At 43.8% G+C, this 51,610-nt stretch overlaps 1 protein-coding gene across 2 annotated transcripts; it reads left to right on the top strand.

The window, feature by feature from the left end:
- Window positions 1–10,812: 10,812 nt before the first annotated feature.
- On the top strand, window positions 10,813–50,627 carry FAM131B (family with sequence similarity 131 member B). Of its 2 annotated transcripts, XM_075763133.1 has the most exons (7): window positions 10,813–11,356; window positions 35,124–35,233; window positions 36,708–36,743; window positions 39,296–39,389; window positions 39,986–40,183; window positions 40,509–40,652; window positions 41,080–50,627. In XM_075763133.1, the coding sequence occupies exons 1-7, from the start codon at window positions 11,329–11,331 to the stop codon at window positions 41,622–41,624; spliced, it is 1,155 nt and encodes a 384-aa protein (XP_075619248.1). In that variant the 5' UTR covers window positions 10,813–11,328; the 3' UTR covers window positions 41,625–50,627. The 2 variants fall into 2 exon arrangements, with proteins under 2 accessions (XP_075619248.1, XP_075619254.1); XM_075763139.1 differs by lacking the exons at window positions 10,813–11,356; window positions 39,296–39,389 and having other exon boundaries at window positions 35,131–35,233.
- The last annotated feature ends 983 nt before the right edge of the window (window positions 50,628–51,610 follow it).

Here is a 51,610-nt window from a genome sequence, read left to right as displayed (position 1 = left end):
GAGATCAGTAGCCATGGCTATTGTTTGAAATGTAGGAGAGGTCCCCAAAAAGCGTTCCATTGTGTATTACATAGCCATTGACAATTTGCACATTGGGTTCTCCAGAGGTGTGCTGGGATGACAGAGGCATAGCCTAATTTCTGGATCTGTTGACTACCACCACTTTAAACCAATGCAGAGGGCTTTTCCTCTCTTAACTGTGAACCATCCCTGCCTGTCAGTAGTAGATGTTTGGGCCAGGGCATTAAAGACATAGCATTAAAGAACTCAGCTGTGGATGTATGTTTCTGGAGATGCACTTCCTTCAGCTAAGGCATTCTCCAGTTGCCTTGATGAAGGTCAATATGATGACCATGTCCCCCAGGTACTTGGCAAACCTCCTGACCCTTTGCTTCCAGGGCTCTTGAAAAAAAGTTACTTGGAACCTTTAACCTTATCCAAAACACTTCAGTTTTCATGTAAACAACTTCAGAGCAGCAGGTAGTGAAAGATGCCTGGAAACTAAGCCAGCAGAATCTCATCAGGCTGCTAATGAAAATAGGGTGGGTCAGGTTATGAGGAAAACCCTATCAAACTATTTTCTGCAGAGTGACTGATGGTTTCAGAGACAGTGTTAGACTTGCTGCTGCCAAAAGAAATAAATGACGTATTTACAAAGCTATTTCTGCAGATCAGTGTTGCTTTTCCTGGGCCTCCCACCAACAGCTTTCTTCCCAACACCTTGGTACCTAGTGCTCAACGTCAGGAAAAGAATTGCTGGGTCCTACCGGCAATAATCCTGTTTACTTTCTGTTTATTTTGCTTTTATGGCAGTGGTCTCCACAACTGTGTCCTCCCAAGGTGGTCATCAAGCCTCTATCTTAAGAATATAAAACAAAAATGAGATTTGATTTTAAAAAAAGGGTATATTTGTATTGAAAACATGTTTTTGAAGTAAAACAGAAAATATTGTGGATTTGTGCAAGGGTGTGGTAAATTTGAAACAGTGCAAGAGCCATGTATTCTATCCATACAATGCATAGGCAAGCAGTGCAAGATGACATAACCACAGCAACCTCAGATGTAACACCCTGAAAGGGAAGGAGCTGCCTTAGTTCCAGTTGTCTGCTTGCTTTGGGACACACCAGACAGCCTGCATTTCTTCAATGCAGTAAAATGGCTCCAATTTTTTCCTGATCCAAGAAAGAGGAAATCTGTGTAGAGGTCCAAATTTGTACATACATAATGGGATACTGTCTGTATCCATTCCCTCCTAAGTTTCAAAAGGAGGCATTCCACAGGGGCTAGTCTACACACTGCAAATGAGTCTTCTTGTGGAATGGGACAGAGAAGGGTAGAGGGTATGGTTCAGTACTGAGATGAATGCTTTGAAGAATATGGATGAAGGTCTGGTCTGGTTGATAGTGTTCATTGCCTCTAATTCCTCAGACTTGATATCACTGCAGACAGCTATCAGCCCTTCACTGCGAAAAGCCTAAATTCAACTTAATAACCTTAGCATGGAGTCAAGATTAGAGGGACACTAAATTTTTGTCTCTTTTTGACTCTTCCATGTTCCATACTCTCAGGCACCTGGCTTGGTTTTGAGGCTGGGATGACTCCCTCATTAGACACAGAATTAATTTTGTCTTTAAGCCTACACTGATGAGAAGCCTACAGTAAGCTGCATCCTGTCTGCTTTGCTCTCTCAGATTATACCAGAGTCCTAGAGTTTCCATTTGTGTTTGCTTTTGACTCAAAAATTGTTGGTCTCCAAATCCCTGCACCTCCAAGGAAGGAGTGGAATTTCAAGTTACGTAGATGGTGCCTGAAGAATTCCACTCTCCTAAACATAGCAATTATTTACATGATTTGAGGGACCATGAGATCAGAACTCTTCTCATCTACCATTGTTTCAACTCTTTCTCCCAGCTGACAGTAAACTGAGGAAGTAAATATGAAAGTATGATAAATGTTCTCTTACCTACTGCAGATTAAAACCAACTTTGGGGAGACAGAAGGGAAAAGCAGCCTTCTGTGAGAACAGAGAAAAGCTAAGATCCCCCAAAATGCAGAAGACCTGCTCTTGCATTAACTGCACCTTATGGTTCAGGGCCTTACTGTGTAAGAATGGGCTTACTACACATGAGAGCATGAAAAGCGGGAAACCTTTTGAAGAATTGTGATGGCTGATTATAGTATCATACTGTAAAACAACCCCCATATATTGAATCAATGTATGCCTTGATTCCATTGAAAATTGTTTTTCTGTCAAAACATGGCCTGAAAAGGGTTGGCTGAAGATTAAAGATGCTGGGTAAGAACAAGCCACTGCCCTTCGGGTCAGACAGGGCTTTGAGCAACCTCATCTAGTGAAAGGTGTCCCTGTACTTGGCAGGGAGGTTGGACTGGGTGATCTTTAAAGGTCCCTTCCAACACATACAATTCCAGTATTTGCAGGCATTTAAACCACCAGTGATTCAAGGCAGGGGTACCCAACTGCAGTTGCTGGCCAGTCACAAACTCAACTAGGTTTAAGGAGAAGCAGCACAACTGTGCGGCAGCACAAAAGCGCAGCAGTGTTAAAGAAGGCCCTCCTCAGTGCTGGCCAGCAGGCATTCTCACCCCGCGGCTGCTTTGTCCCAAGGCAGGAGCATTCCTTCATAGGTGTGGGAAGTGACAGCGTTACCAGTTGCTGGACGTAATGCTGCCCAGACTGGGGGCTATTGTCTTTCCCATACATGGACTTCAGGGCCTTTGCCTTAGCCCAGTACTGATATATACACCTCCATATACTGTGCAGTGCAACAATAAACTTTATTATTTGAGGAGTTTCCAGTGGCCACCTCTCAAATTGCATCAGTGCCACAAACCCCAGGAAGTCAGGGGATTTCTTTCAAGGATTAGTTATGATCACAATGGGTTTGAGGACAGGATGCTCATCTTTCCTGGCCTGCTTCAGGTAGGGGATGCCTCCTAGCCAGAAGCACCTGAGGGTACCATCAGGATGTCAAGGGTTGCAAGACAATAAGAAGAAAAGGTAGCAAGGCAGCCTCTTCTAAGATCCTGTTCCTCAAATTTCAGCAGAGAACACAGAAAGAAGCAAGGCCCAAATGTGCTTAATTAAAGCTGTCGTCAGCAGGTGAAAACATTTGAACTCAGAAGACTTGCAAACACAGATGGGAGTGGAAAGGTGACCTCCAAATAAGCAGAGAGGTGAGCAGTCTGGATTCCACCATGTTCCTTATGGAGTGCAGCACAGCACAACAGAGCAGGTAGATGTATTCACGTCCTCCAGAAACAGCAGCAAGCCTGACTTGATTCCAAAAATAGTTTGTGTCAATGTTGATTTGCCAGAGCCTACTCACAGCAGCTGTGTGCTCTATGTTATATGGCAGAGGGTACTTTCTGGAGATTTTATATATGAGGGCCATTCTGTCAGTGCATGAGTGAACAGTTTAAGTTGATATTTTGCTTCTTGATACATTATACTATCATTATTCCAGATAAAAGAATTTGGCATCAAGGACAGAATCACTAGCTTTTTAAATAAGAAATACTTTTTTTATTCAGACTTGATTTTAAGGTTTTGGGTATTTTTATATGTTTTTATTAAGATTTGTATAACTCCAAAACCACATTGCAGGAAAAAAACCCTCTTATTTTTAAAAGAGTTGGTATCTACAGTTTCTGTGAGCTTCTAGTCCCCCATCTCCAATATATCAAAGGGAGAGATTGAGGAGATGACAACTGATATTTTGTAAGGCTAAAAATATTGTGCCTTTTTACATAACACTGGGAATTTAAAAAGCACATAAACTGCTTGCAGATTATTTTTAAAAATGCAGTTTGAGCAACACCACTAGTATAATAGATTCAACTGACATTTAGGAGAAGTAGCTGCTGTATGTTTCACTGTTTGGAACGGAGACATTCAGTAGAGAATGAAGTAAACATTTTTAAAAAGGCAAAATAAGACTCAAACTGCATCAAAGATGTCTGCACCCTAATATTCACCTCACATTTATGTCATTGATGCTGGCTGTTTTTCTAGTGCATACCATGTACGCTTTCTGACCCTGCAAAGCGACCTCCTCAGACCTCCCCTGATGGTGAGGAACCTCAGTGTGACTGCCAGAGATTCACCAAGTTCCCTTTCTCTTCCCAGGATTTCTTTTCTCCTCCTCAATTGTTAGCATCTGCTGAGCCCTTCCTGGCAGGGAGGGAGTGGGAAAGAGTCCCTTATCTGTGAACTCACTCATCTTCCCATCACATGTGCCACTGGAAAAGCCCCAGGCCATGGCGGGTGAAACTGGAATTTCAGAGCATGGCCCAGCCTACCTCCAGTCTTACTCTGTGTGAGAAGGCATTTAGCTGGCTCAGGCACAAGGTAAGGACGTACGAAGATGCAGACTAGACTTATGAAAGATACTCGCCAGAATGGTGTTGCTGAGTGGGTGAAGTTTGTGACAGATGAAGCAGGCTAGACATGCTAATTCTTTGATACTGAGCTGCCGTTCCAAAGCGCGACAGTTCTTCATGCTCAAATGGAAGGTGATGTGTGACCACATGCAGTAGGTCAGCGTGCTACAAAGGCATTGGTGAAATGCTAACAGAACAGACCGCACCACCACAATTCCAGATGGTAAATTTCTTTCCTACATCTTCTGTAAAGTCTAGAAACAGGAACTGTATGAAAGATAAGATCTTAATGTATGTAGAACAGAATGTGACACTTCTGCATGACTATGGATAAAGAGCAAACATGGATGAAGATGCTTGGAGAATATTACACTTGCTAAAAATCTGCAAACCAGCAATGTTGTTCTAAGAAACATGAAGCTACAAATCCTTAAGAAAAACTAAGATAAGGTGAGAAAAGAATGGCGAACGCTGAGCATTGAACATTTATGTAAGTGTGTATCAATACGTCAAAACTATATGTTATAAAGAAAGGTGATTGTATTTTAATAGAATACCGCCAAATGAGTGAGGTCACACAACAGGGATCTTGCAGCACAGCAGGTATGTGAGTACTGTCTGTTGTTAGATTACAGTTTTGTATGCTTCTTCTGTGTTGGGATGACATACCTCTCCACTGAAAAAATTCTTAAAAGTTGCTTCAGAAATATGTTTTTTGAAAAATTCAACCTGTGTTGAAATGCATGTGTTTTTAAGGCATCTGGCTAACACTGAAGTATTTAATTCCTCTCAGTAAGACTGTCCTTAATTTGGGACACTCCATCAATGTTCAGTTTCCAATAGATGATGCCAGGATATCCAAAGCATGTGTCTTTACTTCGGCAGGGTAGGCCAATTTGAGAACTCACCATGCAGGGGAAGAGGAAAAATAATGTTTTGGTGCTCACCATTCTCTCTCTTCAGCAATATGTGACAAAATACCCAGGAGAATTTTTAATAAGTACACTATTGAGAGGGTGGATTGATTAGTTCTGTCTCAGCACTGAACTATTATGCTCTCATTAAGTTTTTTTATGACCTCTGGGTGCAGGCAGAACAAGATCATGTTTGCTCAGATGTGAGTATAGGCAAGCATGACCTGATACCATAACATGTAATGCAAATATATCCTACATCTATACCTGTTGTCCCTTCTAATCTTCAGTTGATTCATGTAGTCTAAAATATTTTCCCAGTTTGCAAGGACCCAGCCTTCCACTTCTGTGAGATAAGTTACACCACTTTCAGGATCTCAACTGCATTGGCACTGCTTTTTTTCATTCTTTGAACCTCGTAAAAAGCCTTTCTGTTTGTCACCTGCACTGAAGGAGATCTGAACAAGAAAAAAGAACTGTACGAGTCATTTTGCTATCTCATTTCCTTTTCAGTCCACGTGAAAATCCTATCAGTAGCTAATACAGCTTGATGTAGAATTAACTCTTGTGGCATCTACTCCATTACTTCTATGAAGCAATTACACAGACCTCTGCCAGAAGCAGCATTTACTGGGGAATCCATACTGCCAGTGGCAGGAGGCCAGCAGAGAAGCATATTGAAGCAACGGTCCCCGGAGGATGATTCCTGCCTCTATAGATCTGATACAGATACTATTTTTGTAAACATCTCCTACTCATGAACTTCATAAGCCTCTGTATATTTTCCACAGCTGAAGATACATCTTGCAAGAAGCATATAGGAAGTTTCTGCATGTCTTTCTGTGACAGTGGTTGGTCAGGCCACAGGATTTTAAATAAGGATCTTAAAAAGGATCAGAGAAGGAGAAAAAGGTGAACAGTCATTTTTCAGAGCCTTTTCATGGGAGGATAGACATAGTTGCCAGTGAGACCTCTGGGGACAGGAACTAATGTTAGGATGAACGATAGACAGAAGGAAGAAATTTTAAATTATTTGGGGGTTGGCAATGTTTACTTGAAAGTGGAACATTAGGTGGCAAGACTTATATTGGTAATGTTTTAAATTTTGACTGGTTTAAATGGCAGCTAAGGGAGATGACAGGGGCACATTACCTACTGTGATATAATCTGCATCCCTGATAATTAATGGATGAAAAGAATAAATTTACTCAGCAGGTACGACAGTGACAATAGCTCTGTATTTTATAAGTAGTGTTTCTTAGGAAGAAGCTGATCCAGTATTTATAAGATCTTTATATTTATATAGAACTGTAGGGAACATCTGGAAAAACAGGTTGAATAGATTCATCAATGGCTTATAGAAAAGATAGACAATGCTGAAAAGGCATCTCTTAAAAAGCAAACAGACTTTTAAATAGCATAAGGGTGTCTTCAGGGTTACGATGGAGGTGCCTCAGTGTGGGTTTGGAAGAGCTTGTTAAAAATTGGAGCTTGTTCTGAAACTGCTTTGCTCTGTGCTGTTACCAGCCCCTCTCTCGGGCACGAGGTCACTGTCTTTAGCTTTTCTGGAACTATGCTTTCCTCCGCCCCCATCCCTGCTTCGACCTAGAGCGACCACTCTGCCTGTGTGCAGGGGGTGGGGGGAAGAGACCACTGGAGGCACGGATCCTTGTCTGTTCCCAACTCATCTTGGCATTCAACCCCCAAACCAGGTAGTACTCACCTAGGAGCACACACTTAATTGTTGTTGAGTTGATTATGGCGTGTCAGTCAATCTCTCTGTTGCATTCATGGCAAAGGTGCAGGAGTGGGGGAAGAAAAAGGTCAAGGGAACTTTATGTTACCCTTCCACCAGCAGCATCCTTGACCTCGTTGGGCAGCCCTGAAGCTGTGCTCTGCAAACACAAGTTCCTAATGGCAGTGATGTACAGCCTGTGACAGCTCGAACGCAGCCATGCTTTTCCTTCTCTCTTGCCTAGTGTGCCTCTCACAACAGGGTCTGTGGAGGGGGAGGTCTACAGCTCTACGAGAGGCACGTAATTTCACCCATCATACAAATAATTTAGGAGGTTGCAAGTGGCTGTTTCCTAGTGCTCCATCCTTCTGAGATACCCAGCTATGTAAAGAATCTATCCATGTTTCTCTCTTTAGATACTTAAATGTGTCCATCTCCTAACACCGTATGATAAAATTTACTTAAATTTACAAAGATCTTTCAGACCAGCATTTAAATCGGCACTTACAAAACATATTTTGTATACCATTACCTACATGAAATTATAGCCTCATTGTTTAAGAAAGTACCCACAATGCTTAGAGAAAATATTCAGAACCTGTCAGAAAGTCTAATTCAAAGAAAACAAAACAATTTATGTTTTGTCATTTACTTTCTGTTCCTTGCAGCAGCAATGGGAATACTGTTGCTCAGGAAAAGCAAGGACAGAAACTGTGGGGGACAGTTAGATTTACGTTCTGTTTTAGTCCCTTGTTCAAAGATTCAGTCCTGTCACTTCCCTCCTACATGACAATTCTCATTAAATCATATTCTCATGAAATCATCTATTTCTTCAGAATGTAAAATAGCTACTGTTTTCTTATGCTACTGTAAGATAAACATATTTTAACTGAATTTAGGAAATAAAAGTTAGGTATTGGCTTATTAAAAACTAGAAACTGTTCACTGATGCATGGAACCTACTGTAGGAAGAGCCAAGCAACTGTGTCAAAACTGATAACTGAGAGTCTAACGAAGTCTTCCCAACTCCTACTGAGAATGAAATTGACTTTAAATAGGGAGATTTATGCACACAAGGTCCATAATGAATAAATGATGAGTAAGAACCAAAAGATGGTGAAGGGTCTATCCTTTGATTAAATCGACTATGTTAAAAACGGCAGACAAAGCATGGCTACAGGTGCCAAGACAGGTCGTGCTTCCAGCAGCTAAGTGATATTGACTCCAAATAAAAAAAAGGAGAGAGCTTGTGGCATCAGGACATGTGAGACAGCGATGAGACAGGCCAGTAGTTCCGTGGAGTGAATGAATGGACGCTTGGGTGTAATCCTCCTTTCCAGTTCTCTCTCTGCTGTGCATGCCTGACACTTGCCTTGCAGCAGCACGGGTGCTTGCCAGACCCTGTGTAAACTACCACCTCACTAAAGTGCAGAAGACAAACCCATCGAGAACTGGGAAGCTGCTTTTCAGGCAGGGTGAGTGCTAGGACTTGCTCATCTGCCTGTGGAATCACACCCTGAGGCGGAAGTCAGAGCAGGCTGATGTAGATGATACTGTAGCTTAATGAAAGCCAAGTGTGCACTTCCTAGGACCTGGGGTGTGACTTTGAGCTTGAGACAAAGTGATAGACAAGCTAAAGCATCACGGAGGGGGAATAAAGAAAGAAGAGTCAATGTGGCTTACCTGGAATCTTCACTGACAAGGAAACCACAGCAGAGATCACTCACTGTGCAGAAAGGAGGTTCACAGAGGAACAGATTTAGACTGGGTGGGTGAGTGAGGGGGAGAAGGGGATTAAAACGAAACCACAATCTCTCTGAAGAGAGGAAAAGAAATTGCCCACAGCTGTGCCAGTAATACATCTTCTCAGGCTAGGATGAGATGCAAATGCTGTTTGGTGGGGTTTGTGGTGAAACTCCTGAGGACAGCTGTCCTGATCAATCTGTTTACGGGAGACTGTGGATGACAACAGTTGGCTGGGCAGCTCTAACTTACAATGTATCTGAGACAGGCCTTGTGTCTTAATATACCACTTTTCCCATTCCAAACTGCTTTTGCTTCCCCTTTCCTTGCATTTAGCCCTGGAAGTCAATATGGATTCGCTTTCCAGGGATGCTGAAATACCTCTGGTTAACATAAAGCTCCACCAGATCTATGGTTTCCCAGCATTTTTATAACTTAGGTTTCAAGAGCGCAGATATATCGGGGAAAAATATCTTTAGTGAGTCATTCAAAAAGACTAGATGAAAACTGATAGGTTTGGAAATATATGGGGAAGGTGGAAGGAGGAGTGAAACAGGGAAGGAATTCTAGCTGTGGAAAAACTTCATCCTCAGCAGAGACCTAATGTGCTGTACCCAGTGATAAGCATTATAGCACCAGAGCAGACTCTCACTGGCCTCAGGCACGTGGACAGGAGGAGGCTATGATGCCTTGTACTTCAGCATTGTCATGTTCACCATACTTAGTAAATCTTCAATACCATGAAGAAGGGAAAAAGATACAATTTAGACACTGCTTTTTTTCCTGCCTACATCCTTCCTACATAAATTTTAGTTTGTAAACTGACTTTGTGTGAGTAGACATTCTGCTTATTGTTTCAGAGGGTCAGGCAAAATATGTTCAATGTGAAGTCTTTTTTTTTTTTTAAATCTTTTTTTCCCCTTCCTTACACTGACTGTGAGTTGTGACTGGGAAAACAAATGAACTTATCTCTTCCCCATTACTGCTGTTAATCAGGGCTGTTCAGCTGTCTTGAGTGACTTCTCAGCACTGCAGACAAAACCTGAATTTTCCAGGCCCAAGGATGAGAACAAAATGGCTCATTTGGGATCAGCAAAATTCAATTTGCTGTTACCACAGATTGGTGGAAGGAAGCTGGTGAGATCAGTGAAGCTTTTGGGGTGAAGGAAGTACAAAGTGACAGGGAGAGATCGTGAGCATTTCAGAGAGTAAAGGTGGAAGGAGCAGACTGGGGACAGGCCGTGGTGCTGGGGAAGCAAGCCAGGAGGACACTGCCTGTTGCTGCTGCTGTCAGGTGAGGAAGAATTTGGGCTGTGAAGGGAGCAGACATAACAGCATCTTCTCCACCTGCAGAGATCCCTCCTCACTGCCGCGTTAGCGGAGAGGACGTCGGAAAGGCCTCAGCGATTTTCCACAGGGTTGAGCTTGCTTCTTTCACCGTTTTGCAGGACGATGGGGAGAGGGCAGCGCCGCACATCTGCGTTCCGCGCGTCCAGAGCCCTGCAGCAAGCCCCAGCTCCCCAGGGCTCCGGAAGGAGCAGAGCAGGCAGGGGACCACCGTCCTCCCGCCCCAGCCCGCCGCCAGGGCCGCTCTGCGGGCCGCAGCTGCCCGCCCCTCGGCGGCACCCGCAGTCCCCGCAGGGCTGCGGCGGGGCCCTTCCCCGGGGGCCGGGCCGGGCCGCCCGCCCAGGCTGAACGGCGACGAGAGCGGGGGAGCGCGCCAGGCCCGCCCCGGGGGAGGCGGCCGCTAGGGGGCTGCCTGTAATTGAGTCGAGTCGGCAAGTGTAGTTACCGGGAAACCGCCCCGGCCCCCGCCCCGTCGCCATCCCCAGTGCCCCTCACTTCTTCTTCCGGGGACGCTCCTGCCCCCCTCCCGCCTCCCCCCGTCCCCGCCTGCTACGCCCCCCGGCCTGCGGCACCGCCCGCCGCTCACCTGTGCCGGCCCCAGCCCCGCTCCGCTCCCCCGGCGGACGGGAGGGGCACCGCGCCGCCCGCCCCGCCCCCCCGCACCTGTCCGCCCGCCGGGCCGGCCCTCGCCTCCGCCCCGCCGCCAGCCCCGTCCCGCGCTCCCCGAGGCCGGGGGGGCGGACGGCCCGGCCCGGCCCGGCCCGGCCCAGCCTCCCCGGGCCGCGGAGGCCGGCAGCCAATCGGAGCGGCGCTGCCGGGCCGGAGCTGTTTACCCAATCTCAGCCCGCCTCCCCGTCGGGGAGCCGCCGAGGGGGGAGCGGGCGGAGGGGGACACGGCGGAGGCAGGGACGCGGCCGAGGCGAGGGAACCGCAAGGGGAGCGGAACAAAGCGCGAAGGCGCGGTGGGGGCAGATGACAGCCTGGTCCGCGGGCTCCCCTCCCGCCTGCGTGGCCCCGGCGGGGGCACCCCGCGCTCGTACCTGACCATGACCCCGCGCCGGCCCCGGCTGGGCCACCCCGGCGTTTCCCGCTGAAGGGACCGGCTCCTTTCCGACTTCCCTCGCTCCCTTCCTCCTTCGCCTCCTCGCTGCTGAGGCTGCCGCCTCTCCCCGGAGCCCTGCCGGAGTGATGGGCTGCATCGGATCCCGCACTGTGGGTAAGGCGTTGGCGGGGACGGCGCTAGAGGATGCTCGGGCAGTCGCGGCCCCCGCCCGGGTAATGGCACGACGGTCCCCCGGCACGGCGGGTGGCGAGTCGCCCCTCGCAGCCCCCCTTCCCGGCTGCCCAGGGCCCGTCCAGCGCCATTAGCTAAGCGCGACCGTTCCCCACCTCCCCCTGCCCCGGTCCCCCGTGGCGCGGCACGGCACGGCACGGCGGGCAGCGCGGGGGGCGCGGGGCGCCGCGGAGCCCCGGCCGCTGGCCTAGGCGCTGGCAGCGGGGACGGGGGGAGCGGGGCTGCGGGGCATGTCCGGGGCTGGAGGGACGTCTGCCCGTGTCACCCGTGGCGGAAGGTCGCGGAACATGTGGGTCAGTGCGGTGCCTCCGGAGAAGGGGGTGGGTGCGGGGTGTGCCTCCCCAGGCGGGATCAGACGGCCGGTGGCAGTCTCCTTTGCTCGGTAGCGGTTTATTGTTAGCCGAGTATATATAACATTGCGTGATCTGCACGTCTTCTTCTCTCCTCCTTCCCCCTACGTAGACTTCAATGGAGAACAGCGAACAAAACTGAATCTCTTCCCTCTTGCAGAGCCATTGCGAGGGGACGCAGTGGGAAGAATTGTATCTTTCTGCTGGGCCATGCACATTTTACAGCAGAGGATCCCAAGCCTTTAGGCTATGTAACCTAGCTCTCCCCTCCTACACACATGTGGATACCAAAAGATCCCTTGATCCCCAAACACAGGTCTCTACAGGTAAAAACGGCATCCTGTGGCATACTTTCCTCCTCGCAGGCAAATTTCTTTCTGTGCAAACCACATATGTAGATGTCAGTTACATGGGGACATATCATTCAAGCTGCCAAAGCAATCTCTGAGAGAAAAATGCAGCTCATTTGGTAGTTCACATCTCTCAGGCCTTTCCACAAAGCACATGGGCACGGTGACATCTGTGGAACAAGGAAACCTCTGAGGACAAGGGAGTTGAACCACCTCCCCAGAATAAATCTGAGGGACTATGCCAAAGCTTGGTGCTGTGACCCTTCTTGGCTCAAAGGGAAAGCCCTTTGTGAGCACTTCCAGGGAACCATCTGCTGCAGCAGCAAACTTCACAGACTCCAGTTTCTACTTTGGGATTTAATTCCCACAGCTAGCCTGTATCTCCTACTGGTCTCAAATGTCCTCATGACCTAAAGAAATCTCTTATGTCTTCTGTAATGTCCACATGGCAAAGATCACAGCAGTGTCTCCCTTAAGATTCTTCAAGCTCACCTGGATCTTTGTCTCCATAGCGTATCAAAACATGTATTGCCTCCCTCTCCTGCCTTTCCCATATCATGCCCCACCCCAGCCAAGGATGTTGTTATCCTGTTAGCTGGCAAATTGTCTATACCCCTTTTATCAATGTGTATCTGAACTAGCAGTGTTAATTCTTGGTCCCCCTACCCACAACACTGTTCAAATAAAGAAAAAATGCACATCTAGTAACATCCACTCTCCGCTCCAAAATGTGGCTAAGCTGTCATACCTAACCACACAGGTATTTGTTCCTATGCATGGCAGCATTTTTATGATCTGTGACCTGGAATCTGTGTTAGGAAAAAAAAAAAAAAAAGAAAAAAAAGACTTGTGTAACTGAGCTCTTGCAAGTATCACTCTCACATATATATATTAATATATCTATTTATAAATATCATACAGATATCTGGGCATAGATGAAAATACAACAGAGCATCTATGCATTAAAATGATGATGGGATAATTATAATTGAAAGTTCACTTTGTCTGCAAATTGCACTCAAATATAGACCTTAATGGCACAGATATTGCACTTTCCATACTATAGTGACTTTTGGTTTATACAATATATGCTCTTTCTAAATGGTGAGAGCACAGTGGACATTAGGGACCTATTTATACCATTAATTGAGGAATTTTCCTTGACCTCATGTTGTGGGGGTGTGTGTTAAGGGGGATTGTACAACCGTGATTCTAATCTCTATGGGAGTCAGATATGAATGTAGTAACAGTGCCTGATGCCTGCTTCATGTGAAACTTTTACACTGTTTTGCTTCAGTAGGGGCTTCATCTGTTTTGAGTCCTAGACATTGGCCTAGGTGAAGGTGGGATCCTTGAATTTTACTTGGACTTATCCACCTAATGAGTTTTTTTCAGAACAATTCTTATGTGGCAGCCTAGATTTTTCACTCCAGCCTTCCTGGGGTTATTGGGAGGATTCTTCAGACCTATTTTGGGAAATTGGTGCTTTTAAGTGCTAGGTCTGAGCTCAAGGATGTGGTTGGAAACTAATGCCCTAGCATGAGTAGAGGTTTCTGTTCTTGCTGTATAGTGTATCTGGTTAGATTTTTGCAGAATTAGTTCAATATACAGGCTCTGTATTGCCTTTCCAAGACCAGGTAGGTTCTAGAGATAGAAGAAGGGTGGTATGCTTGTGTTGGTTTTACCTTTGAATTTGCATGTAGCAGATTTTGAACTCAGAATTTGGGAGGTTTTAATTAGTGATAGAAAGCCTGTAATCAGTCACATTTAGTTTATTCACCACACAAGGGCCAGTGCAGGATTGCGCCCTGAGCTTGCTCCGGGCCTTTTTCCATTCCAGTTTTAAGCAAGCCACATGATTTCTCCATCTCCCGCAGGGATGTTTTACTATGATCTAGTTAGATGTCATAGTTTGCACATGTTTAGTGATGTGCAACTTTACATTTTCTTTCCTAAATATGAGTTTTCTGGTTATTTTTCCCTGGGGAAAGGTAATTGAGACAGTCATAAGAGAACAGCTCCATATGCATAAAATTGAAATGGAGTCATATAACATCTTTCAGTCTTATAGAGGACACCAGAAATCACAACAACAATGATCAGATTACGATTTCCTAGGGTATGAAAAAAGCTGAAAAGTGATCTTAAAAGGCTAAACTGATACCTAGTCACCTTCTCCACAGATGCACCCACTCACACCTCAGTGTCATACATGTGCTTTGTGTTACATGGCATGATAGCAATTACGCAATGAGCATTGCAGCTGACTTCTGCCTCTGATAATAGCTACAAGTCAGGTCTATATATTGGCGATAATTACCCCATCATAGTTCCTGGAGAGCTGCCTAGTGACTTTCATCCTAGCTGGGACTCAATTATTTCAGTGAATGTAAACGAGGTTTTCACTGGGGTTGCTGGTCAGTTAAGGCTGCAAAATCCAGCTGGGAACTTGAAGATATTTGAGTGCCAACTAAATGCAAAAATCAAGTTGATTACTGTCAGTAACTGAATTAGGCAAACTTAAGATTTCAGGCCTGCATAGATGTCTGAATGCATTACAAGTGTACCTTTGACCACAGCTTAGACATCTCCTAATATTGGCTGTTCTGACTAGTGTGACAAGATCTCTCTTAATTCCTTGAATGGAGTTAAATGAGTAGAAAGCTCAAGCTTATTAAGCTCAAGATTGCTCTTACTTTTTTTTCCTGTGAAGTCTCTGATTTCTTTCATATCTTGGCATCTAAGCCTGCAGCAAACATGTTTTGTGAAGTGACATAAAATGGTGGAAAAACATTCCAAGAAGTTAAAAACTAACAGTACTTTTGGAGTGTGGGGGAAGAGAAACCAGAGGTGGTCACACTGGATATCAGGACAAACTTTTTGCCCATGAGGGGTGTCAAGCATTGGAAGGGGTTTCCCAGAGAGGTTGTGCAGTGACCATTCTTTGAGGTTTTCAAGACCTGACTGGATAAAGCCCGGAGTAATCTGGTCTAACCTCATAGTTGACTTTGCTTTGAGCAGGATTTGGTGCCTTCCAACCTGAATTATCCTGTGATCCTGTGCTTAAGTTCTAAAGCCTGGAGTGGTTGCCTTTCTGAGTCAGGTTAGCTTCATTGCATTAGTTGTGTTCTGCCAGAGAACCCCAGGTCTTCTGCATGTTGTTAGTACACTCCTATACCTTCCCCCCATCACCACTTTCCTTTAACTACTGAGTTAGTCCCACAAACTCCCTCACCATGATGACCCCAGCTGTCAGCTGAAGTCCTCGCCATGTATTTTTGTCTGGCAATTTTGCAGGACACAGCTCAAGTGATACCTGGTTTAGGCTTATGCACAGAATCAGTCACTGGCCCTGCAGAATGGAAAAGGCAGTGCTCTTCATTTATCAACCTCTGGGTCAAATCTGATCTGCCAAAGCCAGCTAGCTGGCTTGCTGGACTCCTCTTTACAAGGAATGGTCAGTGTACTGTCAGAGGAAGGAGTACATACTTTCTATGTTGCTTTCTCACTGGATGGGCTATACTAAGTGTAAATGAATGGCTCATAGCATCCACAGCAGGAGAAATGGAGCCAAAGACCACCCGCTTCTAATCCAGTCACTTTAGATTCAGCAGAGTGGGAGCAGGATAGGAGACTGACAGGAGAGGGGGTAAGCAGCTGGAGCAAGCAGTTGAACATCTCCTTCATTTTTCTCCTTACTCATCCCCCCACAGATCTGAAGGTGTGCGGAGTGAGATCTGGTGTGGCAAGTGTAGTCTATGCACTTGGAGTGTAAAAGTATGAAACATCTGATCTGCATACATACACCATATCAAGGGGCCCAGTGTCCAGTTCCTCCCTCCTTCACCTTCAACATATAAGTGAGTCAGTGAAAAGAAATAAAGAGAGGGAAAAGTCTAGGAAAGAAAATGGTAATGCAGAGGGAAAGCGAGTCATGGCATTAGGGATATATTTATTTACTTGCATGCACACAGGTGGAAGGGGAAGGAGAAGGAGCACAGAGCTCTGTGTAGAAACCTCCACTTTATAGGCAATGTGGGTAAAAGATTGGGAATACATGAAGAAGGACATCCGGGTATCTTGTTCCTCTCTTACCTGGGGGGGAGTCAAGCAGAAGAGAGGAACAAAGGGACACCTTTCCTTCCAGAACAGACTATGTGCTTGGTCTCACATCATTACTCCTACTTCTTCCCAGTCTGCCCTTTCTTCTTTCGAGCAGGTCTCAATCTGATCACTTTAAAAAATCAACTAAAGAGCTCTGGGATAAGAACTTATTTGTGCTAGTAAGGATCTGAACAGAGACTGTCTCCTGGACCTAGCAGCTAGTTGTCATGAAGTGTGTACAAACTGATGATCTCTGAGACCCCTCTCTCTGTCTTGTCAGGATTAATGAAATGGCTAGTGGTTTCAAAGTTGTGGGGAGAGGGCTAACAAATAGCATGATTGCATAGCCCTAGCTTTGTAAGGAAACCACACTAAAAACCATGTGCAAGATAAGTGTAGATAAGTATATCAACAACAGTCATTAATATATGAATGGCATGTTGCTGATTGACCTAAGACTTTTGGTTTGTTTTGGATTGGTTTGGGAATTTTGTGTTTGTTTGGTGGGGTTTTTTTTGGGGTGTGGGGGTTTTTTTGGTAAAAAACCCAACAGATGCGATTTTGAGGAAAAGAACTGAAGAACAACATACTGACTTTGTCAACTCTTATGGGCAGTGATCTGAGAGTATTATGAGAGAAATTAGAAAGGACCTGATGGGAAAATGGAAGTAATGAATAGTCTTTCATTGGCTTGATAGAGCTGGGAGTCTGACTTCCATAGACTGACATGTATTGAAGCAGAAAAAACCAGTGAACTCATCAATAAATATTTTAGGTCTATTTTCTTGGGAGGAAGTAGGAGAAAAATAATTTTCAGCTCATTTAATAAGCATATGCTGTCCAACAGCAAACACCCATGATTTTAGACTGATACGACAGCCAATTCAAGATAACTCACACTCAAGTTTTTAAGCAGTTGGATAAAAAGTCAAAGCTTTGTTTTTGGTAAGTATTGAAATAGTGAGGAAGATCTGGAAGTGAAAAGCTGGGATTTTATAACAACTTTTAAAGTTCTGCAAGGTGACCTAGGTACTTAATTTTGTCAACCTGATAAAATTCCCAGTAAAATATTAGAAGGACAATATGCCAGTCAGAATGGGTTTATGCAAAACAGATCCTGTCAAGCTAACTGCATTTCATGACTTTTATGAGACTCCCTGCAGCCAAGTACTTTTGTGATAGAAGTATTGTTACCTACAATGATGGTAATGGATCTAAAATACTAGACTGGTAAAAGATAAAATCACTAATCAGTTAGTAACCAACTTAGTTCCATATGATTCTTTGACTAATAATATATGTATATGGTACATTTTAAGTGCATCAAAATTCAATAGATAGCAAAATTGTAACAAAGAAGGAATCATTGTTGAAAAGCTTGTGTTTCTTATGTGATCCCACATTCCTCAATAGTTGTCAGTAACATGTGACTTTAACATATTGCTCAAAATCCTGAGGGAAATCTAAAATACTAATAAACTTGGTAGAATCTACAAAGACTGGAAGAACTGCTAAAAAGCAAAAATAAAAATGATAAAGATAAATCACTGATATAAACAGTTTGATTCATTTGGAGAACTGAGTCTTGGCAGTGTATGTTTCAGTCTAACCCAATATATCTATATTCATATATCATATATCTAACGACAGAGTGTGAACAATATTTACAGGATCAGAGCTCTACATGAGAAGGCAGTCACACTGAAAAAGATTATAGATATCTGAACAGATAATAAGTAGATCAACAGCTACTATTGTGATGCTGTAGCTGAAGAAGCTAAGGTGGTTCTTTGATCTATTAAGAGCTGAATATTGAACAGGAAGAGAGAAGATTATATTTTCTCTGCATTTGGCACTTGTGAAAAAAATATTTTTCATCTACTTTGTCTAATTCTATTATTATCACATTGACAAGTACTGCAAAACTGAAGAATGACCAGAAAATAAACATGGAACCATGAATAAAAACTTGCAGAAGTGACTCAATGACAATCTCTACGTGTTTGAGTGAAGAAAAAACCCCTCAAAACCATCTGATTCTTCAGCCTAGCAGAAAACAGTTAAGATGCAATGGAAGACTGGTAGATACATTCAGACTGGAAATGAGGCAAAAAATAAAATGGTAAAAATACTTAAGTATTTGACTAATTTACTAAGAGTTATACTGAGTCCTCTGCTGCTTGAACAAATACAAATCAAGATTTTTTAAAAAAATAATGCTCTAGTTCAAGCACAGCAACAGAAAGTATAATTAACAAAGGGAATACCTTTAGCCTCTCTTATTTTAAGGATGTTTCTCTGTGAGTTTAAGCTGCAAGTTCTCAAGTCCAGGAGTATACTAGACTTTTAAAGAAAACGTAGTTTCTATATCCTGGGAATATGTGGCTGTATCTACAGATGCTGATCCGACATGGCTTATGGGGAATGTTTCAATGCAAAATTTCTTAACTAAATTGGAGAAAATAGTTTGGTGATCCAAATGGCTGGCATGTGGATTGATGTTCCACATGGGAAAAATAGTTTTAGGGATTATACTACTGACCATTTATGGTCACTGGCCAGGATGGTGACAGAAGCTGTGACAGCCAGAGGAAGATCAAAGAGGCTGTGAAGGCAGGAAACACAGCAGTAACAGGGACTTCAGTTAACCCCACATGTAGGCTGGCAAATTAAATGTTTATGTAAGGAACCATTCAACGAGCCTGTAAAAGACAAGTAATTTGCCTTGTGCAATGATTAGGAGGACTTAGTGCATGATGCTGCTACTAAAGAGGCTTCAGGTGACTCAGAGAGATTAAGAGCACAGCAGAACACCTCCCTCCCCCCACCCCGCCCAACTTAAAAAAATACAAAGAACAATTTTGTATCTGTTCATTGTGGGGGAAGTTGTGGAACTTTATCCTGTGGAACCTTTCCTCATTGAGGATGCATCAGGAGATCAGCTTCACATCAAAGCCTCAGTAAACGAGGTTGTGGAGCAGGCAGACAAAGGAGTAACAAGTCATCAGATGGTATTTGTGCAAGGCTTCTGGAGAAATTTGAGGCTGAAAGGGGTGAACTACTGATTATGATCTGTAATGCCTTCCAATTACTTTGGTACAAGAAGATTGGAAGGTAGCTAATGTGATGCCAGTTTTTAAAATGATTTTGAGATCTGAGAAACTATAGACTAGTAAACAAGATACGCCTAGCAGGCAAGCTAATAAACATTAATCTAGAAAACAGAATTAGCACGTGCATGGACAAATAAGATACACTGAGGAAGCATTAACACTACTGTTAAGGGATATTGCACCTTATAAGTCTTAGAAGGGGTCAACAAGCATATTGACTAAGGAGATCCAAAGCTATAGTCTACTTGGATTTGCAAAATACATTTGTAAAGGTCGCTCACCTCAGGCTGTTAAAGACATGAATCTGCTGTTGAGTCAAAGAGAAGTTCCTGAAATTATGAAGTAGCTGGGTAAAGATAGGAAACAAGGGTTAACATGAAATGGCAATTTTCACAGGGGTATTTTTTCAGATTTGTGCATATTCATGAATGATATGAAAAAGGGGGGTAAATAATGAGGTAACAAAGTATGGTAATGACAGTAATCATTTGGGGGTACAAACAAAAAGCTGTATGCAGAGATCTGCGAAAGAATTTCACAATATCAAATGACTAGGTGTTAAAGTTATGGGTGAAATTTGATGTAGATAAATGTAAAATGATGCACACAGGCAAAGCAATTCTAGTGTTACATTTGCAATGATGGAGGTTCTGAGTTTACTATTTCCATGCAAGAATGTGATCTTGGGGTTATAATGAGTAGCTTAATTCTCAGTACCGGTAAAAATGCCAATCAAATGTTAATAATTAGGAAAAGAATAGAGAATAAAATGCGAAACAGCATTATACTACGCGTAAATCCATACTATGCCCTTATTTTGAATATAATGTGTTGTCCTTGATTGTCCATTCCCATTTCAGAAAGGACATAATCAAACTGGAAAAGATTCAGAATAGGGCAGCAAAAACAATCAAAGGTATGGTGTGGCATATATGTGAGGAGCCATTTAAATAGATAGGGATTTCCCAAGTATGGAAAAGAGATTATGATGATGGATATTTTTAAAATGTGAATTTTCTCTGCGATATGAGAAGCATGGAAAAAATGAACAGGCAAGAATATGTCATTATCTATTTCAAAACAGAATCTGGACATCAAATCAAACTAGCAAGTGGCAAGTTTCAAACAAACAAAAGCCAGCATTTGTTCAGAGTGGAACTCCTTGACATGGGATGCTATGGGAACTCTAAGTTTTCTTTGGTTTAAAAAGTGAACAGATGAATAGAAGAAAGTTCATTTAAAAAGATGACTAAATACAGAGGCAACATCTCTGTCTCAGGAACTACTTGAGGCATAAATTGCAGCAGGTTAGGACAAATATTCTGGGAAAATATCACTACTCTTTCCCCTGTTCTTATACTCTTTCTTACACATCACTCCCACTTTAGGGACAAGCTGATATCCATCACAAACAAATACTAAATGCCTACTTTCCCACTGTCCCCCCACAGAAGAAGAGAGTGAAGAAAAGAAACTAGGGAGAAAAAAAGACAATCACTTGTCTTGGTGGGTGGAGTGGGGGGTAGAGGAGAAGAAAAAAAATTAGAAAAGATTACAGGGTAATGACTAACAAGCTAAAACCAGGAAAATAGAGAAGCAGAGAGGAACAGTGAGCGGAGCACCCCTGTATTTCCATGGTATCCAGGGACTGGTAGATGCTGCCTAGTGATGCCCTGCCCAGAACAAAGGAATAGAAATAGCACTGCTAGTTGCTGGGATCTTGGGTTTTCCTCTTTCTGGAGCTGGAGACAGTCAGGTTGGTGAGAAATGGGGAAGTTGATAAAGAGGGCTCAGAATTTAGTAGGTCTTGGGATGGGAACTGGGCAAGTAAAGATGTGAGAAGTTCAGCCACAATCTTGATAACAAGTTCTGGAGGAGTCAGAAGACAGGCATGCTTGATGTACAAAGGTGCCATCTTATTGCATGAGACATGAGTCAGGGGGTCCTGTGAACAAACTTGTGCCTTTTGCTTTGTTGTGGTTTTACCCCAGCCGGCAGCTGAGCACCATGCAGCCACTCGCTCACTCCCCCCCATCAGGATGGGGGAGAGAATTGGAAAAGCTAAAGTGAGAAAAATCATGGGTTGAGATAAAGACAGATTAATAGGTAAAGCAAAAGCCATGTGCACAAGCAAAGCAAGACAAGGAATTCATTCACCACTTCGCATCGGCAGGCAGGTGTTCAGCCATCTCCAGGAAAGCAGGGCTCTGTCCCGTGTAACTTGGGAAGACAAACGCCATAGCTCTGAATGCCACTGCCCCCCCCCCCCCCCCCCCCCCCCGCCCAAGTCCCTCCTCTTCCCCAAGCCTCTTATAAAGTGAGCATGACATCATATGGTATGGAATATCCCTTTGGTCAGTTTGGGTCACCTGTCCTGTCCGTGTCCTCTCCCAACTTCTTGTGTACCCCCCCAGCCATCCCACTGGCAGGGCGGTGCAAGAAGCAGAAAAGGCCTTGGCTCTGTGTAAGCACTGCTCAACAACAACAGGTCTATGTAACAAAAGCATTATTATCAACACTATATTATCAACACTGTTTCCAGCACAAATCCAAAACATAGCCCCATACTAGCTACTAGGAAGAAAATTAACTCTATCCCAGCCAAAACCAGGACATGCTTGATGGAGGATTTTTCCAGCTGGTGTTCCGAGTGGTCCATGGAATTAGCCCAGAGTAGAAAATGGCCACAAGGGTTTCTCATCCTCTCCTGACAATGAGTGATCCTACAACCATGTATTGTGATTGGGCGTAAGGGGGAGGAAGTTGAGGAATGGATGCATGACTATGTAGAGGTGTTCTCAAGGGAGGTCATCTTGTTGTTCAAAGTTGTTCAAAGTTTATTGAAATGGTGTGTGAGTTGGACAGTGAGTCACAGGTCAAGGCCTCAGAGGTATCTCCATGGAGCTAAGTGTTGGAGGAGACTACCCTCCTGTGGGACTTCCCTGAGGTAGGAGATGGTGGTATAATCTGGGTGTTCTACACTGTACACCAGGCAAGCAGTATGGGGTTGACCTCAATTCACTGACCATAGACCCAGCTTAGTGATGCTGCAGGGACAATCCTTCCGTGCAGTGATAAGGTTTCTGTCTGCACTTGGAGGTGAGTTTCGTTCAGCTGAGGCTCAACAAGAAGATTCCCCCTTGCTGGTGATCATGAGGGACTTGATTGCTCCAGAGAGCTTCCAGGTTCTGAGGAGGGCCTTGTAAAACACCAGTAGTTCAAGAATTATAGAATCAGAATGGTTTGGGTTGGAAGTGACCTCAAAGATCATCTAGTTCCAAGCCCCCTGCCATGGGCAGGGACACCCTTCACTAGACCAGGTTGACCAAAGCCCCATCCAACCTGGCCTTGAACACTGTTGGGGCCTCCACAACTTATCTGAGCAACCTGTTCCAGTGCCTCACCACCTTCACAGTAAAGAATTTCTTCCTAACTTCTAATCTAAATCTACCCTCTTTTAGTTTAAACCCATTACCCCTTGTCCTGTCACTACACTCCCTGATAAATAGTCCCTTGCCAATAAGGTCTTGCAAGAGGCCTCTTGGGTCACTGGTGTAGCATGACAGACATGTCAGAAATGGCAGGGTAAGGCACATGCCAGTACAAGCCAAGCTGGACTGTGAACCACAAAAGACAATCCAGAAGTCCAGTACTTTCTCTTGGAGGCTGGTCGGTGTTGCAGGGATAGGGCACAGGGTGTTGATGCAGTATTGAAACATAGCACTCTTTGGTTGCTGACAGCCAGAACCCTCCCTGAAGGAAAAGTTGCAGCATCAGTTCTGCCCACCTCTGCAGCTATTGAGACACCTTGATGTCCCTCTTATCCAAGCTCATAACCAGAAAGTGGCTGGTAGCACGGAGGTAGGCTCTCAGAGCAAGAGGCACGTGCCTTACTGATGTGGAGTGCAGCTGGGAGGTTGCTAGCTGCCTGCTTAGCATCTGTTTCCAAGCACGTGGTGAGACCTCTTGACTCAGTTGACTTGGGCAGAGGAAGATGCTATACATGTGACTTGGTTCATCCATGTGTGCCAGGTCTTCTGGGTACCAGAGTGTGAGGAGGCATGTCAGCAGGATTATACCCACATGACTACATACAACTTTAGTTCTGTGAGCAGCAGGCCCATCACGCCCTAACAGACTATACAGAGGAAGGATTCTACAGTGATGGAGTGGCAATGGCTGGAATAGGGCAGCCCTGACTCACTCCCCTTCTGAAGCCAAGAGCACCCTGTTGAGCTTGAACAAGAACTCTGCAGTTGTACACAGCTGCTGGAGAAACCCATGAAGCAGGAGTTGAAACTGAATGCCTTCAGGGGCCACTACAAAATAGCCATTACCTGTTCTGTTAAACACTTTCTCCTGGTTGGGGGACCAGAAGGAGGAGATCTAATGACAGGCTCTCTCTTTGTGGTTTTTAGATGACACAGCTTCATGCTCTGGACTGGCATGATGTAGCTCTGGTCTAGGCAGACCACATAGACTAGCACAGACTTTAGGTACATTGTAGCTTTTGCTGTAATCTGTGCTGAGGAGAAATACTGTACAGCAGCACCTCCCTTTGCAGAGGTCCCAATTTTTTTTAGCAGAAGAACTCTCATGCCTCTCTCATGAGAAGCAAAGTTCTTTACTCCTGAGAGGCTCAGCCTGGCAGGCTTGGAGAGCCTGGTGTTTTGTTATTGGGCATGTGGTGGAGAGTTTTTGAGATCTCAGCCACTCCAATAAGTCCTGGTCAGCCATTGGGCACTTTTGCTCAGAACATGGCAAATGCAGAAATCAGTGTTATTCAAACAGAAGTGGGCTTGCACATGAAGTCCTTCCTCCTTCTTGCCTCTGCTCTGGACCAGCATGAGGAGCAGTACACTTTGCAAGGATGCAAGCAATGTGTTTTTGTCACCTCACTTCTGGAAGAAGTGAGTGCCATAGATCTGTCTCCCAAAGGAACTGGGGCTACAACCAGGCAATGGTGTTCTGGACCCGAACGTCTTCCAGGACCCAGAGCTTTCCCTGCTGCATGTGGCACCCACTGAATTCCTGAGGGCAGTCTGCCTCTCCAGCCTGAGAATATCCTGTTCTGCCACAATTGTCCACTGCCTTGGTGCCATCATGTAGTTGTAAGAGAGGAACTTGACCTACAACTTCCTACTCTACCTTCTAGAGCCTTTGGGACAAGGGAAAGGATGGCTTTTCTTTCACATGTTGATCCAGATGCCCTGGGAGACTGCTATAAAGCTCATATTCTTTATCAGGTTGTTAAATTATTGGTAGGCCAGCCTCATCCTAGAGGAGGTGGTGGTGAGCACCATGGATAGTGATGTGAGAAGACTAAGCTTACAACATATTGTTGCGTGAAACAGATGCCATCTGGCCAGGAGTGGCTCATCCTCTGCTACTCAGATTGAGATGGAGGAAGCATAGTCAGATGTGTGGAGTTTGCACCAAGGTGTGATCTTCAGATGGACACCTGCTGTGATCTGATATCTACCCCTGCCGGTCCAGTTCAGTGGGATATTTTAAAGACCCTGTTCAGGAATAGCACTTGGGAGGAACTAGACCAAGAAAGAAGGCAAATATAAGCTAGAAGAATTATAAATGTACTAGGCCTTGTTTTAAGGTACAGTCATCAACTGGATTACTGACTCCCATTCTATACAGAATGAAAGGTGCATCAGGTGACAGGCATGTCCTCGTGATTTCCAGCACCTCGATTTGGATTACCAAGGTCAACAGGGTTGCTCTTCCATCAGAGGTAGTGGCATGAGACTTTATCCATGAGACAGCTAAAGTAGACCATGGTTTTCTACCACTGTAGCAGCTAGACTTGTCAGTTAGATTGGTGAAGTTCTGCAGGAACATGACGGAGAACCCTCCTGCCCAAAGCAAGGAGAATACCTCACCTCTGCAGAGACCTTCCCTCCATCCCATGGGGTTTAAAGATGGGATTTTGAGCTGTTTCACTTGGAGGGAGAGAGAAGAGGCGTGAGAAACCTTCCGGCCAGCAGTGGTGGTGCCAGTGGTACCAGCAGTGCTGTACACCAGCAAGTTCTGTAGCCAGAGCTGTGGTCCCCGTGGTACAGGGAAGCACTCTGCCCCCTGGGTCCCCTTCCCTCCTTGAACAGGGCCGCCACTGATGAAGATGAGGTTGTAATCTGCCATGGCAAGGGTCAACTGCATCTTCTTCCCAAAGCAATGAGTCTTCAGCAGGTGGCACAGCCTGTCCCTCAGCATGATGGGTCTGAGGAGCCTGCAGACTTGTGTGAGACCACGGTCCTTGTAGTGCCCAAAAGCCTGTGAACTGGGACATCTCTGTCCTGCTTCTGCTAAGGTCCTCAGTCCAGCCAGTGCACCTGGCAGAGAGCAACAACTCCCCCTGATGTGAGGATAAGCAGCAGAGGGAGTGGGGTAGCCCTTTGGAGAATCAGAGGGACCTCATGAACAGCAAGTACTTCCTGAAGGTTGCTCCATGTAGATGCAGATGCCCTCAGGTGCAGCAGGGAAAATCATGGGGTGGGGTTAGGGGTGATAGTGAGCTGTGGCCTCACCCCAACAGGTACAGGGGTGGGCAATCAGGCAGGGCTGGACACCCCGTGCCATCAGCAGTGCCTGGTGAGCTCCGCCCCTGCAGTCTCAGTGCCAGCAGGTCTTTGTCATTTTCCCCAGCTGCTTAGGGAGCTGTGGTGCTGTCTGGTGAGGACACCTGAAGCCCTGCTGGTGGCTTTCCAGCATTGGGAACAGTTTCTCCCTTGTTGCCCTGTACATCTGAAGGGAGCCAAGGCATTCTTGGCAGCTGCACTGGGTCACTGGCATAGAGAAGAATGGATTGGTAAGGGAGCAGTGCCCCCGGCAGGGCCCATCTCATCAAAGATAGCATCACCTCTACACCTAGCACCTCAAAGAACTTGAGGGGAATTAAGAGCCCCTCACTGAGAGCTCTTTACCCATTCCTTCCCACAGAGTGGCTTGTGTTGCCAGGAAAAAAAGCCTACTATGGCTTAGATGCCATTGCCACGGCCTAGGGCATCACTGCCTCTTTGGTTTTTGGGGAGGGTGGTGAGAGGGAGGCAGCAGCCTCGGTGCCTCCTGCCTGGCTCTGACCATTGCTGCTGTTCCAAAACCAGATGCTTGATTGGGACTGTGGCCAAGAGTGTGATGGCTGTGGTAGAGAAGGATGTAGCCACCTGGTTATATACTCTGGGGCTGCCAGAGTGATACCCCACAGCTGAGGGGGGGGACAGGTAAGGAGAGTGGAACCTGGGACTGACAGGCTGCCACTGTCCCCATGTGCTGGTTCTTTGAGCACGCTCTTGTTCTGCTGCTTCTTCTGACTGGTCCTGCTGGCTGGGGAATGGTAGTGGACCCAAAGGTGCAGCAGTGGAGTCTCACCTTGGCCCATTGGCATCACCTTGGCAGTAGTGCTGCCCACCCCACAGAGAGGGACCAAGAGTGTCCCTGGAGTGAGAGGTGCATTGAGATCTGCCGTTTGACTCCTGAGGAGTATTTGGGATGGTTCTTCTTCCCCACCGGTAGAGATGAAACTATGGGACATAGATGTCACAACTAATGGTATTCTTAGGCTCTAGGACAGTGCCTATGTGACATGCTGGCCTCAGAGATTAAAATTTAAACACCTCTGGAGAGCAACATGTGAAATTGCCTGCTGCATATTACTTCTGTAATGCTGGCTATAGGCCAGCAAAAAAAGGGCTGCTACCTTGGTTCATATTGACGTTTTCATACTTACTGTGCTGAATGAAGCCCCTGGGGACACATTTTCTGCACTTCAGAGAAGCAGTGAAGAACGAGGGTAAACCCATCGCCACTGTTCATGCTAGCTGATACTTGTTCTGCAAATGAGACAGGACTTTGAGATTTTTTTTTTTTTTAATTGTGTTAATTGGATGTGTTTTGTTTTGCAGTACCTCCTTAGCTTAAATGACTGCTGCTCAGAACAGAACTGCCTATGTCTAACATTAGGCTTTCTGTTCATCTCTTTTTAGTTGCAAGAACATGGTATGCAGTAGCCTTTAGTATTGGTATGAAAGTGTTTCCAGTCAAGAAGAAAAATGTTGGTGTTGGAGCTTTGTTCATTAATGCTATTTCCTAAACAGCGCTAAAATGGGACCTACCTGCAAAAAGAGGCAGAATGGTCTGGAAAATAATTTAGATAACCCAAATCCAAAGCAAAGATCCTGAGAACTGCCCATCTGATTCCTAACCTTACAGACACATCAGAGCTGTAGTTGTTGAAATTTTTGATCAAAAATGAAAAAGATATCTGTTTTGTGGACACCAAGACATTTCTCTGCCTTGATGAGTAACAAACTGTTCAGCCCTACCTCATCCATGAAAACAGACTTTTCTCTGTCTATCTTCCACAAGTGAATCTGTTGGTAGGTGCCAACAGCAGCTAACTAATTTTTATGTTTCCTTATGCAGTACAAGCTAGAATACTTACACAGGTATGTGAATAACTCAGGTTGATTGATTTCTCATCTTTACCTGGGAGAATTTGAAGGTTTCCATCTGAGGTTCACCTCAGGGACAGTTTAACTGGGAGAGGTTTATTCCTTTCCCTGATGGTGACCTTTTGGCTAGCTTTGAATACGTCTCTCTAAAGCAGGCTGGGAAGGAAAATGTTTCTATGATTATGCTATCCATCCATCCAACAGCCCTTCCCAGTAGCTTCAACTGCTTTTATTTCAACCACATTTGACAGGACATGATGTTGTGTTTGACAAAGATACTACACTCCCATGAGTATCATGAAAATTGATATTAGGGAAAGAACAATTTAAAGACTGATCATAATTACTGCAATTACATTTGTTGTTTTCTTAGTTGTTCAGGGAAAAGAAGGGATAGAAAAGAATAATTGAACCATTTACTCTAAATATTGGTCTTTACCGACATTAACATTGACTACCAATATCAAATGATAATGTTTCTGCTCTCTACTGGAAAGTAAAAGTCTAGAAACAGAAGAAAGTTTGCTAACAGTGGATAATAGCAGGGCTGGAAATTCACTGTTTAATTAATATACTGCTTCTTATGTTAATTGGCATGATACACCAGAAAGCAACTGACACAAGCACATGTTTGGAATATAGTGTACATCTTCACCAGCATCATGTCAGGAAGGAAAAAACAGAATTTAAGACTCTACAACTGTATTAGTCTACTTAATGCGGAACAAAATAGGTAAGATAAATTAGAGATGATGTTTAGCATCCAGCACAGAAGTTACAACAAAATAGATTATTAAAGCCTTCTGCATACATGCAGATGCCTGATTCAAGCGTGTACCTTGATAAATGAACAAAATACAGGCACAGGTACAAAAATATAGTATCAATGAATACACAGTGATATAGGAATTGAGAAAATGTCAAGAGGAAACCCAAGGAGAATAGACTTGTTTAGATCAAGTAATAAGTAATTCAAAACAAGGCAAATTTCCTATGATCATAGAAATGCAAAGAAACTGAAAATATCTCCAACTAAGAAATTCTGTGTCTCTGTGATAAATTAAAGTATGTGGCAAAATGAGCTACTGAAATAGGAAAAAATAGTAATATTAGATCAGCAAGGTGGGATACAGTCATCCAGCTGGCTTCTTGGATTTTTCCAGTGCATTCAAAGTGGTCATTATCTCATATTGCTTGGGAATGCTTAGTACACACATTTTCTAATTTCTGAGAGTCCAAAGTTATCCTAGAAAAACCCACCCCACAGTGAGGAAAAGGGTATTCTATTTCCTCCATTCCCCCCCCCCCCCCCCCCCCCCCCCCCCCCCTTTAAATGTTTGCTATCTTTATTGTTTTAGAAAGGCCTGAGTTAAAAGTAAATCTTGATTTTTACCTTAACAGTACTATAACAGAAAGAGGAATGATAATTTTTCCCCAAAGGCTTAGAGGACTTGAGTTGGAAAATTACTTTAGTTGTGATGGAGACATCTTTTTCTGATGAGTGTTTGTCAGAGTTTATATCAAATTTGTGTTGAAAATACAAAGCAACCATGATAGGCAATGTGGCTTAATGTATTTATGTATTTCAACTGGTTTGGTTTTATCTCATTGCTTCATGTAATTAGCTTCCTCCTTGTTCTTCAATTATCTACTGAGTCTTCCAGAGCAAGGATGGAATTTATGATGTTAAAAAAAACCTCCAAAACAAATAATTTATTTTTTTTAATCAAGAAATCTTTAAAAAATTCAATGAAAATGAAAGGCATCTATATCCTTTCTATACACACCATACAGAAACAATGACAAGGAAATCAGAGACCCAGTTTTCTCTCAACTTTCATCATTTCATTTCAGATCATTTCAATGAGAAATTCAGTAGCATCTGTTTGTAAAAATCCCACTTTAAAATTAGCTTTATGGCCCATTCATATTTTAAAATGTTTATCAGCTCTGTATGGAGAGGAGCAAATACTGTTCTCTAAGAGGTGATTGATGATAGAATTACAAATGGAATAGACATGATGATTAGCAGAAGCTGGAATGGAAGATGGATAAGAGAAAAGAAATTATATTTGAGAACAAATGTACCATTACAAAAGAAAAAAACAATCCTAATTGAAGTGAGAATGAGGTTGGATAAAAACAATACTATAATATAACATACTGCTTTCAGTTTCTCTTTTCCCACTTCACTGCCCATACTTCTTTCTGATTTTCCATGTTTCTTTCTGTCCATCTATCAGATCAGAACTTGATCTTTCATGTCTGTGGATTAATGTTGCTCTTGCTATTTCTAGCAGAAAAAACCCACTAACCTTTATCCAGTTTTCAATAAGAGGAAGTAACATTGCCCCAGGCCCAATGCCAATTAGAACCCAGAGATTTCCTTTTCAACCACAGCATGTGATGTTGTAACTCTTCAGCAGATATTACTGCACTTAAAAGCATGTAACAGATATTAAAGATGTTTTTTCTCCCAATATCTTTCTTTGTACTTGTGAAAATGTTTAAACCAAGAATTTTCAGTGATTATTGTCTTCACGACTATAGTGCATGCAAGATCACATATTACTCATTCTCTTCCCTTATCTAGGTAAAGGAGATATTTCAACTGGAGAAAAACAGTAATAACTAAACTTTATAGGCCTTTAGTTCTACTATTATGGAACAGGTGTGGACTTTGAGACAAATAATTGTTTGATGTTAATGTTCTCCAACCATTTGATGCCACCATCTGCCAGAATAATATTAATATTTTCCACAGTCTCACACTTCATGGAAACGGTCAGTGGGCAGCAAAACTGGGAGCAAAGTTTGAGCATCATTTGCCAGACTTTGGGGCTGTCAGGTCAGATGTGTTGAGCACCAGGCACCCTGAGGTTGGTCTCTCTTTGGCTGGGGGGGGTCTTTGCAGTGCGTTTGCAGAGCAGTGCTGCAGCCTGGGTTGCACTGTGTGTGCCAGGATGTCTGTCTAGACTTACAGAAGAGTCACAGCGCTATGCTCAGAAACAGCTGAGAGTGCAGGGAAAAGAGCAGCAGGTTTCACAGAGATAAGGCGGGCACAACACTGCTACCTGCACTGAAGGTTTCTGTACAGCTCCCTCTTGCTCTGGAGAGGTGGCATGTCTCCTGGCTCTCCAGCATCACTGTCTCAGGAATGCCCCAGCCCTCTCCAACTAGCGTGAAGGGTTGCAGATGGAGGGAAGGAGCAGGGGTTTCCTCTGCAGGAAGAGGCAACTGGATCCCACATGCAGGGGCAAGCTCCTGCTCTGCCTGTAATTCCAGTTTCGTCCTCCTACTGACCTCTGTTGATCCTTCAGCTCACCCTGATCACAGTCAACCCCTCCACTCCTTCCTGTACCTGCCCTCTCTAGCTTTGCACTTCCCAACAGTGCCCCTTTCTTCTGCCCTTTACCCATTCCCTGTTTGAGGGAGACTGAATACAAATGTATTTGATTCTAAGTCACAACTAAACCTTATAGCTGATGCACCTGGGACTGACAATTGGGCTTTCACGGCCCTATCTGGTTCTTTGCTTTGCCAGAGATATTTCTAGCCCTAGGAGGTTTGCTTGTACCCCAAATCTAAGAGGTCTCCAGCCATGCTAGGAACAGGCAACCCATGAGTTGGCCCACCAAGCCCTTGCTTTAATCCAAGGACACCCCAAACCTCCCTCCCTTTGCTGAGCTCCAGATTGCCAGTCCGATAGGCAGTAGTGCAGTCAGCCACAGCTTTATGAAGCAAAATAGAAAGAAAAGAAACTCCTGTCAAATACGGAGGCCAGAAGGTAATGAAAAATTGGGTAGAAGGTAGCAATGATGTTCCTAGGCTTTTTTTGCAGTGATAAAAAAAGCATTCACTCAGGGTGGGCTAGTTGCAGCTGTACTCCCCAGCCAGAGGGAACGAGGGGCCTATCCCATCCATTCCTGCTGTGACAGGATATAGGGAAAGCCTTGGCAGCCCAGCCCTGGGAGTGGAGGTGTCTCCAGACCAGGAAGCTTTGGTGCATACCTGCAAGTGCCCTTATGTACTAGCAGGGGTGAATTCAGCAGCCCAACAGAGATGAGGCTGCTGCAGCTCCCTGCCCCCAGCTGCAGCCACCATTCCCAGTGTGCATACACATAAACACACATACACAGCACATATATATGTACATACATGCCAGCCACACAGATCAGCACAGATACACTCGGCGCTCACACAAACAGTGCCAACAGCCTCATCCTGCTCCCATCTCTGGTTGAGCACTATGGAGATCCACTATGTGCAGCATGGATCCCTCCTGTAGCAGGGCTACTCAGCCCAGTAGCTGCCCCTGGATCCCAGTCTCCACAGTCACTGGCAGCTGGGCATAGCAGCTCCTGAAGCCACAGCCACACTGAAGTTGTTGGTACAGACCCCTCACACACAGAGCTCAGTGACAGTGGCTGTGAATACCCCGATCCCTGTGGTAGCCAACTCACGCTGTGGTCTCACCCTCAGGGGGACACATCTGGCACCGAGATCACTTCACCTTCATTTTGGCTAGTCATCACTCACTCATTCACATGCCCTCACTCGCTGCAGTTGATTTCACTCACTTTAGTCTCTCTAGTTCCTGGCATTTAGACCTCCATCAGGAAACACATGCACCCAGAATAGAGCGTCCTTCATGCCAGAAGACAGTTAGAAGTGGAATTAACAAGAAGACAAGACAGGCTGCACTAAGTAGGTGCAGGGCATGGCCAGACAACCATACTGATCAGCAACTTGTTTACATGCTACTGGTCCCTTTTATCCCTTTATTTTCTCACATTTCCCCCCTGCCCCAAACCACCTAGATCCCCCCCTTTTCCTGCTGTTGGCTCTTCCCCTAAACATCACATAAATTTAGTGCAATCCCTAAGTACTCTTCTCCTGCATCTCATAATGGGTCCTACACCCCTGGGCAGCAAGTGCTCCTCCTGGTTACAAGACCGCTTCTGAACACCTCTCCCCTGCCTGATCTTGATGGGCTTTCCCTGGGGCTGAGGCTCCCCTGAGGGGCCCAGACAGGGTGTCCCTTCCTCCGAGTCCATAATTTAGTTTCCCACCTGCCATCATGCCTCTGTGCTCCTTGAGATGGGCCTTTGGTGGTCTGATGGCTCCTGGGATGGGCCTGGGGGCAGCCTAGCAGGATGCTGCTTGGGCTGCCCCTCCTGCTGTCATCTCCTTGTGCTCCTCTTTGGGTGTGCAGATGAGCTTTTGTCACATAGCCTAACATTACACCCTGCAGGGGGGGAATACCTGCAGATAGAAGCCAAATGATCTGATCAGAACATAACACAAATTCAGCTCTGCACTCATAGCTCATGAATTGATCATGTTTAGTAGCAATCACAATTAGAAATAGATAACTGAGCTCAGTAAGGCCAAATACATGCACATGCTTGTCAAGAACAAAAACAGTCAAGAGCATTACAACCTGGAAAGGTGGTCTTTGTCATGCTCATCATAGCCATGTCCTGCCTCCTCCTGAAGTCTGGCTGTGTCTGACCTCTGTGCTCACCTTTGTAGCATACAGTAGAGGAAACTTCTTTTAAGTTCCCTGAGTCACAGTTCCTTACAAGTCAGGGAACAGCAACTTTACTCAGCTTAGTCAGAAGCATATGGGGGATGCTATTAAAGCGCTTGGTTCTAATTGTCCTGATGAACAGAAACATACTTCAGGTGTGAAGGGGAAAACATGCCTTGGTTCTTTCAGGAAGAGACATCTTACACAGCAGAAAATGATGAGATGTGAAGGTGTGGTGGACACCAACTGAAGTAGTTTCTGCTGGTTTTCATCTCACCATGTTTAGCCTTTTTAAGGCAACAAATTATTTTTTTGCATTTTGAATTCTAGCTGATGAGTGCCTCCATTTTCCCACCCGTAGATGCCCACATCCCTCCTGTAGTTCTGTGTAGGGTGGAGCACAGCATGTCTTGCCTCTCAGAAGATTTTTACCTGGGAAGTGCAGTGATGAGCCAGTGTAAACGTGCCAGAGCTGCTAGAATAAGCAAAGGGGTTTGTGCATGTCCATGGAGGAGAAACTTGCTATAAAGAGTAAATAAAAAGCTAAAAGTTTATGAAAAGAGAACCATTCATATTCAAGGGCATGTATTCCAAATAGATTAGATATTGCTGAATTGATCCCAGGAACAGGATCATGTTGGGAGCTATATTTTTTGCCAAGTTCCAAAAGGCTCAGGTTTAAATACAGTGCAACCTGTCCTCCATGACATGGGAGCACGTAACTTTTAACAGAGTTTGAGGATGGCACAAAGGCTGGAGGTACAGTAAATGGCTAACTGGACAGAGCAGTCATGCAGAGCAGTGCTGGTTACTTGGCTGACTATTTAAAGTGTACTACACATTTAGTTTCACTTTTATTACTATTTAATCTTATTTAATAATATTTTTTATCTTTATTAACTTGATTTTATAATTTCTATTTTATTAATATTTAATTTTACTTGATCCTTTAAGTTGTATTAAAATGCATCTAAAATCAAGCGGCACAGACTCTGCTTTTGAATGGGTAACAATTGCAGAAAGCTGTGCAAAGTGCATAGGGATCCGAGTGAACAAACAGCTGAACGTGAGAATCTACTGTGAGGTTATGGCACAATGGGTTAACATGAAGAGGAGCAGCAAGTAACTATTTTTAGTTTTACATACATTACTGTCTATGCGTTTATATCCACATTTCGAAGAACTGAAAAATTTGAGATGTCTTTTCTAAAGCAACACAGATTTATTAAGGGGACTGGAAAACTGCTCTACAGTAAGGAACCGAAAGATCTCAGTCTGTTTAGTTTGTCAAGAAGAAAAGCAAGTGTATGAATAAGTTTCCTGAAATGTAATGGCAGGTATTAAAAAGGTCTTTAATCTTGCTGAGAACAGTAAAGCAAGGGTACCAGCAGCTCTAAGTTCATTTCAGACCAAATTATAAGGGAGAAATGCCTTTTTAAGTGATGATGGTTTAATACTGGAACAGGATATCAAAAGAATTGGTTCTTTCTCAGTCACACATAATGAGTAGGTGCATTTTTTTCTGGAGAGCTGTGCTTTAGCCAAGCATACGTTATGCTTGAGAAAAACACAAATGACTGGTCTTCATATAGAGATAACTGTGTGAAATATAATAGTTGCTGATGTACAGGTGGTCTCATTAAAATCAGAAGGACTGATTTAAGGCTATTGTGGCGTTAAACTCTGTGATTCTCCTGTGTGCTGAGCTGAGTTGGCTTAAGACTGCTCAATCAAATTGTAGGGGTACTCAGAAGCCTGACTAGATGTGTTCCCACAGGAAACGAGGTGATTGCAGTAGACTGGAAGGGACTGAAAGATGTGGACCAGATCAATATGGACAGCACCAGTTCACTGCATGGCAGCAGCTTCCATCGACCTTCCACTGAGGTGAGTGCCTGTCCCAGACCCACTTACCCAGGGGGGATCAGAAAGTTTCAGTTCTTTCTGAGTTCAGGAATAGGTGCTGTGCGTCAGCTGAGGCATCAATGGGAGAGGACCAGAATGCCAGTGTGCACCCGAGGATCAGACTTTCATATCCGTGCAGTTTGGCTTGCGTTGAATAGAGTTGAGTCACTCCCTTCACAATATCCACAGTAAGAATTTGCAAATCAAAGTGCTTTTAACCACTCATGACTGGAGTGGAACACAACATGGAAAAAACTGTGGCAGTTCTGACAAGCCTGTAGGTCTGCATTCCTTGAATAATGGATTCATTTAAATGTCCAGCACTATGTCTGTCCCACCTTCTGCAGCACAGCCATAAAATCTTTTGAAGAAACACATTTGTCTTCATTTTGATTTTTAGGGATGCATTCACTAGTAACTCTCTGCCAATTGATTTAGCATGCTGTATCTCAAGGGCTGGTTCATTTGCTGTTCTGAATTATTGCAGCTTCTGCAATCTTAGATACCTGAATTTTCAGTTCTGTAAGGTTCAGGGTACGCAGTCATGATTAATAAAAAGATCAAAGCTATTTTAAACACATAACATTTGAGGAATCAGAAAGAGTGTTCACAAATAACATTAACAACATACAATTTACAAAACCTTACAAAATGCTAATGTATAGGTATTTTTATTATCTTATTACACGTTGCTGGCTTGGAATGTAACTTCAAGAAACTTGGAGTTACATGGAATCCTGGCAGAAATTGTGGGGCCCAAGCTTGTATGGAAAATTCAGTTAAATCAAATGCAGGTCTGAAAGTCAATGAGTATAACCTATATCTCAGTGAACATTTTGATTTATGTGAATGGATACCATAGGTGTAATTGACTCATCTACATTTTCCTGAGTGTCCACATCCCCAAAACAAGATGTTGAGATGTGAGTCTTCCCAGCAGGAGGAAATGCACTATGGATTGGTTCTGTAATGGCTGATACGGGAAATGGATCTAGTTTTCAAGGAGAAAGTGGGTCAGAATGGACAAAGTGAAAAACTACGAGAGAAAATAATTTCAGCAGAAAATAATTCTGTAACTTGCTGTATTATACTCAAAATACATAGGTAGTGTAGCTCCTCCTTGTGTTAGCCTCAAAGCGATGCAACTCCTACGCAGGGGTGCCAGCATTGCAACGTTTAGCAAAGAGCTGTTGGAAGGGGAGCCTTAGGAAAAGCTTTTTGTTTTTCTCTCTCTTACTCTCTATATCTTCCTATTCACCATTGTACTTTCAAACACCGTGAAACCTACAGACACCATAATCAACAGCAGGGAATAAAACCTGCTTGAAAGACATAATTTTTTTCAATATATCAGATAAAGTAGTGGCTATTGATTATGGCAAACTAGTAGAGAGATGTATGGCTGTTTGTAACCTGTATGTTACACTAACATGATGTCCTTCTTTGCTTTCTCTAGCAAACACGGACAGATTTCTCCTGGGATGGTATCAATGTAAGTATGCGCCACATCGCTCTTCAAATTTCTAGTCATAGGAAGACCAGGATTTGTCTGTCATTGGACACAGTGGAGACCAGAATGGAAACCTGACTGAAAGTCTTTAGTGCCACTGAAATTCTGGGAATTGTCTACGATTCAGAGGATGGTGATGAATTTTTGTTTGCCTCTGGGTCTTTTTCTGTCTGGCAGGTATTTAGATCTGCAGGTGGCTGTTAAATTGCCTTTGTCCTCTTTGGGACAAATGCATGTCATTTCATATGTTCTATTTTTGAGATTTCTGGGCACTGCTAGGTCAAAAAGGTGTCTGTCCAGCATGCTTAAAAAATCAGTAGTCTTTGATTAGAGCCTCATTTGATCTTCTCTGGGAGTTTGGGAGAAATGTATCCCTCATTTTCAGCTGCATACAGAAGTAAAAGAATTCTTAATGTGCACTGGGGGAGATGGTCAGCACCAGTTAACTTCAGTTAACAAGCAAAAGAAAAAACAAGCAGACATTTTAATAACACATGTTCCTTGTTGCTCTTAATACCTATGCAATGAAAAAATATGGATTTATTTTTTTCTTTTTCACTAATGTAAAAACAGCATCCTAAAAAGGAAGTAATGCATATTAGTGCATTACTAAACTATTTTTTCTGCTCAGGAGGCTTAAAAAACATGTTCACATAAATTAGCTTGATAGTTTTGTACACTTCAAAAGGCAGGATTAAAAGCTCCATTTTTGGTAGCATAAGCATTTTCAAATTGCAGATACTTTCAAAACTTTTAAATGGCTGTAATTTTCTGTTTCTCTGTGGTTTGAAAGCATGGGATGCTGAACATTAAGGGGACTTATACTTTTAACTAACCCTCGCCCTACTGACATCTGTTTCATTGTGGCACTTATGGCTTAGGATCTTTTGCCTAGGCTCAGTTAGAGAAACAAATTGTGCAGGAAAATAATGGTGCATGCGGCAACTATCTAGAAGAAATTTGTCAGTTTTTTCCTCACTGCACTTCTCTGTAGCTGAAAGCAAGGTACACAAAATCATGTTTCCTTGAAGACAGTTTCCTTTTGCCGTTTCCCATTTCTTAACCCATTCTGAATCCATGGAGCTCTTTCATAATGCGGCTCTTTCTCAGTGTAATTCCATAGATCTTCTTTGGGATCAAAGCTGGTTCATGAATTTCCTTTCCTTCCCATTCATTCCTGCCGTCATGTCATAGCTCTCCAACCTTTTAGTCGTAGAGACCTTCTGCAGTTTACTTTCTTTTCTGGGTGGTTTCCATGAGGTGGCTCACTGCGCAGCCCCCAGGCTGTCTTGAAACAAATGGCTGGATACTGAACAGCAGCACCCAGGCAGGAATGACCAGTGGGGGCATAGATGGACATTCTTCAACCAGCTTCATCACCAAGGGAAATGCATCATGGAACAAGGGCTGTGTTCTCAGTTTTTACAGTTCTTCCCTTGCTTTCTGATTTCTTGAGCTCACATGTTACACACAGACATTCCTGGCTTCAGAGTTACAGGATGCCTTAGCTGCTGCATTTACAGTCAGTTTCCAGAGAAACTCACCTCTCATGTTTTGGCAATTGACTGGGATTGTATGCAGTTCAACATCTTTACAATGCCTTCTTTTGCCTCCAAGTATTTGACTGCCCAGTTATTGCTCCACTCCCCTTTCATGAGGTTTGTGCCTATGACCAAATGCTTTCTTCATGTCAGGATTTAAAATTTCCAGTGTCATGGTCTCTCCTTTTGAGTATCTTTGTGTTTGAAACATGCTGGACTTGATTTTCAGAGAGGTTGAAGTGAAGAGCAGAAGCAATGCTTGTTTGGCCCTTGAGAAAATTAAGCCTCCTATGCAATGCCTGGCATCTCTGAAGAAGCCTGATGAATTCACCTTGAGGGATTGTGTTTGGTGGTGTTTGTGACTGCTGACTGTCCCAATAGTTTCCTGTCCTTCTTATTCAGGGGCTGAGGATGAACACAGAGAAGACAGTAAAGGGAATTAAGCAGATCTATAGACCTCATTTCTTTACAGGTAGTTGTAGGTGCTTGAAACAGGACGAATCACTGATACAGTGACGTTCATTTTATTAAGACCATATGAGAAGAAATGAACCCCAAAAGTAACATATAAAAATTCATATCTGTAGTATGATGCATATATGATGCATTATTGTGTTTTACCTATCACATTGTCAGGTCCCCATTGTAAGCTCCCTGAATTGTCCATCAGCCATGTCTTGCATCTCTAACAAAGAGCTGGGAACAGTGCAGTATGCCTATGGGGGACTGGCAGCAGCCAAAAGGAGGCTTCTCACAGCCTGCTTCTGCCTCTCCTGCTGACCTTGCCTCACTCAGTCCCAACCCTATGCAATAGCCAGTCATAGTTAAATAGCTTCTAATTTTTCCTTCCCTTCTTTTGTTCTTTTTCTTGTTGCTTGCTTCTGCTCCTCATCTTCCCCCCACCTTCTGGAATCCTTATACTGATTTCTCACTTCAATTCACTTCCTTTTCTCCTTCCTGTATATCATTTCTTCATATTCTCTTTCTTTTCAGCTCTCCATGGAAGATACGACCTCCATCCTCCCCAAGCTGAAACGCAACTCCAATGCTTATGGGATTGGGGCTTTGGCTAAATCATCTTTCTCTGGTGAGGTCCTCAAAATTTGGGTTTATCCTTGGCAACTGCTCTCCACAGGCCTTCGTGCCTCTTCCCATATCTCTCTGTTTCTCTCCCAACTGCTCCTTTCTGACTCTTGCCTTTTCAAGGCCTTAGAGGAGTCTCCACCACCATGATTCTAGATACAGAAATCTCTTAGTTGTTGCCCTTTCAAAGAACAGATTCATCTTACGCCTGTTGGCTTCTCACCATACACCCCACCTCAGACATCTTCAGTTGCTTCCCCTCAAACAGTCTTGGGTTTAACCCCATTTTCTATTTCTTAGTCTGTTCACTTCCAGACTTCATCCTTCATGCCCAACTCTATCCTAAATGGATTCGAGCCAAGGAAGGAAATGTCTTTTATATTTGGGGTTTCCCTTTTTCCCCCTTTTGAAAGCTAGTCCAGGGAAAGATGGAGAAACTGTCCTGGAGAGTGATACAGTGAAAGGTGGGAGACACCCAACCCCAGGAAAGGAAAGGAAAGGAGGGGAGAAGCTCCACTTCCAAGAGAGGTAAACAGCATGGCAGACAACCCTGGAGCTGTGTAATAGCCCCTCCTTGTTTTCTAATGTCTGGCCCCTTAGGGATATCTCGCAGCATGAAGGACCATGTCACAAAGCCAACGGCTATGGGCCAAGGCCGTGTGGCTCACATGATTGAATGGCAAGGCTGGGGCAAAGGTAACAGCCAGCAGCAGCAGCACACGCATGAGACAGCACGCAAAGACGCTGATGCCTACTCAGACCTGAGTGATGGTGAAAAGGAGGCCCGGTTCCTTGCAGGTAGCGCTAACTTTTTGGCATGTGGATCGGATTGGTTGGGATGTCCCAGGGCAGAATCCCTGAGAGACCAAAGTGCAGGAACCTGAAAAACACACTCAGGAGAGCTTGTGGGTGGTTCAGATGGCTGAAGGAGAGAGAGAGACTGTGGTTGGAATATTGCCAGTGGCATGCAAAGTGGAGAGGGTGAGGGCCAATTGTGGGTGATGGGTGTTGCTGAGATAGGACGAGAGTGGGACAGTTTGACCAAGAGATGAGGTTCAAGAGCGTGGTGAGAAGTGGAGACTTCACACATCCCTGCTTCCCCTCCCTGTCTCCTTTGGCACAGGAGTGATGGAACAATTTGCTATTTCTGAGGCAACTCTCATGGCCTGGTCCTCCATGGATGGTGAGGATGTGAGTGTAAACTCAAATCAGGAGAACCCAGCAGGCAACTACTCTGAGAACTATCAGGAGCTAATGGAGAGCCAAGGTGAGCTCCAGTGCCTCTTGCTAATCTTGAAACACCCCTTTCCTGCTCTTGTTGTCATGTTGCTCTCTTTCCCTCTACTGTTTTATTCTGTAGTCTCAATTTTTGGGATTGGGATCTAGCAGAGGCATCACCCATTTGTGGAGCTGTCCAAGGAATCTGATCTTAACAGGGAGGCTTCAAAACCCAGTTCCTTTGCCTGTTTTGGGACAACTGTGGAAAGCTACCAGCCCTTGCAGTCAATTGGTATAATCAAGTTCATCTGCTTACTGCCTAGAACTGCCTTTTCTCTTCACCCTCCTCCCCTCTAAAGGATTTATCTACCCTGTACAGTACAGCTGTCATACACAGGCACACAAGCTATCTGAATGAGCCAGTTGGGCCTAGAGAGAGTGTCTAACTGTGTGTTGTTTCCCTCCTTTTCTTGCAGAGCATATGGCCCAGACGCAGTATGATAGCTGGCCTCATTCCTACGTCTCGCAGGGCATGTATTGCTTAGGTTCATCTGATGCCTGGGAGACCAGTGACCAGTCCCTCATCGCTTCCCCAGCAACTGGCTCCTACTTAGGCCAGAATTTTGATGAGTCCCAGACAAACCTTCAGGAAAGCATTTTAATTCAGAGCAGCCTTCTCCAGCAGCAACAGCTGCAGCAACAGCGGCAGGAGCAGAACTTCATCCAGAGCACGGGGCTGGTCCACGTGTGGCCCCTGCAGACTGCTCAGGGTGGGGGTGGGGCTGAGTCCAGCACGTACATGGAGGACCACATTGAGGATGAAGGGAACCCACGGCTGGAGAAGGCTCCTCTCCTAAACAAGAAGCCCTCTCCAGAGGAGGATGATGCAGTGTGCCGGGACCTGGAATCACTGTCTCCTCGAGAGGAGATGGAACATGCTGCACTGAGCCGCAAAGTCTCAGATGTCACTTCCTCTGGGGTGCAGTCCTTTGATGAGGAAGAGGGAGAAACAAACAACTGATGCTTTCTGTGAAGTTCTCGTCACTGCTGAATAAAGAGAGGGGTGGCAAGGAATGAAATTACAGGGATTCTTCTCTTCAGCTCCCCATACTTCCGAGCAGACACACCTTCCATTCCTGACATTTAATTATTTTTTTAAATGAGAGGAAAATCTCAAAGTGATTGACACACGAAGACCTCTTCTTCCCCTCCACCGTGGACTAGTATTTTTGATTTTCATTGCTCTGGGCAACACATGTGAGGTGCTTGGAGAGATCTGGATTGGTAAATCATTTCTAAATCTTTTTAATACAGTCTTGGCTGTGGATACAAACTCTTCTGGTACCGGGGATGTGGCTGATGAGACAGGCTTGGTATAGGGAGTGGCTATGTGGCTAGAATCCATCTTGACAGAATGGATGTTGCTCTGTGGACATGGTCCCCTTTGATAGAATATATGAATATAAACTGGTTTAAAATGAAGATATATATGAAATATAGATTGCACTAGTATTGTGATTGTGGCTTATACAGAGGATAAGGCTGTATTTGATACAGACGGTACTGAGATGAAAGATTCGCTGTGTAACCAGATCCTCAATAGCACCTTGATGTGAAATTGTAGACTCGATGGATACAAACTGCGCTCCATGGGCACGGGCTGTGCTGCAGTACAGATGGTGTGGCTCTGTGGGCATGGCTCTGCTGTGGCATGGAAGAATGGAGATATGAATCTAACCCTGCTCTCAGATATTCATGCTTTGGTCTCTTTCTAATTTTTCATTTATTTGTTTCTCTCTTTGACATTTCTACCTTCCCAGGAGCTGGCAAGAGTGGTGTGTCCTTTTGGCATTGGGCACTGGATGCCAGTGGAAAGGACATTTTCAGCTATGGAGACAGTCATAAAAAGCTGACTCTTGCAGGGGGCTTGAGAACATGTCCATCTTGGTGCTGCTGCTGTATCCTTCTGTCTTTTCCCTTGCCAGCAGTCTGGGGAGACCCAGAGAGTAGGCAGCAGATCCAGGAACAGTGTGTACAGCTATGAGATCACAGATATCCAGTTTACATTGGAGTTTTCAGTTTTTGCTTTTTTTTTAACCTTTTTATATTGCTGGGTAAGTGTTCCTAACAAAGCAGTTAATAGTGGGAAAGGCCTGTATTCCAGTCATCACTTAACAGAAATAACTGCACCTTTCCCATTTCTGCCACTCCTTCTGCAATTCCAAATGTAGCTGGAGGAAAAGCGGTGAGAGGAAGTTTTCTCCTCCTATTTATTTTCTTCTTTTGTTTTCCTACTCTAAGCAATGTAAATAATGCTCAGTACTTGGTCTGTTTGTTTTTCCCTCCCATCTCTTCTTTAGGAGTGGAGAAAGCTGATTTCAGGAGTTTTCCCTATTTGTACGGGTTCTATATTTTTTTGTGAAAAAAAATGGTTCATTGACTAGGGGGAATTTGGTCTCTTGCAATTCCTCGCCATGTTTCTACAGACCTCCTTTTGGGGGGAGAAGTTTTGAAAGGAAATTAAACAAACTGTCTCCTTTCAAGCTCTCACCAGAAAATAAACAAGGGCAAAAGCAAAAGCAAAATTTGTACAAGGCTATCGATTTTCCTGGAGAACTGAACAGAACCAGCAGAGATTACCCAAGTGCTGAATTTTAATTGCAATACCTCTTGCAAGGGAGCATCAGCAAAGCATGGATTTAGACCAGATTCTAGATCTGATGAGCTAGAGAAAGGATTTTGCCTGGACACTGCCATACTGTCCTGGGGGCAACTCTTTCTTGCTTACTCTCGTATCTACTTTGTTTAATTCATGGTACATTTGTCTCTTCTTTGCCTCCTCTTCAGGCTTGGTGTATTTTTTGGATGACAGGAGAGTGATACATGCTCCTTTCCTGATTCAGGCTTAGTCCCAGCATATTTGCAGGGAAGAATGTCTGAGGAGACTAGAATGTGACTGAGGTAGTATCATCAAGTGTCAGAGTTCAGACAGCTCCTGGCAAGCAAAGCAGATGATGTCCAGGAATTATGAAACGTACGAATGGGACTCTCAGGTTGAACTTTACCCCACACAGCTTTCTTCCACTTACACAGGCAGCTGCATGAAGAGGGTCTCCTCTATGAATGCCCAGGTCTTTCCAGCCAAGTCCACTTCAAGCGGATCTGTCTTCCCTCTCCATTGCACCTCTAAAGGAAAGACCTTTGGGATATTTAAGTAAGACTGGTATTTTGGTGTAGGTAAGAGATAAAAGTTTTTGTGACCACTTTTTTTTACCCATCCGCTTGGGCTTGCTTACATCTCTCTAAGGAGGTAGCTCTTCTCCTGAATGATGACCTTTCAATATCTCTTTAAAGATGTTTACACATTCAGGTGCTAACCTCCCCTGGGCAGGAGGGCTTGATAAAGATGATCTCCTACAGTTCTTGCAGGGCCAGTGCTAGCTCATTGTCCTGAACTGGTTTGGGTCTAGCCATGAAGGAGGGCCTAGGAAATCACACTAAGCAGAACAGGGAGATGGGGCAAGTGGTAAGAGCACCTCAGCAGATGACGAATGACTAAGTATTAACCTTTTCTTATTTCTTTTTTAAAAAGCCTTCAGGGAAACAAAAATGGTCAGGTATGTTCCTTTGTGGGAGAAGATTTGGGTGGCTTGTTGCTTTTTTCTCCAAACCATTTTGTTTCCATGTGCCTCTCCAGGACCAATCTGGATGCTTACGGTAACTTTCAGAGTAGCTTCTAATGATCCCTCTGTGTTGTTTACAGGATTGGGACAAGTGGGTCAACTTGTCCAGGGCTGCTGCTTCTTTTAATGTGGACATGTGGTACGTTTACTAAGATGTCTGATTGATGTCTAAAAGGTGTACATTATCACCATGCAAGGCAATAACAGGGAATTATCTACATTGGAAAAAAAATGTGAAAAAAAAAAATAAATAATTGACCTTATAGAAAAATTCTATGGAGTTTGATAGGAAGAGAAAACCTATCTATAATAGAGTTTTCTAACCTCTGTAGAATGGGACAGAGAATAATACCCTGCTGATTAATTCCATTAACTGATCTCTAGAAACCTGTAGATAGACTCTCATTCCCTGTGAATTCAGGCTGGTTTGAACGCTACTCTCTATAAAAACTTTGAAGCTTACTGAATTCTATAAATTTTTTCATAAAGGTCTTGGCTTTCTGTGAATAATAAAATTTCAGCCTTTTTCTGGGGAAAAAAAAAAAAAACCAAACCAAAAATGAAAAAGGCTGTTTTCCATGACCTCTCTGCAATCCAAAAGAGAAATGTATCTACCTTTGCCAGGAGCTTGACTGGAGAGAGCAGGTCTGCCCATCCACACTTGGTACCTGAGTGAGCTTCCTGAGCTGAACTGGAAAGGCAGTTTGAATCTCTTTGAAAATGGAAAATGGTTTGTGTAACCTGGCCTTTTCTTATGTAACAGGCCTACTGCTTCTGCGTATCCAATATCAGAGAGAGGGACCTGGAACCTACTGTACATTTCCCAGCAAAGTGGTTATATAGGTACACCTATTCAAGCATATGGAAGGCACAGGTGCTCTGTGAGCAAAATTTGGCCTGCAGATCCTTTATCCTGGTGAGGAAGGATGAGTTGGAGAGAGTCCAGCCAAATACTCAGAGCCCAAATTGAATTTGTGAGGCTGAAAATAAGAAGGAAAGGTAAGCTCAGTATCCATGATCTACAGTTACTAAGAAACTGAGCCCTGCTGTTCATTTATACAAACCCTTTGTAAAGCAGAACTGCACTACATACATAAAAAATTTGGATTTGCTTAAAGCAGCAAAGGTAGAAGATTCCCATCTTTCCCCCCAAGCCTTTGTCTTGAACAGGAACTTGTTGAAATTATTGTGCTGAATATGAAGGAAGGCTTAAACACAAGTAATTGAAAAAGATCTCAGATTCCACTGCAAGAAAATTCTTTCTTGTTCCTTTTCCTATGATTGCTCATATCTGATCAGTTACGCTATTTCATAAGTTTTTCTTTTATATAAATCTTAAGCTTTCTTTATAAGCCTTGTGAGTTCTCTTCAACTCCATTACCTCAGGCTCTAGGATGGAGAAGTCAATCTGCTTCTTTCAGTTTCTGTGCCTCTAAATCTTCTTCTGGGAAGCTGCTGACAAGTCACCCACTTGCTTTTCTCCCTTAAAAATTTTAACATCACCTTTCGTGATAGGCTTGCGGCAGAGAACAGAGTTTAACTGTACCTCTAAGCCAATCAAATGGTGAGCTGCTGTGAAGGAGGCAGCACCCATACATGGGTGCTGTGCTCACCTCCCACAGTTCTTGTGCAGATGCTGATGCGCAGCTGACCCCACAGCAAGCCAGCGCACTTTTACCCTACTGTAGAAGTGAAGAGGGAGCAGCTGTGACCAGAGGGAGAGAGAGCACTGTTCTCAGCAGCTGGCCTTTATATCAGGTTAGGGAAACTGGGAAAGTGCGCTTTGAAATGTCATCTTCATGATGAGTTTAAGCTGTTAAAAGGAGCTGTCATGCCTCCTCCCTTCCGAAGCTGTATAATTTTCCTGCCTAGGAAGCACCAGTGCTAACGCTCGTTTGGCTGCTCAGGAACTGGCCCCATTGAAAACTAACCCAGTCCCCTATCAAAATAAGGGTTTCAGTGGGATCAGCCCCTTGTATTGTTTCAGTTGTTGAGGCAAGCATCACTGAGGGCTGGTGAAACATGCAGATAGTCATGCTGAAGAATATTTATTTGGTTGCAGATGCAACCTAAGTTGTCTTAAGCTGATGATTGTGAAATATCTGTCTGAGAATAAACCCAGCTGGGGTACCAGGGAGGACGTATTCCCCCCTTCTTTCCCTAGTGTTTTCCCTTAGAATTTCTAGTATGCTTTTACCTGATTTGGTCTTTGTTGTTATTTAATGCCCTGTTATTTCCCTCACTATTTCCTCCACTTCCACAGGCTCCTTTGAGATAAACCCTTGCAATCAGGCAGGAGGAGATGAGTAACTTGATATACGCATGGAATTAATAAATTTAACATGCACAAATCTCGCATGCACTCAGCGATTACACTCCATGGCAGCTAAAGATACTGGTAAGTCTTCTCCTGTAATTGCAAGAGGCAGAGCCTTGTGCAAGAGTGAAGCACAGCTGTTGGAGGTGAGGTTTATCCCTGTCTTTAAGCCAGTTGCAATCTACTGTGAAATCCAGAATGGCACTTCACACAACACAGGTAGGAAGTGTGGCAGACTCCAGGCAGAATGGGCTCAGGTATAGAATTGCTACACAAGCTGCAGCTCCAGGATTGGTGCAGCTTATGGTAGTCCTTAGTCCAAGCCATACTTCTTTCTGTAAGACAGAGGGATAGGAAAGAGACCTCCCTGAATTTAGGCACCCATTGGCTTCTTTGTCATCATCTTTGAAAAACAGTGCACAATATGCTTAATTCTTTGGGGTAATCATGTAAGAAATACACCAAATAAGAACTTAGTCATTGTCCAAATGAAATTAATGTGAGTTCTGTTCTCACTGGAAACCCAAAATATCTAAATTTAGCTCAGTTTGCCTTAACTGTTGTATTGGTAATTGCCTAGAAGGAGAAACAAACTAAAATAAATCCACCTCTAAATGCTGTAGAGAGCAGACCAATGTTGGCCTAGTCTAAGCTCTTCCTTCAAATTTCTCCCAGATGGAATTTCCCATGTTCCTTTTTCAGAGAACTCTAATGTGTCATTTCCCTTAAACAAACTGTTTAACTTTTTCCAAAAGAAAAAGGAAAAGAAAGGAAAGGAAAGAAAAAACCAAAACCCTCCACTCCAATATAGAGATTGTCTGTAAGGGCTGGTGCCCTTACATCTAGAAAAATATAAATAAGTAGCAATTTGATCTTTGATTCTCCTCCCCTGTAGCAATCTGACAGGGAATGATTTCTATGCCATGGCTCAGGGAAAGGAAAAATAAACAGGGAAAATGTGAGTCAAGTAGTGCCTATTAGAACTCAATGTGCATGTAGGACAGCCTACAATCATTAAAGCACAGTCTCAAATACAAATGCAAGCTGTAAAGTCAATGTCAGGTGCCTCTTTTGTGTCATAGGCTTTTCCCAGGCTAAATAGTGGTGAACCTGCACAGGAGCAGAAGAGAACAGCTGGACATCTGTGCCAGATCAATGTCTCTCTTTGTCTCAGAACATGCTGTGGAGCCTGGGCAGGGCTGTTGGGGACACTATGCTCTCTCAGCATCACAGCCAGCTTCATGAATTGACTGGGGTTGGGATGAAGACACATGGTTATTATGTTAACAAATGGACATGGAAGACCTGTGCTTAGGGTCTATTTACATCCTTGCACTGACAATTTTCCCCAGCATAGGCAGAACAAAGTGTTATCTTTTCCCTGGAAATCAAGAGAAGCTCTATGATTGTCAGTGTTGGTCCACACAAAAGAAAATAAGTATGTGATATATTTTTCCAGTGAAGGTACGCATTGTTGGAGGAGGAAAAATTTAGTCAGGCTGTGACTCTTTGAGAAAGAGTATGTTTACTAAAACTGTAAAGACTTGTTCAAGAATGTTCTCAGTGCAGATATTGTAGAATCATAGAATGGTTTGGGTTGGAAGGGACCTTAAAGATCATCTAGTTCCAACACCCCTGCCATGGGCAGGACTTACCGACTGATGAGTAGTAGCTGCTGTCTTCTAGGAAGACAGGGGTTGCAGTGTTCTGTGGAAAGACTGCTACTGAGGATCTTCCTCATCTCCTTTGACTGGGGACATTTTAAATGCCCTCTGAAACCTAGTCTTGTTTTTGCTTTCCCTTAAGGGATCAAATGTCTATGCTAGCAAGACAAATCATCTAAAAAGACTTTTCTCCATTATGGAGACAAGATCGTGCACCAAGATTTGCTTCTAGTAAGATAAAGGCATCTAGTCCAGATTCACTGGCCTTCTGGATTCATTTTCATTGGGCATGGAAATCCAGTCATGAGTTGGAGGTCAAAAGGTTAGGAACCCTCTTCCAGTGCTCTGCCATGTTCCCATGAGGCAAGTACAGGTGGACTTCCCTTCTTTTCAGATAATGCATGTGTGAGCAATGTAGCAAGCCAAAAGCTCTTTTGCAGGTATATATTCTTGTTTGGCTTCAATTTTTCTTCTCTGATTTGTGGATGTTGTGCATGATTGGAGGTCTCTGGGAATCCCTACACTATAAAATTGGGATCAAAAGTAATTTTACAGGGAGCAGGATTTCTCTTTTTTCAGCTCTTTTCAGATATGGGAGGGTACAAACTGAGGATTTGGGAGGTACAAGGGTGGTGGATGGGAGTCTCGGGGGTGGCATGCAGAATGGATTCCTGAAGCATGTTTAAAAGTAACCAAAGGCTTGGGTCTTCAAATGTTGTATTCTCAGTATCTGAAACTGCTTTAGCATAAACATGTGGGACAATGCTGCAAAGCAGTTTTAAAGAGCTTCCCCCAAGCCTGTACACATTTGCTGTAGGGGGGAGGCTACATGGTGGTTATATGTATTCTTTCAAGCTAGTGTTTACAGAGGTGCATTGATGTTTGAGGGGAAGGTACCGAATGGAAGTAAAACACAAAGGGAAAGGACCCACTACTGAAAGCTTTCATCCTTACCTTGTCCCACACTAGCCCTTAATAAGTAAAATGAGTCTGATTTGCCTTTGGTCTTCCAGCTCCAAAACATGTTTGCCTGAAAATTTTTGTTGGATATACTTCGCATGTTTTGATAATGTGACTTATGAGATAACACTTCTACAAAGATATATATAAAGACATACATGTACAACCACATACATACATATACACACACTACATATAGACTTAGGAAACTATATGGCACTATACACCTCCATGCCTGTGTGTGGCAGCAACCACAGTAAAGGAGGGGAGGTAGCTCAAAATAGCATGTACAGTCCTTTATGGAGTTGTTATTAAACAGAATGTGGTCTTGCCATCCTCGCTGGTGGAAGTGTTTTATTTCTGTGGGACTGGTTCCAGGGGAGCTGCGTCTGAGAAATGAGGATCCTAGGAAGATGGGGTGGGTCTCAAAGAGATAGTCTGATGGAGGACATTGAAAAGGATAAATGGCGGCTTGGAGAAGCATCCGAGAGTAGGAAATACATGATACACTATTTCTCATTAAGAAGATAAGAACATCACATATTTGACTATACAGGGCTAAAAATCTCATGTGTGCCTATGGCTGCCATAACACAAATCCCAGGCCATTGTGGCAGATTTGATGATAGACAGCATCACATCAATGGGATCCTTTAGTTTAGCCTAGAGTGAGTTTTCCTGTTACACTGAAACAGCATTTTCCAGATGATACGTGTAAGTTTTGTCCCGATATTGGTGACATGCAGACACATCTGGTACAGAGTTGGACAGAAGTTTCACAACAGCAGGTTAGGACAGGACACAAAGCAGAGTCTGATACTGGGGTTGTAAAAGGCACTGACACTGGGTAGCAAGACTCTGGGTTCACATTTCAGTTTTAAATTGGTGCTTCTCAGCCTGCTGTCCTCATAGCAGGTTGGGGAATTAGTTGGCCCAGAGGGAAAGGAGCATCTCTGCACTTCCAACATTGCTGTATCATCTCCTTCTGATTTAGGCCAGATCCAGTAGTGCTTGAGAATATCTACCATATGAGGATTTAAAGTTCTAGCCATAAAAGATACGTATTTCCTTGTGAAGATACTTGCACTTTTTCACTGGTTCTTGGAGGGGCTAAGCAGTGTCACTTGCCCTGCTTAAGGCATACTATATTTCACAATCAGGGCTGTTTAACTGATCTTTGCTTTCTGCGTTCTGTTTGAAGTTAATTTGCTTCCTTCCAGTTTACCTGCCTTTGCTACTGAATAGATTCCCCCCTGCCCCTTGGTATGTATGTCTGCATAATTATGTTCATATAATTAATTGTGACTTACTAAGGCACAAATACTTAATTCCTTTAGGCTTTTGGTTTGAGGTTTTTTTTGGTCAATCCTGTAAGTCCCCTAGTACTCGCTCCTGATTTTTTTTTTCAAATGGCTTCTAAATTGTCACTTTTTTTTTTTTTTAAATGTAGTGTGTCAAATGAAATCAGTTATTCCACATATGTTTAAGACTTGAGTCCACAGGAAAATAACATATCTCTGGGCCTGGAAGTCGTACCTCTGCATAGGAAAAAATGTCTTTTTTTCTTAATTTCACATTATGCTACAAAGATGGTGTCCAGCTACTGAGTGCTTCACCTAGCAGCACTCTTTTATCATCATACTAGTCTAGATTTATCCTTCAGTTAAGTATATCTCCTCTGGATTTAGCTGCTTAGCCCCAGCATGAACCTCATTCTGTGCTATCTGCCCAGCCTCTGATCTCCAGTTTCTGCTTATTTCTCTGTTTAGACTAGATGGCAAATCTACCATATGTTTCTCTCATGTTACTGTCTTACAAGGTCTTCTATGTTACTTCCAGGTCATTAATGAAAACAGTAAATAAAAATGGCGTAAGACCATTCTTGCTGCACACTTCACTGGCTCTGCACTTTGCCAGCTGCAAGGGTATTTTCTATACACTCCCTCAGACGGTTCATATCTTGTGCCAGAGAAACAACAAATTTGATTTAAGTATAAGATTCTGTGACATGTTTGGTCATAATCCAACCATCTCACAGCTCCCATTTCTTTTCACAGCCCATTTGCTTAAGTGCACTATAGAAGTTTGAAGGAGGGAAAAAAGCAGGTTTTTTTTTTTTTTTTTTTTGGCAAATGTATTCCTCATAAACCTTCCATTACTGTCTTTTGCACTTGTTTTTGTGTGGAAAAGCTGAAAAGCTTCTAACTTGAGTTTGTGTGACTTTAATTCTGAACATATTTTTGTAGGTCTTGTATTTTTACCTTCTGTTTTTCAAACTAAGTAGATATTCAGTACATAGCCAGGTATTAGCAGCTTTTAGACTGTTGTTCATATAAAGCAGTCAATTCACATTTTCATTTCTCTACATTCTGTTTCCTTTATA

Source organism: Balearica regulorum, chromosome 1, assembly GCF_011004875.1.
Source record: "Balearica regulorum gibbericeps isolate bBalReg1 chromosome 1, bBalReg1.pri, whole genome shotgun sequence".
Lineage (NCBI taxonomy): Eukaryota > Metazoa > Chordata > Aves > Gruiformes > Gruidae > Balearica > Balearica regulorum.
The sequence above is the reverse complement of the archived record's forward strand: the minus strand, read 5'-3'. Positions and strand labels throughout refer to the sequence as shown.

Bases quoted from the DNA above. Each gene is read 5' to 3' on its own strand.
- FAM131B (XM_075763133.1), top strand. From the start codon at position 11,329: ATGGGCTGCATCGGATCCCGCACTGTGG. The intron at 11,357-35,123 runs GTAAGGCGTTGG...GTGTTCCCACAG, and splicing joins CATCGGATCCCGCACTGTGG to GAAACGAGGTGATTGCAGTA. The intron at 36,744-39,295 runs GTAAGTATGCGC...CTTTCTTTTCAG, and splicing joins TCTCCTGGGATGGTATCAAT to CTCTCCATGGAAGATACGAC.